Source organism: the organism of the source record quoted next, unplaced genomic scaffold (genome assembly GCF_019419815.1).
Source record: "Pyrus x bretschneideri cultivar Hongxiangsu unplaced genomic scaffold, Pyrus_bretschneideri_v1 Contig42, whole genome shotgun sequence".
Lineage (NCBI taxonomy): Eukaryota > Viridiplantae > Streptophyta > Magnoliopsida > Rosales > Rosaceae > Pyrus > Pyrus x bretschneideri.
In genome coordinates, this window is record NW_025999746.1 from 651,448 (window position 1) to 723,536 (window position 72,089).

The 72,089-nt window shown below is 35.5% G+C and overlaps 3 protein-coding genes and 1 pseudogene across 5 annotated transcripts; all 4 read right to left on the reverse strand.

The window, feature by feature from the left end:
• Positions 1-8,880: 8,880 nt before the first annotated feature.
• On the reverse strand, positions 8,881-9,438 carry LOC125469345 (dirigent protein 5-like). The gene has a single exon (XM_048566578.1). The coding sequence runs from the start codon at positions 9,436-9,438 to the stop codon at positions 8,881-8,883; it is 558 nt and encodes a 185-aa protein (XP_048422535.1).
• Positions 9,439-11,698: 2,260 nt separating this feature from the next.
• Positions 11,699-13,519, reverse strand: LOC125469355 (annotated as a pseudogene).
• Positions 13,520-25,676: 12,157 nt separating this feature from the next.
• On the reverse strand, positions 25,677-29,648 carry LOC125469388 (cation/H(+) antiporter 18-like). The gene is made up of 4 exons (XM_048566666.1): positions 29,484-29,648; positions 28,698-28,939; positions 27,185-28,186; positions 25,677-27,104 (listed from the first exon to the last, which is right to left on the reverse strand). Exons 2-4 carry the CDS (start codon positions 28,896-28,898, stop codon positions 25,905-25,907), a joined length of 2,403 nt encoding a protein of 800 aa, XP_048422623.1. The 5' UTR covers positions 28,899-28,939; positions 29,484-29,648; the 3' UTR covers positions 25,677-25,904.
• Positions 29,649-39,814: 10,166 nt separating this feature from the next.
• Positions 39,815-45,833, reverse strand: LOC103927292 (cation/H(+) antiporter 18). Of its 3 annotated transcripts, none has more exons than XM_048566649.1 (4): positions 45,458-45,833; positions 43,026-43,272; positions 41,449-42,450; positions 39,815-41,346 (listed from the first exon to the last, which is right to left on the reverse strand). In XM_048566649.1, exons 2-4 carry the CDS (start codon positions 43,224-43,226, stop codon positions 40,129-40,131), a joined length of 2,421 nt encoding a protein of 806 aa, XP_048422606.1. In that variant the 5' UTR covers positions 43,227-43,272; positions 45,458-45,833; the 3' UTR covers positions 39,815-40,128. The 3 variants fall into 3 exon arrangements, with proteins under 3 accessions (XP_048422606.1, XP_048422608.1, XP_048422607.1); XM_048566651.1 differs by lacking the exon at positions 45,458-45,833 and adding an exon at positions 43,453-43,733; XM_048566650.1 differs by lacking the exon at positions 45,458-45,833 and adding an exon at positions 43,432-43,733.
• Between the last annotated feature and the right edge of the window lie 26,256 nt (positions 45,834-72,089).

Sequence of the window (72,089 nt, forward strand, 5' to 3'; positions counted from 1 at the left end):
ATTCCTTCGTGTACTTTTGTAATTGCTTGGGTAGCCTTTTACGGGCCGAGGCATAATAACAATAAACCATCCTCACCTTTCCGGTATAACTCGTTCTGATACAACACGTACTTGCGGTCATGTTTGTCACCAGGGTTATCGAGATATCACATGATTGACCTTCTCCAGTCGTCTGGTAATTTCTCGACAGCACACACGCCTACAGGATCTCCTCGTTTTAACAATGAAGGTGAGGATATCACTTATATATGGATCACGTGGTCGTGTTGGAGAACTTGTTGATTAACTAAGGCCGGGTGCGATTGTCGTACTACAGGTATCCCCTGGCCTAACGTGCCCCTTAGGAGTTGTGTTCCAGAGGCTATTTGAGCCAGTTCATCTACGTCAGTGTTTCAACCGCGGGAGATGTGTTTGAACATGATACCATCGAACGACTCGGCCAAATAGCTAGCAACCATATGATAGGGTGCCAGAGTACAACTCATGCAACGGAAAGTTCCATTGAGTTGGTTAATTACAAGTTCCGAATCATCGAGGACAAGCATGCGGACTGCCTTCAAGTTGTGAAGGACGTTAAGGCTGATAATAAGTGCTTCGTATTTGGCCTGATTATTTGTACAATCAAAATCGAGCTTGAGAAAGAAATACTAGCGGTGTTGATATGAGGATTGATTGATGATCCTAATAGTAGCCAAGGCTGGAACACTGGACCCATCAAAATACATCGTCCAATAATTATCTTGTGTTTCCACCATGCCGATTTCGACATCAGTGCCCCCGAAACCATATGGAGAAGGATGTTGAGCCAAGAAATCGGCTAATGCTTGCCCATTAACGGCTTTTTGTGGCACGTATTGCAAACTAAATTCAGACAATGCCATTGTCCATTTTCCAATTCGGCCTTTGACCATTGGTCGAGTAAGCATATACCGAATAACATCGTTTTGGGCGATGACCTAAGTGACGGAAGAGAGCATGTAATGCCGGAGTTTAGACTTGGCAAAAAACAGAGCCATGTAGAGTTTTTCTACGGCTGAATAATTGATTTAAGGTGAGTTAAGATTCCGACTGAGATAAAAAATGGCATGTTCACGCTCGACGTCGTTGCCTTATGCAAGGAGGCAACCGATGGACTCCTTGGCCGCCAAAATGTATAGATTAAGAGGTTTACTACATCGAGGCGGTATAAGGAAATGTGGGGTTGTAAGAGAAAACTTGATTTGTGTAAAAGCCACTTGATGGTCTTCACGCCACTCGAACTTGTCTGAATCCTTGAGTTCCACTAGGCGTGCCAAAATGTTGACCCTAAAAACTACTAAGCCTACATGACACGTATGCCAAGTAATCAATAGGCTAACTACGTCCTTCGTTTGTGTGTGGGACATGCCAACTCGAGTAAAATGTGTTCATGTTGCGTTGAGCGTGTTGCTAACTTTTTGATCTTACGACCGCGGTCGAGGAAGGAACATGTCTCGACCTTCGGGTTCGAGAGCCCGAAGACAAGGCTGCTAGTCTTGCGAAGTTCATGGATCATCGACATCGGGTTTGGTCACGGTGATTATATTCATAAGAGTATAAGCACACGGAACTGGCACCAAACTATACAGACACAAGTACTTAAAAGAGATGTATGTCTTAATGGTAAATGTGGTTCGGCCGTTAGAATGTCGAACTCTAATACTTACTTGTGAATATCTAATCATAAAACAACTCAGCGTTCAATGCACCGAGCCCAGTAATCTGTAACATCTCACTTTGCGAAGAAGGCTAATGAGATGATCTTTGCCAATAAGGATTTGAAAATCCTTTTCGATCGAGACTTGGATAGATAACCTGTCGGCCTCGACGTAGTGCTGTTTATCCAAACTGAAGGTGCTCCACAGTCAGCTGATTCTATGGCAATACTGTTGTTTATCCAAACTGAAGATGTCACTGGTTGCCTTCACAGTGTTATTTATCCAATTTGAAGATGTGTTGGCGAAAAAAGAAAATAAAAATGTCAAGGTTGTTGAGAGGTTTCACGTAGAGCGAGAGTTTGCGCATGGCAGTTTGTGTGTTGAATGAGAGGGAGCTCAAATGTTGCACGGTGTCTTTTATTTATAGCAACGAGCCTACTTCTGGCCGAACTAGAAATATACTCGGATTAGGATTCCTCAACCCAATCTGATTAAACTTAGACCAATCCTAATCTCTATAGGATTTTAAATCAAACCTTCAAACAAACCAGGTTCATCTCTTAATCCCAAATACTTTAGCTTTGAGACTCTTTATTATACCAGGATTTGACTACTTCACCTTTATCTTAAATAATCCTCCTTGTAGCAAGATTCGGCTAACCTCAACAAGGTTGGTCCATGACAAGACTTTAAATAAACACCGTTAGGTTGAGAATATTTCTGGACTCGGCCCAAAATAACATTTTGGGCTCAAACAATACTGTAAAATCTTTACCATTAATGAGAACTCCTCTATTCTCGCGGTATGTAGCCCAACTTAGTGTGAAGCATGTTCATCTTGCGTTTGCTTTCCTATCTCTATCTCTTTACATATTATCCTCACTAGATGACTATAGCATCTGTGCTCACAAATTTGACATTTTACGTTATTCCAAAATCTCATTGATTTTGTGCATTAACAACTTCCATTAAAAAAATTTGCCCCCTTTTAAACCTTTTATTTTGGCTTTAAATTCTAACAAAGGTAGCCAAAATGACCATTATTCCAAATTATAACAAACTCAGTGACTAATACTCACAAATTTTTTATTCAATGACTGCTCAAATTGGATCGAAGTTAAAAAAACTATTGCTCCAATTCTCGCTCTAGATTAAAATTAAAAAAAAAATTCTTTAATCGATTTTCGCTTTTTAAAGGTGCCACAAGTGATGTGGGTTGAAATGGGGTGAGGGTGACGATATCTCGACTCTCATTACGACTCTTATATCGACCATGTGCAATGTTTTTCCTGGCCAATAATTGCATTAGCACCAAAACGCCAAAAAGAAAAACCCATACTAACTACAAATCGTAGATGGCCTAAAATAGCTACTGTATAATTTCCAATAATAAAAACATAGCTTCTACTCTTTCATTCTGGTGTCGGTTATACACATACACTATGGGCATATCCCGAACCTAATCAACATAAAATCTTGTCGATTAATAATATAGTCAATCAATTGAATTGGCAATTAAAAGTTGGCAGAGAATATATAAATTCATTGGCCTGAATTTTCTATTTGATAGCCATTCAAATTTTTATTTTTAATTTTATGCTAGAAATAGAAAAAGAATATATAAGGGGAAATAGGAGATGAAAAAGAGTGGTTCGATTGAAAGATGGAGGGAACCGTATGAAACAAAAACTTGAGTAAAAAAAAAATATTTCAAATTTTTTCAACTTTTAAGTTTTAATTTTATTTTGTATATAATTTCAATTTCGTAAACATTTTCCCTTTTTCATAAACATTTTCTCAATATAAGGTATCTACGCGCATGATTTTTTATTTTTTATTTTTATATTTAAAAAAAAAGTACGTAATTTTATTCATGAAAAAAATATATTACAAATACTAGGGAAAAAACATAAAAGGGTTTCAACCCAGAAGGTGACTAGTAGAGAAAACCCTAGAAGTCTAAAAGGAAAAAAACATAAAAGGATTTCAACCCAAAAGGTGACTAGTAGAGAAAACCCTAGAAGCCTAAATGAAAAATGACCCGCTCCAGCTGCCCAAAAATCAGAAGCGGCCGACAATCAACACTGCCAATTCCGCACCACGAAATAATAGTTCTCCACTATATTATTTAATGGGAAAAAGGAAAGAAATTGAAAACCAGAAACCACCGATTATGGCTTTAAAAAAAAAGGTTGTAGGAGAAAAATAGGATGGTAATCAGTTTAATGGGCTTAGTTGCAATAATAATCCATTTTATGGGGTTAGATTGGGCTTATAAATCTTAAAAAACTTGGGCTAATTATAAGAATGGTAGATTTATTTTCTGCTACTATATATTATAATTTAATCTGGTTAGGTGTAATTCATTGAGTGTTGGATTAGCAAGTAATAAACAGATAAATGATAGTCTTCTCTAAGAAATAATAAACACGGAATGGGCATTGCTGGTTTCCTTCTTCAATTCTGTATGCATCAATGAATTAAGCTTTGGTTGTTCTCGATTGAATATGGGTGGACGAAACATGAAACTAGGCTTGGTAATTCCTGACATGACCTGATAATCTGACACGACACAACACGAAATTAACAGGTGTTCGGGTCAACACAATAACGAATCGGATCGTTATCAGGTAACCCGATAAGCACCTATTAAGATAACGGGTTGATTCGGGTATACACTTAGGTAACACGATACATGATAAGCATAATATTATTTTTATAATTTTATAACCCTAAAAAAATACTGTAATAATTATATATATTAATTTAACAATTTTATACCCCTAAAAACTATAATAAATATATATATATATATATATTAACTATAATAATTAGTATAATAATTATATATATATATATTAAATTTTGAATTAAATTTTTTAAAAACTATAATAATTATTAATTAATATGCATCCATTGATTTGATTCCATAATTGATAATTCCATTCCATTTCCTGCAGTACAGCCCTTTTTGAAGAAAAAGGGAGGGAAAATGAAAATGATAAGAAAAGTTGAAAAGGAAACAAAAAAGAGAGGGAATTAGGGAAAGATGGGTATGCACAGTAGGCTACCGGGGGAAAAAGTGAAAATTATAAGAAAAGTTGAAAAGGAAACAAAAAAGAGAGGGAAAAATGAAAATTAATAGAAGTGGTGAGAAATTTTTATTTTTATTTTTTTAAGTTATTAACTTTTTATCACACATATGACTATCTCACTATTTTTATAATGACTCACATTATGTACTACTCCGTATACCAATCAATTATACGTACAAAATAAATAAATTTAAATCTACTTAATAAATATATATATATATATGTATACATATATATACACACACCATTGAATTTGATGGGATATGAATTCTCCGAAACTAATTTCAACGATCCCAATTGTCAAACTTGTTTGTATATGCTTTGAGATCACATCAGCACAAAATCGAAAAAACAAACATTCACAGATCAAGTAACGGAACAAAGCTTTTCGACGGTTATGAACGAAAAATCACGATTTAACGGTTATTTTAACTTTGATTTTGATGATTTTTTTTACAGCTACACTCATTGACCCTATATGAATACAATGAATGAATTTGATCTTCAATTTAAAATATTTACACAAGTGGATACCACAAAATCTTATGTTATACTTGATAAAAGTATAAATAAACTCTAAGTGTTAGTAAATCTATTGTTTTTATGGGATACGAATTCTCCGAAACTAATTTCAATGATCCCAACGTCAAACTTGTTTGTATATACTTTGAGATCACATCAGCAAAAAATCACAAAAAACAAACATTTAGAGATCGAGTAACGGGACAAAGCTTTTCGACGGTTATAAACAAAAAATCACGATTTAACAGTTATTTTAACTCCGATTTTGATGATTTTTTACAACTATACTCCTTGACCCTATATGAATACAATGAATGAATTCGATCTATAATTTCAAATATTTACATAAGTGAATACCACAAAATCTTATGTTATACTTAATGAAAATATAAATAAACTCTAAGTGTTAGTCAATCTATCGTTTTGATGGGATACGAATTATCCGAAACTAATTTCAACGATCGCAACAGTCAAACTTGTTTGTATATGCTTCGAGATCACATCAGCAAAAAATCACAAAAAACAAACATTCAGAGATCAAGGAACGGGACAAAGCTTTTCGACGGTTATAAACGAACAATCATAATTTAACGGTTATTTTAACTCCAATTTTGATGATTTTTTACAACTATACTCCTTGACCCTATATGAATACATTGAATGAATTCGATCTTCAATTTAAAATATTTACACAAGTGGATACCACAAAATCTTATATTATACTTAATGAAAGTATAAATAAAGTCTAAGTGTTAGTCAATATATCGTTTTGATGGGATACAAATTCTCCGAAACTAATTTCAACCATCCTAATCGTTAAACTTGTTTGTATATGCTTCGAGATCACATCAGCAAAAAATCCCAAAAAACAAACATTCAGAGATCAAGGAACGGGACAAAGCTTTTCGACGGTTATAAACGAAAAATCATGATTTAACGGTTATTTTAACTTCAATTTTGATGATTTTTTACAACTATACTCCTTGACCCTATATGAATACATTGAATGAATTCGATCTTCAATTTAAAATATTTACACAAGTGGATACCACAAAATCTTATATTATACTTAATGAAAGTATAAATAAAGTCTAAGTGTTAGTCAATATATTGTTTTGATGGGATACAAATTATCCGAAACTAATTTCAACAATCCTAATCGTTAAACTTGTTTGTATATGCTTCGAGATCACATCAGCAAAAAATCGCAAAAAACAAACATACAAAGATCAAGTAACAGGATAAAATTTTCCATGGTTATAAACGAAAAATCACGATTTAACAGTTATTTTAACTCTGATTTTGATCATTTTTTACAGCTACAGTCCTTGACCCTATATGAATATCATGAATGAACTCGATCTTCAATTTAAAATATTTACACTAGTGGATACCACAAAATCTTATGTTAATGAAAGTATATAAATAAACTCTGAGTGTTAATGAATATATTGTTTTGATAGGATATGCATTCTATGAAACTAGTTTCAACGATCCAACTGTCAAACATGTTTGTATATACTTCGAGATCGCATACGTCAAAAATTTCAAAAAACAAATATTCAGAGATCAAGTAACGAGACAAAAAATTTCGACGGTTATCAACGAAAAATCACGATTTAACGGTTATTTTAACTCTGATTTTGATGATTTTTTACAATTACACTCCTTGACCCTATATGAATACAATGAAAGAATTCGATCTTCAATTTAAAATATTTACATAAGTGGATACCACAAAATCTTATGTTATATTTAATGAAAGTATAAATAAACTCTAAGTGTTAATGAATCTATTGTTTTGATAGGATATGCATTCTACGAAATTAGTTTCAACGATCCAACCGTCAAACATGTTTGTATATACTTCGAGATCACATACGCTAAAAATTTCAAAAAACAAACATTCAGAGATCAAGTAAAGGGACAAAATTTTTCGAAGGTTATCAACGAAAAATCACGATTTAACAGTTATTTTAACTCCGATTTTGATTCTTTTTTACAGCTACAGTCCTTGACCCTATATGAATACAATGAATGAATTCGATCTTCAATTTAAAATATTTACCCTAGTAAATACCACAAAATCTTATGTTATACTTGATGAAAGCATAAATAAACTCCCAAGTGTTAGTGAATCTATCGTTTTGATGGGATACGCATTCTATGAAAATAAGTTCAATGATGAAACCATCAAACTTGTTTGTATATGCTTCAAGATCGCATACGCCAAAAATCGTAAAAAAACAAACATTCAGAGATGAATTCGATCTTCAATTTAAAATATTTATACTAGTGGATACCACAAAATCTTATGTCATGATAATCGATGAAAATTGAGGATTTTGTAAAAAGAATAACATGCAAGCTTTGAATTCCATTGGCAAAGTTTAAACTTTTGAGAAAGACTTCACAACCTTGAAAACAAAAACTCTTTCATTTTGCATATCCTTGCACATTTAATATTTTGTAATAGATTAGTAGTGTATGGATGTTTGTTTATTAGGCTCTTATTTTCAAGTGTAGATCTAGCACTTAAACAACAAATGTGTTTTAATGTTTTGAAGTAATATTTATGTGACAATGTGTGGTATGTGCAAATTATTTTTTTAACGGATCATAGCGGGTCATAACGGGTCAGGTCACTTTACCCGATGGGTAAAGTGACCCGACCTGTTAAGGACCCGTTAAGATAACGGGTTTGACACAACACGACCCGTTAAGATAACAGGTATTACATGAAAACGATACGAACACGACAGACATGACCCGTTTGCCAGGCCTACATGAAACTGAGGAGTGATGCGGTGACAAATATACAGCGGCAAAAGAATAATTGAAGAGGGAAAAATGGCTATGAATAGTTGGGGATGAAAGGTTGGAGGAAAGAAGTTGATCACAAATAAAAAATTCACACTAAGAAGTTGATCTTCTTCTGATTTAAAATCTCAATAGGGTTCTGATAGTAAGCCTATTCCCCATCTCCCTATAAAATCCATCAAAATCATAAATCAAGCTCATAGAAATCCTTAAAAATCCATATATAAATCTTATTTTATCCTCTCAATTATCGACTGTCAGATCAAGTGAATTGAAGAGGGTTAAAAGATAAAATTTAACCGATGTATGTGAAAGGTAAAAATGGCTATGTAGATAGCAACACTCTTTAGTAAAACTAACTAACAAACTGCCATATGATTTGATGAAATTGACAAAGGAACTTGGATATGTGTTATTAGTCTTTGTGTGAATGCAAATGATGTTTGTTATATCACCAAGAAAAATATGGGAACAGGCAAGTTGCCTTGTCTATTAACCTTGAGATATTCTTTCCGTGCAATTACACCTCTGCAAACAAGATGATCCGAAACTTTAGATTATTGTCATGACTAGTCATAGCACACTAGATGAACCTCCTTAATCCTCTCTCTATATATTTAGTAGTAATTAAGATTGCAACAGAAGTGCCTCTCCACATAATGCAAGAAAATAGCTAGAAAATTATCATGGAATTACTATGACACTCGGGAACATGTGACTAGCAACATAACGTTACAGAAAATTTCTTATCTCAAATCTTAACATAATTAGTAACATTCATACAACTTGATATCCATCTTGAGGCGAAAATAATATGCACCCTGCAAAGTATCAGTTTGAAGAGTGGCAATCCCTCTAGCCATGAAGAAGTCTCCAGTCCCTCCAACAACCGAAAGATCCCTAGTTTTCTCTGGCATCAAATCCGCACCCATGATATTCAATGTACCCCTGTGCTCACTTGAGTTGAATACCAATGTGTACGCAAACCAAGCTGAGTAGGTGTCCTTTCTGTCGTAGAAATAGAAGCCTTGCGCATTTGCAATGGGCGGAGATTGATACTTATCGTCCTTTGTAATAGGGTCATTAAAGACAACAAGCATACCGAATTGAGAGTTTGGCGCAAGCTTGGTTGAATTTGCTGCTGCAGCAGATGTTGCATTAGTCTTATCCTTCTCCGTGCCGTCAAACAGTTTGTCGTGGTAATACAGCTGCATTCTCATGCATGGTTTCTCTGCTTTGAACTTTCGAGTTCTGGTTGATAAAACAGATGGAAAAATAATGAAGACCAAAATAAGGAAACAAAATTTTGCTGAAAAAGTTGTCATGGTATTACTTTCCTACGTTTGATCGGATTGTTGTGTTTGATTAGATAAAACTACCTAATTGTTTCAATTTATATTGAAGTTTGGAGGTTGATTCATTCTGTCGTTTTACTGGTAGGAGTTTATTGAAGAATATGCCGAACAGTGTTTTGTACAAAATTTTGAGCACATACTCTTGTACTTTGCTTTATTTTTCACAATAGAATACATAGAAAGTGCCATGTTCAAGATTTTGGGCCGTCTAGGAATCAGAATCGTTTGAACAAAAAATGTAAGTGATTTTTAGGGTTTTGTACTTATATATCCTCATCTCATACATATCTTGATTCCTATGTGTATTAGGTCGAGATACTGCAGTAGCCAATGCCTATCGACAAGGCCTGAAACTGAAGTTGCCCGTATCAACTTTGGCTGTTTTGCAAAGTGATGAGGTCCCCAGCAGAAGGAACTGATACAAAAGCCAACGGTAGGACTTTAGTCACTAGCACAGAGCTATAGACTATACAGCGCCTTTGTAAATAACTCCCACAAACTCTGCTTTGTTGTTTGGCCGCTGACCAAAGTGAAAGAAGTGGGCGATACGTAGAGGTTAGAGCTTTTGGGAAGACAGGTTAGAATCTCTCCTTGTTTTACTTGGTATTGAACAAAAAGATAGACCTATTGACCAAAAAAAAAATACTTCTAGAAAAAGACTTATATGACATCGTATACTATCATTGTGATATATCATATGCTAACAAAATAAATACATTAAATTTCGATCCAAATATTTTTAATTTAATGTCATAATGGCAAACATATTATATTGTTATTATTATGCATTTTGAGTAGGCCTGGCAATTACTGACACGATCCGATAACCCGACATAATACTATACGAAATTAATAGGTGTTCGGATCGACACGATAACGAATCAGGTCGTTATCGAGTAACCTGATAAGCACCTATTAAGATAACGGATTGATTCGGGTATACACTTGAGTAACACGATACACGATAAGTAAAATATTAATTTTATAATTTTATAACCCTAGAAAAATACTATAATAATTATATATATTAATTTAACAATTTTATACCCCTAAAAACTATAATAATTATATATATATATTAAATTAAATTTTAAAAATTGGTGACCATTGGATTGGTTGAAATTTAATCTAAATCTCAGCAGTCCATTATGCATTAGGTTGGAGGCTATCCTTCTCTTGAAGGCAATAGATCAAGCCAAAGTTTCAATACAATTTTCTCATGATAATCGATGAAAATTGAGGATTTTGTAAAAGGAATAACATGCAAGCTTTGAGTTTCATTGGCAAGGTTTAAACTTTTGAGAAAGGCTTTACAATCTTGAAAACAAAAACTCTTTCATTTTGCATATCCTTGCACATTTAATATTTTGTAATAGACTAGTAGTGTATGGATTTTTTTTTTATTAGGCTCTTATTTTTTAGGGTAGATGTAGTACTTAAACAACAAATGTATTTTAATGTTTTGAAGTAATATTTATATGGCAATGTGTGGTATGTGCAAAATTTAAGGACCCGTTAAGATAACGGTTGTGACATCACACGACCCGTTAAGATAACAGGTGTTACACAAAAACGACACAAACATGACAAACACGATCCGTTTACCAAGCCTAATTTTGAGGGACTAAATTAAATCCACCAACGATGTTTTTACTTCAAACAAGTGATTCGTGGACCAATCACTTGAATGGAGTTTTTATCAATAATAGCCAAAATTTAACACTCAATTTCATAAATGTCATTTTTTATAAAGTCTTTCAAAAATAGCATAAAAACCACTCAAATAGACCTAAATACCCTCAAAATTAAAACCAAATAACAAAACTTATTAGATAAGAATTTAGGGAAAATGAGAGACCACTATGCCATGGCGTTCCCAACCAAGACTAATGAAATCAAAGATCTTCTTAGTATAACTGAAATCTTGAAGGCTACTGCCAATTTCAATCAAGTAAACATCCTAAACAGCAAGAACCTGAAGCATCTCTTCTTTAAAGCCCTTCCATTCCACACCTACAATACACATCAACCTTCCCAGTAAACAGGCGGGAACACCCGCATGGCTCTGTTCTTTTCTCAACCATTTTCAGCCCCTCGAAAAGAGAAATAATTCGAAATATTAAAAAATAATTAACAAAATTTTGCGTCCATGCTAATTTTTGGGTACTTGTACTTTTCCTTCTTCCCACAATATATAGAGGTCCATTGTGCTCCTTCCCATTCCCAATCCCTACACCCTCTCCTCTTCCCTCTCCTTTTTCTCTATCTGCTGATCTAACAGAAAGAACCTAAAGCATACATCATAGACAACAAGAACCTAAAGCATCTTTGCTTGATTGAAATTGTCAGTCGCCTTCAAGATTTCCTTTATACTAAGATCCTTGATTTCATTGATATTGGCTGGGAACATTATGACATAGTGGTCTCTCATTTTTCCTAAATTCTGATTTAATAGGGTTTTGTTATTTGGTTTTAATTTTGAGGCTATTTAGATTGATTGAAGTGGTTTTTCTGCTACATTTGAAAGATTTTATAAAAAAATGACATTTATGAAATTAGGTGTTAAATTTTGATTATTATTGATAAATACCCACTTGAATGTGCTTGCACCAAATAGATGCTTTTCCAAAATAAAAAAATATATATATAAAAAATGATTTATACCATCGCTTCCAAATTTTTATATTAAACGTATAGCGTGCTTTTAATATTAAATTCAAAACCATAAGAATGAATTCTATTCACTGTTTGCAATATAAGCATGAAGTGAAAACTCCGAATATGATGGTGATACAATGGAATGCACTGCTAACTCCTATAACAAGAGATTTCGGCTGAAGAAAGAATACTCTCGGTCTTGGATTCTAAAATCTGAAAACAATGTTATGTTTTTGCAGTGAGTTCAAAATAGTTCGGCTGCCCAGGCACAAAATGTAACCCGGTAACACCTTATTTCGTCAAGAAAGCTATTAAAGTGACATCGTTCGGCGAAATAATGATAATCTCTTTCACATGCCTTTTTAATGCTCATGGGGGCATTTATAATCCCTTCTATCTAACATTTTATGATATATTTCTTAGTAATTTGGCCTGAATTCTTTATGGATTGGAAATCTCTCACCCAAACGTAGTCGTCCAGGAATTAGAATAGCTTAAATCCAAACTACATATATATGTACTTTTTGAGGTATTGTGCTATCCTAGCTAGCTGCCTACATATATATAAAGTTTTGTCCTCTCTGTTCCGCCCTTCATACTTATTTTGATTCCAATGATCATAGCACACTCGCAAATAACCATCCTTGGTCCTCTTTTATTAGTGAAATTAGAACAGAAGTGCAGGCCACACTTATAAAGAAAAGCAAATTAAGAATAATTACAATCGAATCTTATCTCTCTTTTTTATTCTTTGCATGCGTACAGCAACTCTCTCAATTGTCTTACACGTTATATAGTGAGAGGGCATTATGTACAAGAATTTCTCAAATTTTAGCGTAATTAATTACATTCACACAATTTGTTGTCCGTCTTGAGACGAAAATAATATTAACCCTGCTGACTATCAGTCTGAATGTGGCAATCCTTCTAGCCATGAAGAAGTCTCCAGTCCTTCCAACGACGGAAGGATCCCTAGTTTTTTCCTTCATCAAATCTGCGCCCATAATATTCAATGTACCTTTGTATTCATACGAGTTGAACACCTCCTTAAAGTCGTAAAAATAGAAGCCTTGAGCCTTTGCAACGGGTGGTGACAGAAGCATGTCGCCGTTTGTCCGGGGATCGTTAAATACAACTAGCATACCAAACCAAAGTTTATGATGCCAAGGTTGGTTGCATTTGCAACGGCAGCAGCTGTTGCATTCGTGCCACCAAATATAATGTCGTGGTAAAACAGCACTAGCCTCTTGCATGGTTTTTGAGCTTGGAATTTTGGGGGTTTGGTGGCCAAAATAGATGGGAATATAACGAAGACAAGCAAAAGGACAGCTTTTTTTCTGCAAAAGTTGTCATTGTTATTAATTGCAAATTGAATGAAGAAATCGTTGGCCATAACTAACTCTTGTGTTGTACTTATATATATATTGCCCATCAATATATACATATATAGATATAGGGTGAACTACTAATTTAGTATTTGAATTATCACCTCAATGAAAATTAGATCCCTAAACTTTTTTTTTTTTTTTAGAAAAATCAGTCATTGAATTATAAAAATCTGCCAATTACATCCCTAATATTATTTTTGAAGCTATTATTTTCGTCAATTTAAGTCTCGTTACTTGCATATGATACACATTGGAGGGTAGATTAGTAGTTTTTCATAAATAAAAAAAAATAGTGTATAGAGTTAACTTTGGAGGGTAAATTAGTAGTTTTATTATAAGATAATGATATTTGAACTTTATTTATTGATCATCTTGTTGACAACCTTTTTAATAGATGTAGACGGCACTCATGTACCATTTATGACACACCCCGACCCAGTATGTCCACTAGGACTCCAAATCAAGCCGTGCTGGCCAACACCTAGAAGGTGACGAAGCCATAAAGTGTAGTGATGTGGAAAATATGAACAAATTTAAACCTAAAAGTGCCTAAATATAAGAGTGCGCTGGTCAGCGGGAATGAACCCATTTCACACGTGACGACAGAGCATAAGTACAGTACAGTAAAATAGGGTGAGAATTATACCATCGATGGTAATCTTCTATACCAAGATTTGCCAATAATCCTCGTCGGTACAAAAACTCTACTACTAGAACCAAAGGCCTCGTGCTATATGAAGGTGGGCATGTACATATAAGGCACATCACCCCATCTCCGTTGGTCGATGTGTGATGTTACAATCCACCCCCCTTAGGGCCCAACGTCCTTGTCTTGAAACCTATTGACCAAAAGTCAACTGTCAATCAAAGGTCGACGGTAGGGTCCACAACCTTACGTAACTCAATCTGGAAGATCCGCACCTCAGATTTCTGATCATTAACTTCCAAAGATCCACATTATGTTTCTAGAACGTCCTTGGGGAAGTGTTTTGTGTAAGTTACACGTTCTATAGATAAGAATTATGAGACGTGATTTGATAATGGTTTCTACGCGTCGATCGTTCTAGACGCCTTGATAGTCATGCTAGGGAATTGTAACGCGGACGCCTGGTGAATAGGTCCTTTCTTTTTTCCGTGTGTGTGTGTGTATGTGTGTGTGTGTGTATATGATTGATAGTTTCTACAAATGCTTTTGAATTGATTCATGCACTTCATGCCATGATTAAATTATGTTATGAGAAATGTTGCATTGTTGTGAAATACCAAGATGATCCTACGGGATGCGCAAGTAAGTTCATGTAAGTTTATTATGTTGATAGGAATTATTGCATCATTATGGCATGCTTATACTCATATAGTTTGCTCATCATTGCTACACCCCGGTGTTAGTGCTCCCGCCCCGGGCTAGGGCCAGCCTTCACGTGATTGTTCACCTCCCGCACCGTACGTTCGCCTTGGATCCAAGTTAGGTGTTAGCCTATCATACAGGTCACATTAGGCAACTCTGACACGTAGGTGACCCATGCATAGCGCCAACCTTCGTGTGATCGTAACACTAGAGCGTATATTATTACACACATAGCCTGTCATACAGGTCACATTAGGTGACCTCGACTCGTGTGCTAGCATAGATTGATGAGTCATATGTGCAGTCGTACAGGTCACATTAGGTAACTCCAACTTGCATGCTAGTATAAATTATTGAGCACATGATTATATTCATATTGTCGTTGAGATATTCTGTTGTGGCATATTTCTATATCTATTGTTGGCATGCATTTGATTTTCTACTTATACGTAGTACGATTTTCTGGAAACTATACTTGTTTCACAATAAGGGGTTACAATGTTTTCAGAAAGTTTTTTATAAAACTTTATTTTCAAGCCCACTCACCCTTGTTTTTCGCCCTTCCAGGTTCTAGTAGCAGAGTTTACATACCGACAAGGATTATTGGCAAACCTTGGTGTAGAAGATTACCATCAATGGTATAATTCTCACCCTATTTTACTGTACTGTACTTATGCTCAGTCATCACGTGTGAAATTAGTTCATTCCCGCTCACTAGCGCACTCTTATTGTTACACCACACCCCTGATTTTAAAAATAGTTTTGGTTTTTTTTTGTGTGTGCCCGTGGGGCCCTCTTTCCTTTTCGGTCTCCCCTACTCGACCCTCTTTCTTCTCTTTTCCTTTGGACCCATGAGCTCTCTCTCTCCCTCTCTCACAACTCTTTCATTTCTCTCTCACTCTCTCTCACTCTCACCCGTGTTCTCCCTCCCTGCACACCCTCATCTCCCTCATTATCAATCACCACAACAACAAAACACCATCACCAATACCCCTACGAACTAAGATTCAAGGAAAGAACACCATATACCCTTCTCTTCCTTTCGGTCGATACTGTTCATCATCTTCTCCGTTGTGTTTCATATTTTTCTGACGTTGGTAAGGGTTAGATGAAGCTTGCTTTAAGTTGTGTATACATTTGAATCGCAAAAAATAGTTCGGAGTAGCTTTTCCAAATTTTCAGGCAAGCACCGCCCCTTTCAAGGCAATTTCCGGCCAAACCACAGTGAGTTAGCCAGTGTGCAAGGCATTAATCTCGACACGAATTCTTGTATTTCAACCAAATGGTGACAATTCAAACAAAGAAAGGTTTGTACAACTGCTTCGAATGACACAAAATCCGAAAGTCATGACATCCAAATGATGTCATGACAAACACACTACTACAGTGACAGAAGATCCTAAGTATGCTCTGAACAAACCATGCTTTATACCATTTTGTCACATCCCAATCTCGGCTCCACCGTAGCACGATATTGTCCGTTTTGGGCCCCCGCCACACCCCCACAATTTTTGTTTCTAGGAACTCACACGAGAACTTCCCAGTGGGTCACCCATCCTAAAAATGCTCTCGCCCGAACTCGCTTAACTTTAGAGTTCTGATGAAACCTGAAGCCAGTGAGTTCCCAATAGGTCTCGTGCTAGGGAATATTACATACAAGGCTTACATGATCCACTCCCCTAGACGATGTGGGATGTTACAACATAAACAATGATTTCTGTTTTTGCATATTTACCTTCCTTCACTGGTTTGTTTCTCAATGTGAACTGGCTCATACCGGAACATTTTACTGAGGAAAAAAAAACAATTGTTCTGGGCATGGTTTCTCACTTAACCAGATATCTTATACTCTAGATTTAATGGACTTGTTTTGATCCTCAAATTCTTGAGTGTTCTTTTAGCCTTCTCTACATGGTTTCTCGCTCAATCAGGAAAGAATTCACAATCAATCGATTCAGCGGAAGGGTGCGCCCAATTCTTATCGTTTCGGACATAAATGTTAGGAGTATAAACTTTTCACAAGCTTACCAGAATTACCAGAAAGAGCTCCATGTAGGTGTGAGATTAAGCCGTCTTCGTCTTTTTGTAAGAAATTGGTAAAGATTGTAGTGTAAGTGATCAACTGATTGCATCACTATCTTCACGCTGAATTGAATGGTCACCACTCATTATCTTGCTACAATTCATAACCAACATATTGTACTCTGGTAGACCTTTTCAATGATGTGATGTGTTCACCTCAACCCAGCTTTCCACTACCTCGCACTAGGATCATTCGGTTCGAAAGCACGTGGGCGTGAAGTTTGAGCGGTCTTTTAGTAAGAGTTGGATGAAGGTTTTAGTACAAAAGGTCAGCGGATTGTATCACTATCTTACTATAATTCATAGGCATCACATCAGTTCTTTTCCAATGTTATGTGTTTGTCTTAATGCATCTTTCCATTGCTTCACTTCTGAACCTTGTTGTGAGTATGTGGATGTCGAAATGCTTCTAGTAGATCTATTTGGTGCACTCTGGAATGGCACCATAGCATGGTCGAGGTAAGAATTGGATAATCTTTACACTTCTCTGAAAATGTGTGTACTCTCTTTTGTTTTTAGGTTGATCACTTGCGATTCCTCCTTCTTTCCATCAACTTTGACCTTGTTTGACTAGAAACCTACTACCAAACAAAAATGGAGAGGTGAATTAAGCACCAGAACAGCTCCCAAAAGAAATTGTTTGTTGAGGAAGATGACTTCTCGTTTTTTTACTTGAGTTTGCTATTAACATGGTAGCCACTTCTCTTGAATCCCAAGGTACATTTTTCAAATGGGTTCTATATAGGCAAACAGTGGAGTAGTTGGTCACATTGGGAAGAACTGAGGAAGATGGGGTACTTGGTACTAGATGGAGTTGTTACGCCAACGGTTTTTATTTGATTCGGCTTGAAGATGGCACTTTTTGTGACACGGTACGAGAGTTTTCTATAGGCAACATTGATTGGTAGAGGAGTATTGTGAATTGGTATTCGGAGGATCGCATTTATGACGTGTGAAATTGTGCACCCTTAGGAAATTACTACCTACTTATCGAGACAACAAATGTGTGATCGATATCGCGGATGGCCAACTGTGGTATCGATAACTTATTCGTTGGGTTCGTTAAGCAAGTGGTAGGAAGATTCGTCTTCAGCAGTTATTACGGATTCGTTATTGTTGGGAATTGACCCAAAAACACATATGTTCTCGGAGTACGTGACGTTCGTATGCTTGGTATGCTTGGGTGAGACCCACTCTCATTTTTCAGTTTTGGTTTTCAGTATAAGTATTTTAACTTCCTTTATTTTAGTTATTTGTTTTTGACATTACAAATGTTTTGGGGGAAATTATTTCCATTTTCAATGTTAAGTTCTGTACGAGCTTTCGACTTATATGTTAGTACGTATCTATTTTGACGTTATCGTATTTTGCGTACTTATTTTTGACCTTACGTCAATATATGTTTTCAGCTTTATATCTTTATAAAGTATGTTTCTACTTTTACACTAATGGGGAAAGAAAGTATGAGCCTAGAGGCACGAAAGATGGAATCATTGCAACCTGATCATGACAGGATGGCATTTTCCCTTTTGTGCAACCGCTCTGACTTGATTTATTCATTATGTACATATTTATATATTATTATTCTTCCTATTTTCGAGTATTCCAGTTTAATAAGTGATTTTAAATTTCGAGGACGAAATTCTTTTAACGGGAGTAGATTGTTGCACCCCACCCCTGATTTTAAAAATAGTTTTGGGTTTTTATTTAAAAAAATTATTTTTTGAGTCTTAATGTGTGTGTCCGTGGGGCCCTCTTTCCTTTTTGGCCTCCCCTACTCAACCCCCTTTCTTCTCTTTTCCTTTGGACTTGTGAGCTCTCTCTCTCCCTCTCTCACAACTCTCTCATTTCCCCTTCACTTTCTCTCCCTCTCACCCATGTTCTCCCTCCCTACACACCCTCATCTCCCTCATCATCAATCACCACAACAACAACAAAACAACATCAGCATCACCCCTGCGAACTAAGACTCAAAGAAAGAACACCACATACCCTTCTCTTCCTTTCGACATGTACTGTTCATCATCTTCTCCGTCGTGTTTCGTATTTTCCAACGTTGGTAAGCTTCTAAAAACCCTTGGGATGTGTTTTAGTGTTAGATCGAAGCTTGTTTTAAGTTGTGTATACATTTGAATCGCAGAAAATAGCTCGGAGTAGCTTTTCCAAATTTTCCTACAAGCACCGCCCATTTTGAGGCAATTTTCGGCCAAACCACGGCTAGTTGGCTAGCGTACAATGTATCAATCTCTTCGTCTCACTGAGTACTACAACTTTACTCTTCGTTTCACCCAATTTCGTTGAGTATCAAAGAAGTTATGGGCGTTTGAAGTTTGCCCAGAAACCGGCCAAAACCTTGTCTTGGAAATGGGTTAACGCGACCCATTAACCCAAGGTCTCGGGCTTTAGGACCATTACCCATTAAACCTGAAACCCTTTTTAATTATTTAAATTAAAGGCCTTTGGGCTGTTTCAATTAGAGCCTTAGGCCAGCTAACTCTAAACCCATTTATTTAAAACCCCAAAACCCTTTTACAGTAGGCTAGGCTTAAAGCCCAAACCTTTTAAACTCTTGGACCCAAACCCTTTAGGCCCAACCCGGTCCAACCCAAAACCCTTGATCCGGATCCATTGACTTTGACCCGGTCAATGGTCATCGTTGACTTTGACTTTGATTGGTCAACAGTCAACGTTGACTTTAACCATTGATTTTGCGGGTTTTCGTCCAAAACCCTTCCTAGGCTAATTTCGACGTCCTGAACCTGTTTCCAATGTTCGTTTCTATTTTCGCTAACAACACAACTTTTCGACGGCGAAAAACTGTGAGTGGACCCCTTCTAAAAATTCATGTTTTGATAGTAGAAATGCATACATGAAAAGCATGATTTGATAACTATGTTTTATGAAACGTTTTATGAGATAACATGCTTACTGAGGCTAGTTTGAATTATTACTATTTTTCCTATAACCCGTGTTCTTATAGAATTTCTGATGAATGACGATATGATATTTAGAACATGTTTAGAACACCTCTTTATAGTATAGATGATGGATGACTTTATACTATGAAGTTGCTTTTCAATATATGTATGTTCAATGGTTTTGTACTTACCTAGTGGTCCTTATTCCGCTATGGGACGTAGGGATAGTTTCTGGTCCGTCCCGGGCGACGGTTTGGTGTTGGCATAGGGCCTTGAGTGTGTTTCCTCTGGCTATTAGCACAGGGACAAGGAGCTGGCATGGGGCCTGGAGTGTATTTTCCTCTGATTGTCTACTTAGAGATGAGGAGCCGACATAGAGCCTGGGGGTTATCAAACATTCACTAATGATTATGATATATATATATATATAAATTATGATTTGAGACATTGCACGGCATGCTAGATTTCGGAAAACCTATGTTTATCATGATATATGTGTTGTCATAAAACCTAGGGGTTAGTACGTTGATAACTGTTTTATTTTATATATATATATATATATATATATATATATCAACTTGGTCTACTCATGTTTGTTTTGCGCCCCCTTCAGGACTTAGATTCGAGGCATACAATCTTGACGTCAAGGCACTTCCGCATTGGCATCTTCAAGTTATCTCGGTGTAGGATCCATCCTTTGTTTCATTCAATTTTATATTATATCTTTTAGTATTCTAGTTAGTTTTATGCTCTGAACACGTTTCTTAAATGTATATTCATTATTCTTTTATATTTATAAGCCTTATCTACCCCTTGTTTTTAGCATTTGCACTCAATAAATGGTTTTCGTCACCCTCGGGCGTTGGCCAACACGTGCTTATCCTAGTAGTCGGGGAATATCGTGATCAAGTCATGTCAGATTGGTATCAGAGCCAATCCCTGGCCGGAAGTGTGCCGACGAGGGCGTCGAGCCCCTAAGGGGGATGGATTGTAACATCCCACATTGCCTAGGGGAATGGATCCTGTAAGCCTTATATGTATATTCCCATCTCTACCTAGCATGAGGCATTTTGGGAACTCATTGGCTTCGGGTTCCATCGGAACTCCGAAGTTAAGCAAGTTCGGACGAGAGCATTCCTAGGATAAGTGACCCATTGGGGAGTTCTTGTATGAGTTCCTAGAAACAAAAACCATGAAGGCGTGACTGGGGCCCAAAGTGGACAATATCATGCTATGGCGGAGCCGAGATTGGGATGTGACACTTATATTTAGACACTTTTAGGTTTAAATTTATTCACATTTTCCACATCACTAAACTTTATGACTTCATTACCTTTCAGGTGTCTGCCAGTACGACTCAATTCAAAGTCCTAGTGGACATACCGGGTCGAGGCGTGTCAATTTCCTAATGAAGAAATTAGGTTTTCATCCCTATTTTTGCTACTCCATTGATTAAGACCAATTCCTTTTCAATTTATGATCGAGGTCCTTAGTTATTAATAAACGTCATTAATTATTTCAATAATAAAATATTTTTTATTTCTAAATATATTTGTTTAATTTGTACCACTTTTTTTTTAAGCTTTAATTTGTACCCATATATTAATTTTATTTTGTGCCCATATTTTTTAAAGTTTTATTTGTATTTGTACCCATTTTTAATTTGCTAAATGTACCCATGCTAATTATATGTATTTATTTTATGTTCTAAAATATATCAATAGTTATTTTTTAAAATATGGTAATAATTATGTGGGAACATTATTTTCTTGCTATAATTTTGTGAAAAACAATATTACTCTAATATTTATTTTAAGTATTTATTATATTTTAAAAATATTATTTGAATTTGTTTAAATTTCATAATTTGTGAGACATTAAATGTCACATCCCGGGCACGCCTCCGCCGTAGCATGATATTGTCCACTTTTGGCCCCAACCACGCCCTCACGATTTTATTTCTAGGAACTCACACGAGAACTTCCCAGTGGATCACCCATCCTGGGGACTCACACATCCGAACTTGCTTAACTTTGGAGTTCCGATGAACTCCAAAGCCAGTGAACTCGCAAAAAGCCTCATGCTAAAGGAGGTGGGCATGTACATATAAGGCATAGAGGATCCACTCCCCTGGGCGATGTGGGATCTAACAATCTCACCCTTTTGGGGGCCCAACGTCCTCGTCGTCACACTTCTGGCCAAGGATTGACTCTGATACCAAATTGTCACATCCCAACCCAGGCTCCACCACATCCCGGACACGCTCCGCCGTAGCATAATATTGTCTGCTTTGGGTCCCGAACATACCCTCACGGTTTTGTTTCTAGGAACTTACACAAGAACTTTCCAGTGGGTCACCCATCCTGGGAATCTCGCCCGAACTTGCTTAAGCTAGTGAGCTCCCAAAAGGCCTCGTGCTAAAGGAGGTGGGCATGTACATATAAGGCATAGAGGATCCACTCCCTTAGGCGATGTAGGATCTAACAATCTCACCCCCTTGGGGGCCCGACGTCTTCGTTGTCACACTTCCGGCCAGGGATTGGCTCTGATACCAAATTGTCACATCCCAACCCGGGCTCCACCACATCCCGGACATGCTCCACTGTAGCATAATATTGTTTGCTTTGGGCCCTGAACATACCCTCACAGTTTTGTTTCTAGGAACTTACACGAGAACTTTCCAGTGGGTCACCCATCTTAAGAATCTCGCCCGAACTTGCTTAAGCTAGTGAGCTCCCAAAAGGCCTCATGCTAAAGGAGGTGGGTATGTACATATAAGGCATAGAGGATCCACTCCCCTGGGCGATGTGGGATCTAACATTAAATGCATAAGTTAAATCTCTTAAATAATGTTTAAGGACCTCAATCAAAATATTTAAGCAAACAAGGTTTCAATCTAACAATTAGGTTGATTAGGGACCAGAACCAAAATGATTCTTAGGACACTTTGGATGCGGTCCTTAGCTATGAATATTCTTTGACTGAAACCTTGGTGGTTTTCAATTTTTGATCGAAGTCCCTCAAATTAATGTGATAATTTATTTCTATGTATGTTACTATATTTTTTAAATTAAAAATTGAAATTTATAGTTGTTTATATTAATGAGATTTTAAATAAAAAACTATAATTTGTGGGATTAAAAATATTAAAATATAAATATACTAATGTGTGTGTGTGTGTGTAAACATGGGTACATTCATCAAAATTAACCAAACAATTATTGTACCAAAACATGCGTACATTCTTCAAAATCACAAAAAAAAAAAAAAAAAAAAAAAAAAAAAAAAAAAAAGATATTAGGCTGGATAACGTGAGTAAATTTCATCGATTAAACTTGACATGGATACATTCTTAAATCAAAGAAAAAAGAATGTGCCCATATAAGTTTAAAAATGGATTAGAAAAAAATTGAATAGATTTTATATAAAAAAAGGGTACATTTTACATATAACAAATTGGTATATTTAAGAATGAGTACATTTTAAAATTAAAAATTTGAAAAAATTACATGAATGGGTACATATAAGATTAAAAAAATTGAAAACATTTTTTTAAAAAGCCAATGGGTACAAACTTGTTCTAATTTTATTTATTTATTTTAGAAATGTTTTGAATTGAAAATTAGTTAGGAGTTTAATAAAGGTGTGTGTCACATCCCGGCTTGGAGTCCACCACATCCCAGGCCTACTCCAGCACTGTAGCACAATAATGTCCGCTTTGGGCCCCGACTACGTCCTCACGGTTTTGTTTCTGGGAACTCACACGAGTGGGTCATCCATCCTAGGATTCCTCTCGTGCGAACTCGCTTAACTTCAGAGTTCCTACAGAACCCGAAGCCAGTGAGCCCCCAAAAGGTCTTGTGCTAGGTAGAGATGAGAATATACATATAAGGCTTACAGGATCCACTCCCCTAGACTATGTGGGATATTACAATCCACCCCCTTTAGGGGCCCAACATCCTCGTCGGCACACTTCCGGCCAGGGATTGGCTCTAATACCAATTTGTCACATCCCGGGCCTGCTTTACCACCGTAGCACGATATTGTTCGCTTTGAGCCCCGACTACGCCCTCACGGTTTTGTTTCTGAGAACTCACACGAGAACTTATTAGTGGGTTACCCATTCTAGGATTACTCTCGCGCGAACTTGCTTAACTTCGGAGTTCCTACGGAACACGAAGCCAATGAGCTCCCAAAATGTCTCATGCTAGGTAGAGATGGGAATATAAATATAATGCTTACAAAATCCATTCCCCTGGACGATGTGGGAGTTACAGTGTGAGTATTAAAATTCTAAATCAATTATTAATTTTTATTTTAAAAAATTATGTAACTGACATGTAAATTCATTATTACATTAATACTAGGGACTTGGATCAAAATCTGAAAACTAATAAAGTTTTAGTCAATGAACATTAGTAACTATGAACCAGATACTAATTTTTCTGTTTTTAAATTATATTGTTTTGATGGGCAAGAATGAAAGAGCCTCAGTAAGGGGGTAATTTGAGGGGTTAAATTAATACACAGTTTGAAGTTGTGTTTTTGTTTTTAATTTTTTTGTTGTGTTGTGTAAATAATCAACCGAGAAATAAAACTTTTTTTTTGTGAAAAAAAATAATAAATAAAGCAATTAAGTATATGACAAAATGCTTTTAAATGATGCTCTCTTATAATCCACCATATAAAAAAATCTTAATATACTATTTTAGAACAACGAAGATGATTCTCTTCTATAATAACTGTGTAGTTAGTAGACAAAGGATTAGAAATACAGGAGCACTCAACTTCTCAGCTGGCTTATAATAAATTCCTTCAACCTTGACTGCAAGAATACAAGACTTGCCAAGAATGAATTCCGATTGCAGTTCCTTCTCATGTGAAGAATAGTTCTGCTGAGATTTATAGGAACCCTTTGTCACGGTATGGTGAGGTCCTGGGTTGAAGCTCTTTGTCCTCAATTTTATCATTTGTCGCTTTCACTAGCAGGGTTCGAAGAAGGGTGTAAGCTAGCTTGATATACATTATCAATGTTGGATCACACTACCTGTAGGACCGACCCTGAAATTCTCTTGGTTCTCAAGTCCTCTAATATGTTGCAAATTCATATATTTTATTTTGTTCGGTAATTAATTGTAAAAATCTATTATTATGTCATGGTTTAGAAATCAAAGACTCTGACAAGAATATAATCAAAGATAAACTTGATAAATATAGTTGTCCTATGTTTCTAGCCGTAAAAGTACTAATTAAATTCATATAATCAAGTTTTTCTGCCAATCTTTATTATTTCATTGATAAACCGTATGATCCAAAAAAAATTTAGTCATAGAATTAATCTAAAAAGTTACAGAAATTCATAATTTCGATTGGATTACCTCATTTGCTATCCTCAAAACCTTGTGAGCTGATATGGAGAATTTGAAAAAGAGAAAATAATAATAATAATTGTAGGAAAATGTTCAAGGATGGGAGTCTGGGACGTAGGATATTCATATGTCAACTTTTGAAAGGAAGCCAAGCAAAGAAATATGGTTTTGAAAAAAGAGGAGAAACCTTGTGGCATAAGACATCAACAATATTTTTGGGGCCCTTCTAAATCGGAGGCCCTAGGTGGTTGCCTCTTCTTGCTCCTCTTAGGGGTGGCTCTAACTGCCGGTGAGTTGAAGAGGGAATGGGTGCGTTCGAGGATAAACTCGGAATTTTGAAAGGGGTTATATTGAACAGTGGGGGTTATCAATAGAGTTCCCCTAAATTCAAATGACTAGTATTTGATGATCTACTATATTACATCGAGCTTTTTACCAACAAACAGATAAAATGGAGACAATTTATTCTTGAAAAGGACTTGAATATTAATATGTGAATTACCATGAAGATAATGAAACTGTAACAAAGACTTGGCGACAACAAAATTCCCTGACATTGTAGGACACTACTATGATTATTAGATGAGAGCCTAAACTCTGAATGCTTGGAACATTAACTTGCACAGAAATCTGAAGGTCACTCAAGACATTCGAAATCCACCTAGGCCGATTCTCAGTCTCTTTCAGGTGACTCTTCCTCCATCTCCGAGGGCAAATCCAACGATACCTGACCATTGTACTGTTGTACCACCAAGACGGACGCTGATGTAGAGAAATCTGGTGAAATTAACAAGCTCCCAACAGGACCAAGTTCCGGGCACTCACTCCTCCTATTTAAAGCTAAGGCTACTTCACCATCAGGTGTTCGCCCCACCACAAACAGATGGCACCGGCCTATCTCGCGAATCACAGATATTGTCTGTGCCTCATTTCTGACTGCCTTCTCTTCGTATGTGACGGAGTCATCCTTAGCGATTTTCTGCTTGAACTCTGTGAGGAATTCCTCATCCATTGATCCCACTTTGGTTCTAGCATTGCCATCAATATTAATTCTAGATATCTCCCCCGCAAGCTCGGGTTCCACTAGGAAGCGAATGACCATTAAACTGATGCCGGGGTGCTCAGCCATACGAGCACCATAGGCAAGGGCTTCACGGTCATCACGACCCCCAAAGAAGAGAACTGTGATGAAATAAGAAACGTTACTTGCAGCGATGTGGGTAGCTCCACCAAGACCACGATCGACCAGAATTCCAACTGAGCAAGGTGCACACTGAAGAACCCTCTGGTTAACAAAGCGAAAGTCATTTCGGGTAGTCTCTAGTGTACCATCTAGCCTCTGGTGCTTATGGAATGGAAGAATTACGATTGCAGCTCTTTTGCTCTCAGCGGTGGCACAAATGTCCTCGTGCATATCAGATGTTGAAGATATTTCAGTCATTGGCCTGATGGACACTCGGCTCAGCTGTTGGTATGCCTCAAATGCCACAACCACGTTGTCAGAATTTGATTGTTGGCCCTTATTCCAGAAGGGTAACCCGTTTCTTCTTGCCCTGTGTACCATTAATATAGCTGATGACCTCTCAGAGAGCTCCTTGAGGTGCATTGCATAGACACAAAGGCCTTCGCGCTTGTTTGTGCCTCGTGAGGCCTCAAGCAGATTTATTATGGATGGAATGTTTCTTGCACTATGAAAACAGGCCAAGATCCTTAGTTGAGTGTTCATATTTTTCCTTTCAATTGTCTTATGCTTGTAATCAGCCATTCTTCCCCTTTTCGCTGGCTTATAAACAGCAACAACAAGAGGCGTGGTGATAAATGTGGTAAACAGAGCCATTAGAACCATAATGGCAAAAGTTTGGTCATTCAAGACCTGCGAAACATAAACAAATGACACAATTTAAACGGTTATTTGATATAAAACAGACAATGATAGAAGAATTAATTTTTTACCTTTCTGTCTTTACCAATGTTGAGGACAATGAGTTCCACCAAGCCTTTACTGTTCATCAGGAACCCCAGAGCTAAAGCCTCGCGGACAGGCAATTTGCAGGAAAGAGACACCATAATCGTCCCAAAAATCTTCCCGAAACAGGCAGTAAATATCACCAAAACCAAAAGACCCCACGACTGAAGCCCCTGAATTGTGGCAACATTAGTCTTCAGTCCACTGGACACAAAGTACAACGGTAGAAAAAGACCAGACACGAGATCTTCTACTTTTTCCACAAGAGCACCTGCAAATGGCCCCTCCTTCGGTACAAGAACTCCGACCACAAAAGCACCAAACATGGCATGAATTCCAATTGTATCAGTAATAAAACCAGCAGCCAGAACAACAGTTAGTGTAGCGCATACGTAGATCTCGTCAACAGGTTCACCTTCTTGACATCGTTGAGACATCCATTTAAAGATTGGAGGAACAATGAGAATTGCACTAATAACGAACGCACACCCGGACAAGAAGACCCATAGTGGAACAAGGGGAGATTGGTTATTGCCAGATAGGGCAACAGCAAGAGCCAGTAGAATCCAGGCGGCCACATCATTAACTGCTGCAGCCGACATAGCCATTCTTCCAATGTCAGTAGTCAAGAGTTTCAACTCAGCCAGAATACGAGCCAAAACAGGGAAAGCAGTTATTGAAAGGGCCACACCCATGAACACAAGAAATGCAGTAGCATCCACCCCTTTGGCTATGGTTTCTCGGAGGACAAATGATGAACCTATTCCTAATGCAAATGGGAGGGTTATTCCTGCTACGGCAATGGCAAGGGCTTGCTTTCCAGTCTGACGAATGGATTTAGGATCTATCTCTAGCCCTGCAAGGAACAGAAAGAATAGGAGACCCAGGTTTGCTAAGGTGTCCAACACAGTGATACTCTTTGGTGGAAATATTGCCTGGAGATAACTTTTGTTCCGCCCCAGAGCTGATGGCCCGAGTAGGATTCCTCCCTGTCAAACCAGAAAAGTCATTCAACCTCAGATGTATCACAATCAGCATGGTGTTCTGTTTTAGGTTCAGTTAAATGCAAATACATCTAGTAACCCTTAAACAACATACTCCTGTCTGGAAAAAAATCTTCGTTCCAATATGCCTAAACATCATGTCCACATTTTCAACAGCACAAAGAAGAAACAAATAAGAATATCTGTATTGATCCTACACATATCTCCATATCCACGAAATCATTTAAATTGAAAACGAAACAAAATAAATATTTTTCAGAAACATTGTGCTACTTTTTGCTAGACTACAGTTCGACGCCCCCTAAATTTCAAAGTAAAGAATCTTGACGGCCAACAAACATCAAACACACACAAATTTAACATCGAAGGTTCAAAAGCTCTTCTCTTTGGAATTGGTCCCAGGAAGTAAGACCTAGTGTATATACAGCAATGTGATCATAGACAAAACTAACTACCCTTCGATTAAATTTCTGGACAAAAAAAGAAATGAACTTACAACAATCTCCGCAATGACTCGTGGCTGTCTCAATGGCTTCAGAAGATAGGCAAGACCCCGAGTGACTATAACTACAATACATATCTGCAAAATAACGAGAGGAAGTGCAAAATGTAAAGGACTGTCCCCCTGGAACGCACCGTTTGATGTGGCCTTCATTGGAGGCGGACATGTATGCCCCACTGAAGTATTGGAAGCCATGAAAGTCAACGAACAAAAAACCGAAAATTCAAGTTCCTTATCTGCCAAAAGAAACCCAAATCAGAATTCAAATTCCGGAACTACTAGCAAATATATGAATTAGAAGCGAAGGACATCTCCACTACACTAATCCTTCAAATATACATACATCCAACACAAATATGTCCAACAAAAGAGCATTTACTTAATTGGACAACATATCATGCCCCAAAAGCCAAATTAAAACTGTTTATTTTTCCTTTGGGTCACTATTCCAAATCAAATAGTACGGTTCAAGAGTGAAAGAAGAAAAGAAATAGTCCAATCCAATTGGAAATTTTGATCAAAATCCGCGGTTTGCACAGAGGGTTGGGATAAAAGAGTCCCAATCCTGATCAAAGTCAATAAATTTAAATGGAATTTGGAAACCACAGTCAATAAATTAGCAAACAAACAGCTTTCTAATCAATGACAGTAACCCATGTGAGATTTCAGGAAAAAGAATTCAACCTCACAACTTAATCACATATTTCACAAAAACCAATAAAAAATTTTGCAAAACAAAACATGTTTCGATTCCAGAACATAAGAGAGATGATAAATTACCTGTTTATTGGGTCAGCAGGTTCAAATATGAATCCCCACCTCGGTTCGGTGGAAACAGAGCTTTTCAGGAATGGCTCTGAATTGTGAGTGTAGTCAGCGCCTGAACTTGGAGAGAGAGAGAGAGAGAGGTAAAGACAGGTGGGATTAACAAGATTTGATTTTCTCAACCCTTTTTTTTTTTTTTTTTTTTTAATATAATGTATACTAAGAAGATGAAAAGAGCGAGTTAAGATAATGTGTTCAAATTTACTTTTAACGAAAATCGAACCTAAGACCTTTCATATATAAGTAAAGATAAGTATTATTATATCGTAGTATTACGTGGCGACTTTCTTATAATAAAACATAATAAATTCAAAATTTTGTATATCATTTATTTATGACAGTGTGTCAATTTTCTTTTTTTTTTGGGTGTTTAAGTTCGAATTCACCACTAGAGCCACGGCTTGATGTATTTTTGATAGGGTGTGTTATCCACATATCCTTTTTTACTTCTCACACACTCTTTGTTAATTTATGTCCACTGATCTTCTTCAATTCATTCGATCCGACGGTCGAAAATTAAAAAGGTTTGTGAGAAGTAAAAAGAGGTGTGTGGATATCTCATCCCTTTTGGTTTTTTTTTTTTTTTTTGAACAAACGATATTATTTACATTAAGAGAAAGGGGATAAGCTTAGCCTCATAATGGGTTAACAATAATGTGGTTCAAATTCGTCTTTGATAAGAATAGAACTTAAGACCTCTCACTGATAAGTAAAAATGAATGTCACTAGACCGTAGTACTAAATGGCTTGGCAAGTTTATTACAAAATTATTATGAGTAACTCATTGTAAGACCTAAACGAACTTTTAAGACCCTTAAAGTGAAATAGTGTAACCAATTATCAATTCTGTAATTAGTGATTTTTTTTTAAAATAATGATATATTCATGCTGAAAAACTAGTTGTTAAATATTAATAAAAATAGAGGATTTTACCATTGAAAATGGTCTTTTTCTTCAAACAACAGAGTTCTAAATTCAACCCTTCATATCTCTTGTAGAATTTTATTTGTAAAATAAAAATTGGGACGGATTTGTGGCACCAGTTTCTTTTGGTAGTGTCATCGACCTACTCATTTTTATTTCTTACATAATTCTCTCTATTTTCTACTGTCGGATCGAATGAATTAAATATGATCAGACCAAAAATTAATAAGGGTGTATGGGTTATAAAAATGGATGTGTGAATAGCACTATGCTTTTTTTATACCACTTTTGGCACACATTTTTGTAGAGCCCACTTCGTATTGTATTTCAACGATCTAAACCGTCTATCTTTTAGGTCTTCTTTCAAAGATTATGTCTACCATGTCTACCAAAAATCACCCAAATCTGAAAACCATATTACCATTAGATTAAGGGTTTAGGGTGTTTTTGTAGAACCATACTTGTTAATTTTCTTCACTACAAATGAATGCCTTAATAGTTTTGAACTTGTCTAATTTTTTGTAAGGCTTTTTAGCCAAAATGGTCCCTGAGATTTTTATAATACATAATTTTGGTCTTTGAGACTTAAAATCAATAGAAGTGGGCCCTGAGATTGTCCACCATCCATTATTTTGGTTCTTCCATTAAAAAACTTCGTTAAGTGGTTCTTGAGCTTTTTAATGGAATGACCAAAATGATAGATGGTGAACAATCTCAGGAACCAAAATGATGTGTTATGCAAATTTCAGGAACCAAAATTATGTGTTATGCAAATTTCAAGACCAAAGTTATGTGTTATAAGCTCAATTTAACGGATGATGGACATTCTCAGGGGCCACTTCTATTGATTTTAAATCTCAGGGACCAAAGTTATGTGTTATGCAAATCTCATGGACCATTTTGACTAAAAAAACTTTTTTTGTAATGACGATCTATAAATAATGTTCTAAAAGATAGACAGATCAGATGTCAAAATACATTATGGAGTAAGCCCCACAAAAACGTAAGAAAAAAAAAAAAAAAAGATGTCACTAATCGCTCACAATAAAAAGAGTGCTACTACTCATATGTCTCTTTTCCACTAACTTTATGGTGAAAACATAATAGCAAATCAACCTAAAATGGTTGAAAAAACAGGACAAATGTGGGTATAATAACTCAATAGAAAAATAGAAGTTGGATGGTTCATAGCAATTGTCTATGTTTGCGACAACGAGAGCCATCAAGCAGGGAGATGAGTTGTCAAGTGGAGAATAGAAAATGCAAGACAATGACATTTTGTCACTTTTCTTCAATATTCAGAAAGAGAAACCTTGTATGACTTTATAGCCCTACATTACATCTCTACCCACTTGGAATTTTGTGATCGAGATCATGACATGGGGTCGGTACTTTGGTGCCTTCTACTGTTTTGGTTGAGATCATGACACGGCGTTGGTACTTTGGACAGCAACGTAGATTGTCCAGGAGTTTGATGATGTTCTGGTCTAAAATAATATCAAATGTTAGTTTCGTTTTACATGAGATGTTATTATAGAGATCAACTCAATTCAATATTTAAGTTCTTAACCTTCTTAAAACTCATGCGCAAGTAAGGTTAATTCTGCTTTTTTATACATATGTGACGTCCCATGTTTTTTTAGAGGCTTGAAATGACCTAAAATTATTCACATATCAATGGTCAAAATTTTGTATAAAAGCACAACTTCTAAAACAAAAATTTTATGGTGCTAGGGAATGTAATATGTTTCAAACATTTTGACGGTTAAATTTTTTATTTTTTTTATTTTTAAACTAAGATCTAATGATTAAAATGTATTCGAAATATTCTATATATATACTCTAGGCCACCATAGAAAATTCGCTTCTACGATGCGACTTTTTTGCTAGTAGTCCAACTAGGCCTTGTTTACATTCTAGATTTGTAGAGAAGCACTAGGAGTTCCTTTCTCAATACATAGGAGCTTCTAGATGAATCTCTATCTTAGGAGATTGATAAAGATCATGATTGGTGTTGATTTTTTTGAAATCTTTCTTAAATTTTAATTAAAAATTCATTTAAGAAGCCGATTGAAGATGCTCGCACTAACATGCGTCAAAAGAAAAGAAACTACCAAACCCTTTTTGTCATTTCCTTAGTTTATTGCGTTTTGATCCATTTTATCTATGCCATCGAGTGCTTGTTTTTATGCTTTGTTCCAAATGTGTTCGTGTCCATGTATAAAAAGCAATATGTATCATCTGTCATTGATTAACCTATAGAAAATTATTACGAAACCAAATGATTAAATTGTAAATGTAAAAAAATCAAAAGCAAGTATGGAAAGGAGAAAATGTAGGAAGGATTGATGGTATAAATTTGTGGTATATGTTATGTAGGTAGGGTCGTCTCTGAGATTTCGGAGGACCTGTGTGAAATTTATAAAAAGGGCCCTTATAAGACAATGTTAAAAAAAAATTGAACAATGTACTGATGCTAAAAAGCACTACTGAAACAAACTTTGTACTTCTTTTTCTTTAACAAAGAACTTATCAATATGCATGTGAAATATCTAAATCTTCAAATTCCAACTCAAGATATTTAAATTAGTAAATATCTTATTTTAATCAAAGTATGCATCACTCTGATCACTTGAATTGTATCCGTGATATGAAAATGTCTCTTCAATTGCATGAAATTATGAATAAAAAGTACAAAAGAAAAAAAAAATCATTATGGATTAGAAATACCTAAATCTTCAAATTTCAACTCAATATATTTAAATTAGTAAATATCTTACTTTAATCGAAGTTTGCACCACTTTGATCACTTGAAGTCTCTATGATAAAAATTTCTCTTCAATTGCATGAAATTTATGAATTAGGGTTTAATGGTTTTATGGGATAAAGAGCAATGGAGAGGGGAGATACTGGAGAAGTAGCGGTTGGGGGTGGCGTGAGAGAGAAAAGTGGATTCTAACACTTATTTGATGACCTTTTCGACTCCGACTCATTTGCTGTATTAAATTTATTACCTTTTCTATTGCTCTATAATATACATATTTGTCACGGATTTGGTGGATTTTTGTAGGCATGTAGACTTGTGGTTTGTGGTTTGTGGTTTGTGGGGTCTGCTAACATTTTTATTTAATTTTTTTGCTCTGATTAGCATTTTATATATTATTTATATATTTAACATTATTTTATATATTATACGAGATGGTAAACTTTTTTGGGGGCCCTTGCGCCATGGAACCTGTCACACCTCCCCGAAGTCAGCTCTCTATGTAGGATAATATTTTTGTCCACCTCATAACGTGTATGCATGCATGTTGTATAAAAATCTATGATTCTTGGTCTAGTAATTCATCAAAATGTGTAGTTATGATCTTTTTCGTATTCTGTTAAAACTTTCGTCATAATGAGTTATGAGCCACACATGTGAGGCTTAATCAAAGAGCAAATAAGGAAAATTAAATGAGAAAAATTGTGGTAAGGGTCCCTCAATTTTAATTTAATTAGATCAATGGTCCCTCAACTTTAACCCATTAGAACAATGATCTCTCAATTTTAACCCAATTATAGCAATGGTGCTTACACCATGACTCATTTTTGACGGAATTCTGACGAAGTTAACGAAAATGATCATGACTGCACATTTTGATGAGTTAAGGAACCAATGGTCATGAATTTTTAGTTAAATGACCATTGCTCCAATTGTGTTAAAGTTGAGAGAGAATTGCCACAATTTACTCTACTAGAATTAGTTCAATCAATCATCGACCAGTGTTTGGCTATTTTTGCAGAATTTGTTCAATCAGTCATCGACCATTTTTTCAGAATTAGTTCAACCCGTCATTGACCATTTTTGTAAAATTAGTTCAACTCATCCTCGACCATTTTTGCTAAATCAGTTTAACCCGCCTTCAATCATATTTGCAGAATCAGTTCAACCCATCTTCGGCCATTTTTGCAGAATCAATTCAACCCATCCTCGACTATTTTTGCAGAATCGGTTTAATCCGTCTTCAACCATTTTTGTAGAATCAGTTCATTCTGTCCTCAATCATTTTTGCAGAATCATATCATTTTTATAGAATCAGTTCAACCCATCATTGACCATTTTTGCAAAATCAGTTCAACCCATCTTCGACCATTTTTGCAGAATCAGTTCAATCAATCCTCGAACATTTTTGCAGAATCAGTTTAACCTATCTTCGATCATTTTACAGAATCAGATCAATCAATTTTCTATTAAAAATGAAGATGTGAATAACCCATACATAAAATTTTAAAATTCAATCAATTCAACCTCCAAAAAAAAAAAAAAAACTATTGAGGTTCTTAGAGTTGTTATTTCCTAATGTCCGAGGTGTTTCATCATGATCCTATGTTTGAATTTGATTAATTTTTTTTTAAAGAGAAATAAAAACGAAAAGGCCATATAAGAAGAAAGCAAGGGCAAGGAGAGAATCCACTTAATGAAATTGTTCAACAACAACAACAGTAAGGCAATGGAATGGAAGTTCCTTTCTTCCTTGCAGTTTCTCAACATTAATAACCCAGTTATCAACTTGCTTCAATAATACTTCTTGGGCTTTCTTCGTATTAATGCTAACGAAGCTCTTTCTTCTTTTTCTTGGTATTCTAATATAAATTTGTCTAAAATATTTTCTGGTGGTAAAACGTAGAAGTAAGCTATCATATGAGTAGAGAGAGAAGGAGAGAGAAGGAAAAATCGGGCCAATATTTATGGAAGAGAATGGGGATAAAAGATGAATGAGATAGAAGTGTGAAAAGACATTACCACTACAAAGGGTATTTTCGTAACTTAAACTCCAGAGAAAAAAAGAGAACAATGTCATCTTTGACATGTATTAACTTTTGTTTCTCTTTGAAACGTTTAAAAAATGATGTCTCAATATAAAAATTAAGTATTAAAAGTGTATTGTGTGTTAATACCCAAATAAATTAATAATATTTGGAATAATATTTTTGGCTAGTCCCGAATTAGAGATAACGTATTAAAATAATAAGTCACTAAATTTATAAGATAGTATATTTTAAAAATGAGAGTTTTACCTAGAGAGGCAAAAACACAAAATACCTATCATATATCATAGAACTCTACCAATTTTTAATCATTTAAAGCAGATACAAAAATACAAACACCAACAAACCTAGCCCAAAAACAAGCAAACCAAAATTTTAAAATTCTAGTCATGCCCCTAATATACTTGTCCAAAACTATATCATCTATAAAAACTTCAAACTAATTTTAGATCCGTAAAAACTAATCCATACAAGATCAGTTTCACAATTCATGCACTTCTGCAAGATCAATTTCATAATTTTCTAAATTTTCTTCACTTTTGCAAGATCAATTTCACAATTTACGCACTTTTGCATGATCAGTTTCAAAATTCTTATATCTCTACAAGAGCTATTCAAAATTCCAACAATTCTGCAAGATCAATTTAAAATTCATGCACTTCTACAATTACAATTTCAAAATTTTAGCACTTTTGCAAGATAAGTTTAAAAAATTCATGAATTCAAAGCATCAAAACCTCAAAATCAAATACCTTTGGAAAAATAATATAACTAAAAACCAAAAATAAAAAAAAAATGCTCCTCATAAGAAGAAATGCTCGATAATTTAGGGAACAAGGCGAAGAAGAAGAGGAGAGAGAAAATTATGATGAAGAAGTAGGAGAGATAAGGACGAAGAAGATGGAGCAGGAGAGAGAAAGAAAGAGGTAGGAAGAAGGTTGAGAGGAAAGGAGAGAGAGGTATAGAAGAAAAAAGAGGAGAGAAAGAGAAAAATAAGAAGATAGAAACTCACCTTCAAACATAAAGCGTAAAATTGTAAATCCAAAGGCAATTAAAAGAACAACCATGAAATAAATAAAAACTTTGTCTCTCTCTCTCTCAATATAATCTTATAATTTGGCTTTATGTGTAATTTTTTCTTAAAAAAAAAAGTTATATAGGTCCCACATAATATACAATTAATAATTTCCTGATACGTAGTGCTTATAATTCGACTATGAAGCCTTCTAAGATGAGTGCATTTTTGTCTTTGAGCATTTCATCTTAAAATTGATGTCACATTGGATCTCATCTCTAACTTTTCTTAACATGATGAGAAGTTCTAGTGTGGTTTTCTCATATTCCAACATCAAATTCTTCATTGTCATCACTGGTTTGAGAGTTTTTTTTTTCTATTTTTTTTTTTTGTTTTGCGAAATGGGCTCCATACCATGGCTTTTGTTTATTTAAATAGAGTTTTTGCTTGTTTAATGCTCATGAAATGAAATAATAGTACATTGAACAATGTATAATCTATTTTTGAGATAAACAAGTAGATTTACTTGGTTAAACAAATACATAGAATTGTTAATTTATAAAACTAGAAACTAAATAAAAAAGTACAGTATTTAAGAAAATAAGGAATCCCTTGATAAACTAATAAGTTATTAATTAACCAATAAATTAATAAATTATTAATTGATTGATTATTTAATATTCTGCTAAAATAATAGATTATCTTGGTCTCAAGGCTATTAATTTATAGAAATTTAACGATATAAAGAATTTAACCACCACAAGGTGATCTAGTGGTTGGAGATGAATTTCAGTCCCATATTCCACATGGCACATCATGGGTTCGATTCATGATGCTAAAATGCCTCTATAAGTCTTTCATTCCCTCGGAAGAGTGCGAAGCCACCAGCGGGTTCCATTTTTGAAAAAGAAATAAAAAACTATATAGAGAATGTGAACAACCACCACAATTTTTTTTTTCTAAATCTGAATTTTCAAATCATTTGACAATGAAATATTTTGTCATACACAATGTCTTATTATAGGCATTGAAAAAAAAATTCCTGCTAACATAAGAAGAAATTGAAAATTTAACCAAGTCTCAAAGAAACCTCTTAAGGAATTCCAATCTGGTTTAGTTAATGGAATGACCACTGCATTAGCAATTTGAGGTATCAATATCAAAGCAACATGACCGAAGATGATGTAATTTTGAAGAATTTTTATAGTATAACTATCATAGCATTGTCACGTACTGTTAATAATTCATAATATTTATTATCTCACATTTTCAGTTGACTTTTTTTTCGTGACGATCCACAATTGATTATTAATTGAAGACCAAAATCCCAACCATCCAATATTGTATTATGGATTGTGGCTGTAGATACGATTATTAAGATTAAATAACAGGGACGTGCAAAACACTTTTGCTTTATACAATTGCATGTTCTCACGATCTAAGTTGATTCCTTAACGAAGGGTTCTCATCCAAAGTGGTCATTGTTATGAATATGGTAATCAATCACTGGATATCATTTGGTTTACAGAATTCCTAAAAAAACAAACAGAAGCTTTTCTTTTCCTAAAGAAGAGAGAATAAACAAAGCTGATTGCACCAAAAAGAAAGACAACTCAAAGTAATGTGGCAGAATTAATATATATTGAGATTGCTTGTGGGTCAAGTATAGGCCAATCATTTAGTACTCTCAGCATTATTCTAAACAGTTGACTCAGACTTACTTCAACATTTGAAGTAAAACTCTAATTTTATGTTTTAAACCTACTCCAATTTGTTGTAACTTTTGGGCCAAATACGAGTATTAACCCAAAACTCATTTTTGGGATAAATTTAGCCTAAAATTCTCCATGGGTTAGTGGGCTAGCCCCATTATATATGTGTATTTTTTTAGTTTTATATTTATAAATTCATTGAATCAAATAGCTAAGATATAATATAATCAAATCCAACGGCGAACAAAAAAAAAAAAAAGATCCAACGGTCCAAATTTAAATTCAACTGCTAAAATAATTAAAGGAAAAAAAATTCTTTCATAGAGTTCCACGAGTTTCATGGTGTAGGTTTATTGATTTTTCAATATTTATCAGAATCTAAATATGTTTAGGTTAAAATGTTGATAAAATTTAATTATGATTGTCTACATAATTTTTTTTAAATTACCTTAAGAAAAAAAAATTTTAAAAATAATCCTAAATTTATTTTTTAATAATCTAGGGCTAAAAATTTAACTCAAAAGGGTTGGAGTTTTCTGGGTTAAAAATTTTAGGCTTTAACTCGAGAGTTGGAGATGGTCTCAGAGCATAGAGAATTTGGTGGGGTCATTCGCAACACTCAGACGAGATATTTTTTCATGTATTTGGAACAAAAATCGATACATTAATGTGAGTCCGTACACCACGTGTCGTATACTAATAGAAAGAAACTAAAAAAAATCTTCAACAATAAAAAAAACAGACGAAAAAAAACCCCTAAATAGAAGCAGCAAAAGGCAGCCTCCACTGCCAGCGCATCCTCTGCAAGGGAAAACATTGCCTCAATCTAAAAAGAGCACCCAAACCAAAAACTAAATCTGAGGGTGTTGACCAGAATCAATCCACCAAGAAACACAACATCCACAACCACACCTGCAAGGAAGGTCACAAAACGTAATAGAAGGAGGGAGAGGGCAAATAGGGTGTTAAAGGCTGATAATTAGTTCGGAATTAAGTTGCAATCTCAGGTTATGCACATGATTTATACTGTGGGTCTAAGTATGAGTGGGCATCCCTTGTTGTCTTGGGTTGTTGCTTTCTTTTTACTTGGGTCTGTCTACCCTTTTATGGTTTGCTTTGCTTGTGTAAGGTTTTGTTTTTTGTTTAGATTTAGGCCCATCTATCACAATTTGTATTTTCTCCCTTTCATTAAAGAAGTCTCTTTTTTGAACAAAGAAAGGCTAATGTTATTTACATGAAAGAAAGATGGAATAGTATCCCTTATTCATTCATAGTTTAGAAGATTAATGCAAATGACAAATCTCATTCTGAATCAAATAATAGCATTTAACACTTGGCAATTCAGGTTTATTTCTATGTGCAATCTAGCTCCACAACTTTCTTTCTTCCATTATAAAGAGGATTATGTGTTTAGCCATTAGGTAGGTGCATCTATTAGGTATGGTCGATGCAGGTAACAGATCTATCCATATGCAACTATACGCTATGACAATTGATAAATTAAACTTACGACCTTTCATAAACAAGCAGCTTAAATGGAGGTAAAGATAAACATTTATCTAACTATACTTTTCGTCATCATCTGTACCAAGGTTCTAAAAGACGTTAGCCGCTGGTTGGGCGATGGGTTAGGCCTAGTGCCTAGGCAGCTAGGCGGGCGCCTAGGTAGCTAGACGGGGTCTAGGCGGATTTAATTAAATCTATTATATTTCATATAAATAAGTGTCTATTTATACTTAAAATATATATAATTTCATCGTAAACTACAAAATATAATAACATATATATTATGAGCTATTGGAACATAATGAAAACATGGGAAATAAGCATATAATGTGTGTTCATTTAAGTATTCAACAAGTCTCTTACAATTTATTTAAAAAATAAAATGCAAAATGAAAGTTATCTATTTTCTGTCTAAGTGAATCGCAACCTAGGCGGGACTTGGCGGGCTAGACGGGTACTAAAGCGGTCTAGGTGGGCGCCTCAATAGGTCAAGGCGACCTTTTTTAATTTTCAAACACCTAGGCATTAATCGGGGCAGTAACCAACAACCTAGTGCCTAGATGAGGCTTAGGCGGGAATTTTTAGAACAGTGATCTGTATAATGATTCCAATACAGGCTCGGGAGAGCTGATCAGCCGGTTTCTGAATCTTCGTCCTCAGGCAACACGACGACCTTCGACAGACCAACTGAACCTGGAACTGCTGCCATCCCAAGATACTGCTGCACAACCAAGACCGATGCTGTAGTTGTGAAATCTGGAGAGGTCAACAAGCTACCTACAGGCCCCAGCTCCGGACAGTCTCCCTTGATATTCAAGGCAGCAGCTACTTGACCTTCGGGCCTTCTACCAACCAGAAACAGATTGCATCGATTAAACTCACGAATCAAATCAGTAGTTTCTGCAGCATTTCTCACCGCCCTCTCCTCATATATGATTGAGCTGTCATTTGGAACCTTCTTCAATTCAGCAATGAACTTCTCGTTCACTGACCCTGCTAAAGTGTTGGAGCCCTCGTTTATTTCCACTTGGACTATCTCCCGCTGAAGTTCAGGACTTGCTAAGAAGTGGACAACGGTTAAACTGTTACCCGGGTGCTCAGCCATTCGCATCCCATAAGCAAGGGCCTCATGATCATCACTACCCCCGAAGAATAGGACAACTATGCTAGAAGAAACGTTGCTGGCAGATACGTGGGTACTTCCACCAAGGCCACGGTCTACCATGATCCCCACTGAACATGGCGCATGCTCAAGAACCCTTCGGTTGACCCCTCTGTATTCAGTTCGAGTTGTCTCAAATACCCCATCCAACCTCTGGTGCTTGTGGAATGGGACAATAATAATTGCTACCCTTTTCCTTTCAGCTATTGCACAGATGTCCTCATGCATGCTAGAAACGGAAGAGATTGCTGTCATTGGACGGATAGCCACTCGACTCAGCTGCTCAAACGGTTCAAAAGCCACAACTACTTGATTATTATCTGAATCTGTCACCTTGTTCCAAAAGGGTAGTCCATTTCTTCTCGCCTTGTGAACCATCAGAATTGCAGAAGATCTCTCATTAAGCTCCATAAGATGCATTGCATAGACACAGAGTCGTTCCTTCTTTTCAGTCCCACGAGAAGCCTCGATGAGATTGATCATTGTGGGGAGGTTCCTTGTACCGTGGAAACAGGTCAAAATCCGGAGCTCAGTGCTTGGATCTTTCCCTTCAATTGTTCTGTACTTGTAATCAGATGTACTCTTTCTTTTAGCTGGCTTGTATACTGCCATTACTATAGGTGTCGTAATGAAGGTTGTGAAGATAGCCATGAGAACCATGATAGCAAACGTTTGATCATTCAAAACCTGCAATAACAGAACGCTAGCACCTTAAGTTACACGTGTATACAAAAATTTACAGAGGAAGCCTTGAGAATCCCATTAAAATTGGAAAATGCTTAATTTTACCTTTCTCTCTCTACCGATGTTAAGGACAATGAGCTCCACCAACCCTTTAGTATTCATGAGGAACCCGAGTGCCAGAGCCTCTTGAAAGGGCAGTCGGCAGAGGAGGGAAACAGCTACTGTGCCAAAGACCTTTCCGAAACAGGCTGTTGAAATGACCAAAACGAGGAGGCCCCATGACTGAGCTCCATGAATTGTAGCTATATCGGTCTTCAATCCACTAGAGACAAAGTACAATGGGAGGAATAGACTAGATACGAGATCCTCAACTTTTTCAACAAGAGCGCCTGCAAATGGCCCTTCCTTTGGGACAATGATTCCGAGCACAAAAGCTCCAAATAGGGCATGAATTCCAATAGTATCAGTGACAAACCCAGCTGCCAAAACTGCAACTAAAGTAGCACATACATACAATTCTTCTACTGGTTCACCTTCGGGACAGCGCTGTGCCATCCATTTAAAGATTGGTCGAACGAAAAATACACAACTGAGGACAAAAGCACACCCACACAACAATACCCATAGTGAAACCAGGGGAGAACGGCCAGTGCCAGAGAGGGAAATGGCAAGAGCAAGAAGAATCCACGCAGCCACATCATTGATCGCTGCTGCTGACATCGCCATTCGGCCAATATCAGTGGTTAAAAGCTTGAGCTCAGCCAAAATACGAGCCAGAACAGGGAAGGCAGTTATAGAAAGAGCCACTCCCATGAAAACAAGAAATGGTGGTCCATCTACACCTTTAGAAATAGTTTCTTTGAGGGCAAACGATGTACCAATTCCTAAAACAAACGGTAAGGTAATTCCTGCAAGTGCAATGCAGAGAGCCTTCTTTCCAGTGCGGCGGATGGACTTAGGATCCAACTCCATACCCACTATGAACAGAAAGAAGAGAAGACCAAGATTGGCTAAAGTATCCAACACTGTGAGACTTCTTTTTGGAAATATTGCTTCGATATAGTCTTTGTTGTGACCAAGAGCTGAAGGGCCAAGTAATATTCCACCCTGAAAAAAAAAAAGCAATACTAAGTTAAACTCTCCTATGCACAAGGATGTGCAGATATTTGTTTACTTCCAATAAACGTTAATAGAACAAAATATTATGTTTTTTTTCATTCTCCTTTTTTGGAAACGAGGAATTATTATTGTTTGAATGGCACATATGGTTTTACTTCAAAGGCCACTGAAAACATCTGTCTTTCAGACGAGAAGTTGCCAATGAAAGCACCAAAATCTATTAACTCCCACAACATATTGTTTGGAAATGCATAGCTCCTCTTAGACACTTGTAGCGGTGCACGAAAGTTCTTCTCTCTCTCTCTCTCTCTCTCTCTCTCTCTCTCTATGTGTGTGTGCGTGTGTGTGTGTGTGTGTCTCTCTCTCTCTCAGTGATAACTGATAACATCATTTGCATATTCAAAAAAAGGATTTGCAAAAAAATATTCAACCAAAGGCAAAGAGAGAAAGGGTAAGATTTCCACACATATAAATTTGATAATACATCATGATACGATAAATTGACTATCATTTTGAAGGCCATCATATAGCATATAAAGAAAACAAAAAGCATATATACTTACCACAATCTCTGCAATCACACGAGGCTGTCTTAGTGGTCGAAGAAGATAAGCAAGAATCCGTGTAAGTGTAACCACAAGGCATATCTGTAAGATGGCAAGAGGGAGAGCATAATCCAGAGGATTATCACCCTGAAAGACCCCATTAGATGTTGCTTTCATCGGTGCTGGACATGCGGTTGCAACTGTGGTATTTGTAGCCATTTTGCACCAGCAAAAGACAAGGAACTAAAGAGTCTGAGTTGAATTCCTGCATAATGTGATATACATATATAAGCATAGTTATCCTCGAATAAAATAGTTATCAGCAAAGTTTTTAAGCCCTTTTCATTAGCTTTCCTAAAAAATATAGCTTCCAGACTCAATACCACCCAAAACAAAGAAAAAAAGGAAAAAGGGAAGAGATTACAGTTCAGAATAAAGTGAGCGCCTTTGTGTTGTGTTAGTTTCTGCCGAGTGACTACTCTAAATCGTTTCTGTCCGTGTGTAAATGATTCATGGAAGGGCGATGTCTTTGTTCACATTTTCTTTTATTATAACAAACGCCAGAAAAGCCAAATAGCAACAATTATTCAAAATTCAAATCCATAACCGTTGACGATAATTAATTTTTAGGATTCAAAGAAGTACGCTAGCCAAAGAAATTTGCAATTATTTTAGCAACACAGTAACTAAGACTAACCATGAATCACGTTCAAATCATCACATTTTTTACCAAAAAAAAAAAAAAAAGAGCAGTCACAATATAATCAATATGCCACCAAAAAGTTGTACAAGGCTCATACTCTCCCATGTTACATAATTGTAAGCCACTCCATAATAAAGGAAAATTGCCTTTCGATTCGGGTCAGAGTTTCCAGAAAGGCTCACAAGAATCCTAGGCTATATTCGTGTTCAACGTACGACTTTATGTAATCAACCACAAACTATATTAAATAAATCCGAAACCATAACCTAAGACGAACTAATTCGGATTAAGGGCACGATTAACTAACTCCTGTTAAAACATACGTATAATACTTGTGTTGGGCTGTTGAATATTCAAGAAAAACATGGTGTGAAAAGTCTCTGGCCCTGTGGAAACTAGCTACATCGTGACAGTCAATTAATTGGATTAACGTGCATAAAAGGTTAGCTTGAATCAACTTGGAGGCAGATTGTCTGCGCTCCTTTTTGAATGTCCTTTCTAATTTTTTTTATTTGTAAGATCACGGTTAAGCTACGTCAATATTTTATATTCTTATTATTTTTTATCTTATTATTTTTATTAAAAAATTAATATAAAATGTTAACGTGACTTAACCGTGATCGCATAAAACAGAAAGAAATAAGAAGGAAGGGCACCCACAGACAATCTGCCTCCAATCAACTTCCCTCTTTTTGCTTCTGTACTGACATGGAAATTTCGACCTAAGAAAACGTGTACGACCGACCTATATGGTCCTCAAAACAATAGATATTTGTGAGATATTTATATTAACACGGAATAATATGTTATATTGTTAGTCTGGCAATTTTTTCCATTAATTAAGCAAAATTGATTTGTTGTGCAACTAAATTAAGTAGTTCGATAATATAACATATTAAACTGTTTAACGAGATCATAAAAAAGGAAAAAACTGGCACATAAGTAAATTTTTTTTTGATAGTGAAATAAAATGCATTAAAGAGAGAATCCCCTTATACGCCCAGTGAGCCATACAGTCAAATATGGAGTCCATGTTAGCCTCCATTGGGAGACAGGCATCCCAAATACAAAGCTCATTTTTCTTGAACCCAATGGCATAAAAAATGGAGATCTGACTAGAGGTGGGTATAAAAATGAGAAAAAATTTCAAAGTGGGACCAAAATTGACTATCTAAGTACAATTATCGTCACAGCTCCCCTTATTTGTTAGGCTTTTTTTTCCTTATTTCTTAGCTAACATAAGAAAACAAAGAGAAAATAAAAAGTAACACAAAAAAATTAAAATTAAATAATGAACCCCAGGAAACCACCATAAGCTGTGGTGAACCTGCATGTTAAAGGTTGGGTTCCAAAAGACAATAATGCCCAACACCGCCCATCAAATTTACCCTCTCTAAAATTTCAATAATATTCCAAAAAGTTACCTTTTTGTAGAGTTTAGCTCAAAGGCTAAAACTGTCTACTAATTTCCAGAATTTTTTTTTTCTCCAAGATACAGATAATGTTGGTTTCTCTTCGAATCAGCCAACAATTATTAATATTTCAAGCATTTGTGGACACAAAAGAGAGAAAAATACATATATTTTCAGAATACCCACAAGAATTATGAAATAAATAAAAAATTAAAAAAATATGAGCTTGGGAATTAATGTAATATTAGGTCCTATGTTTAACAATTACTACATGGGATAAAAGAACTGACAATAAATAAAAATTTAGCATTTAGGCATTGGAAATGTGTACTTACACGTTGTGTAAACTTGCACTTTCGTTCTCTTCCTTTCCCCTGAGATTTTCCGGGAAACCACGCAGAATTTTGCATAAAAACAGAGTAGAAAGAGAGGGAAAATCAGAGCCGCCACAGAATTTATAGAATTTATCTATAAATTCTGAAAAAAGACTGTTTCCTTAGAGAGTCTATGACACATTCTATCTTCATTTCTACCAAAAAAGGGAGAGCCTTTTCTGGGTAATTAGCTATGGACTTTCAAGAAAAGGGTAGAGAAAGAAATGGGGTGTTTGATTGCTGAGATAATTTGCAGAGATTGGGACAGGGGAGGGGAAACGGAGTCGAAAGTGTGATGCCAACGGGTTTGGGACGGGACCTCCCAAGTCTATTATAAACATATATATATATATAAGAAGAAAAGGTGAAGAGAGTTTTGATGTCATCGAGCTTTAACAAAAGTAACTGGATAAAAATGCCCCAAAATAAAAAACTTATAGGCATTCTAAAATAATGCATAAAATAAGATAGGAGTATTTTTATCATTTTAATTGTATTTTTTTTAATAATTAATTATTTTGTGGTTTTTTTCTTTAATTAGTACCTCACAATAGGCTATCAATAATGTGATTCAATTTATTTATTTTTAAATATGTTCAAAACATCTTAAGAAATGTGTAATGCTGGTTATAAAAAAAAAAAAAATCATTCGCACGCGATTAATAATGTGATTAAATTAGTTGTCAAATGATTATTATTTTTTTTTAACAAACGATATTATCTATACTAAGGGGGAAGGAGATGGGCTTAGCTTCACAATAGGCTAGCAACAATGTGATTTAATTAGTTGTTTATTAAATATTATTTTCTCTATTTTAAACATGTTCAAAACATCTTAATAAGTGCGTAACGCCGGTTATAAAAAAAGTATTTCGCACGCGGACAATAATGTGATTAAATTAGTTGTCAAATGATTTTTTCTTTTAACAAACGATATTATCTATACTAATAGGGAAAAGGTGGACTTAGCCTCATAATGGGTTAGCAATAATGTGATTCAATCAATTGTTTATTGGTGAATAGTGTTTTGGTGTCACCAAGCTTCAACCAAAAGAATTGCACAAAAATGCCCCCAAAACAAAAATCTTCAAAGGCATCCCAAAATAATGCATCAAATAAGGCAGGGGTATTTTCATCATTTTAATAATATTTTTTTAATAATTAATTATTTTGTGTTTTTATTTATTTTTTTAATTAGTATCTCATAATAGGCTAGCAATAATGTGATTCAATTTATCTATTTTTAAACACATTCAAAACATTTTAAGAAACGTGCAATACCAGTTATAAAAAAGATCTTTTGCACGCGGATAATAATGTGATTAAATTAGTTGCCAAATGATTGTTTTTTTTATCTATACTAAGGGGGAAGGAGGTGGGCTTAGCCTCATAATAGGCTAATAACAATGTGATTCAATCAGTTGTTTATTAAATATTATTTTCTCTATTTTAAATACGTACAAAACATCTTAAGATGCATGTAATGCCGGTTATAAAAAAAAATCTTTCGCACGTGGATAATAATATGATTAAATTAGTTGTCAAATGATTATTATTTTTTTAACAAATGATATTATCTATACTAAGGGGGAAGGGGTGGGTTTAGCCTCACAATGGACTAGCAATAATATGATTCAATCAATTGTTTATTAAATGTTATTTTCTCTATTCTTAATGTACATTCTATAGAGATCGATTTTATTATGTGAATTTAGATGCTTTAATTGGTTTATGAGGGGTTTCTTCTAGCGTGATCTAAGATTATTCATTTACTTCAAATATTTGACTTTCCTTTTGTCAATTTACACATATATATACATTTAAAACGTGAAATCATGCGTAGCACGTCGTGATTCAAAAAATGTGCGACATGACTTTTGAAAATTCAATTCTGCCCCATTGGGGTGTCCATAATCTTTAAGGACATTATTGTAAAACAACCATGACAAAAACGGATTATTAGAGCAAGTCCACCCCTAAAAAATGAACTAGCCTAAAATCCATTTAATCCACCCAAATTAATAGTAATTGACTTGATTAAACAGTAATTTGTTACATCCCGGCCCGGGACGGATCACTTCCCGGCCCCGCTCAACCACCGTAGCACAATATTGTCCGTTTTGGGCTTACCATTCCCTCACGGTTTTGTTTTTGGGAACTCACGAGTAACTTCCCAGTGGGTCACCCATCATGGGATTGCTCTAGCCTCCTTCTCGCTTAACTTCGAAGTTCCTACGGAACCCGAAGCCAGTGAGCTCCCAAAAGGCCTCGTGCTAGGTAGGGATGAGAATATACATATATGGATCACTCCCCTGGGCGATGTGGGATGTCACAATTCATCCCCTTAGGGGTCCGACGTCCTCGTTGGCACACCACGACTAGGGTTAGGCTCTGATACCAAATTGTCACATCCCGGTCCGGGGCAGATCACTTCCCGGGCCCGCTCCACCACCGTAGCACGATATTATCCGCTTTGGGCTTACCATTCCCTCACGGTTTTGTTTTTGGGAACTCACGAGCAACTTCTCAGTGGGTCACCCATCATGGTATTGCTCTAGCCTCCTTCTCGCTTAACTTCGAAGTTCCTACGGAACCCGAAGCTAGTGAGCTCCCAAAAGGCCTCGTGCTAGGTAGGGATGAGAATATACATATATGGATCACTCCCCTGGGCGATGTGGGATGTCACAAATTGGCCAAGTGCATCTCCATCCCTAAAAAATGAGCTGGCCGAAAGTCTAGTCAATTCGTATTAAAATATTATTAATTTTTTTATAAAATAATAAAAAAATAATTTTATTTTTAATTGTGGATAGAATTTTTAACTAATCTTGTCACGCTACGCGTCATTTTTCGAAAATATTCAATTTTTGTAGAAGATGATTAGGTATTTATATATAAAAAATCATTTAATTTTTTCTGTATTTTTAAACATTTTTTTTATAATTTTTTTATTAAGTCAATTAATCTGAACCATTGGATTTCAAAAAGGTTGACATCCAACAGCCAAAAAGCGGACACGTGGTCGGCGGTGAGACTATGACATTTTTTTTTAAGTCTGGAATGCACGCCCATGCAAGCGTGTATCCTATGTGCCAATCGCAAAAAGAGAATCAGCCATGGCTGACATCAGCATGACGTCAGATTGGCCAGTTCCTAACTCAACCCATTATAGGTCGGCCTAGAGATTAAGGTGGACTTTGGGCTGGTCTATTTTGTGGGGTTGACTAGATTTTTGGGGTGCCAGCCTATTTTTTTAGACTTTGGACCAGCCTCAAAAGGAAGGGTGGACTTGCTATTAGCGTGTGTCTGTATTAATTTTTCTGAAAGGTAGACAACAACACAATTACCATGCGTCATCGTCAAAGTTTAATGAGAATCAAAATTTAGGTGTATTTTGCTCACTAACCTCGACGAGATTTGCATTGTCATTTTATCATATGTAATTAGATATTTATGCTTTAGAGCTGAGATGAATAAATCGGTATCGAATTTTTTATTCACGATATTTAAAGTTAAGATTTCTCGCTTATAAGTTGAGATGAATATTACTGTTGTAGTACTAAGTGGTAGCATCATCACCTTAATGATTACAGTCAGATGAGTGTGGTTTTTTATTCTAATAGCATCTCCAATTAGCTTCTTAAATGAGTGGCTCATAAAATAGGGATTCCTCAAGGAGCTCCTAAATCTAGAAAGGAAAAAGAACTTCTAGTGGCTCTATACAGTTAATGCTAATTATTTCAATACTATCGTAAAGTATTTAAGGCAATGAATTGTTATTGTCACTCTAAAAATCTCATTTTGCACTACAAACTTTAAATAATTAGAAAGAAAATACACTTGCGAGGAGTGCATAATGAGATTTTTGGAGTACTACTAACAGTTCTCTAAGGTAAAACCAAAAATTTGAAACTTAAACCCTTTGACCATCTTTCCGCATAATCAACTTATTGTTGGTTTCAAAACTCAGTATAGTCTGACTAGGTTAGATATGTATTTGTTCCGAGTGTTGCTTTCATTCTTAGTGCCATGAGATGGCTCGAGGAAAGAGAAAATATGTATACCATTGTTGGAGGTTGCCAACAGAAAATAGTGTGTGTAGAGTTGTGTTGTGTTTGGGCTTAGATCTGACTTCTTAACTAAAAGATTGTGTACTAAATGGGACACTGGTTTGATTAAGTTCTTTTTTATGCCTCGAACAAACGAGGGCTTGAAATTTGCCTAAGTTATAACTAAAAGTAAAAGTAGAAATAGAAATAGAAGTAGGAAATTGAATGAAGTCATTTCATGATGGAATCGAGATTACAATCACTTACGAAAGATATTCCGAGTTGATGAACAAATCTACATGACTTGAAAAGTATACAAATTTGAAAGTATAAAGAAAGTAGAGTATATAAATTTGAAAGTATAAAGAAAGTAGTGAACTCTAGCAACATTCAGGCCATGTATGACAAGTTAATGCTAGAGGAATCCACTAAGATCACTAGTATCAGACTGGACTGAGTGGGAAACATTTTCCTCAAAGAGCTGATCAAGGTAGTTGGAATGACACATCATCCAAATCATACCACAGGGTGGTAGAGCAGTAACAGTTTTAGATCTTGGAGATTGGAAGTAGTGCTTGCTTCGAAGGATTGCTTCGATTTGTATATGAAGAGCTAAGGGGTTTTGCTGAAAAGGAATTGGTTTGTGCTGAAGAGCAGTTTAGTTGATTGAATAATCATTTGAGATTCATATAATCGTAGAGATTGAATTTGATGAAGGTACTGAGATTGAAGGCCTCTAATTCTTTTTATAGGCAACCTCAATCATATTGCTAAGCTGTCGCAATGGTAGATCGATTATTTGACGTTGACAATGGTTGCAATTTGTGGTTATGGCCTTATGCTGAAATTTATGGTGCATTGCAAGATTGTCAGGGTGAAATAAGCTTGTCTAGTGACGTGTTCTTCGTTATTTAAAGAAGTGAGAGATTCCTGAATCTGATGTATGACTTTGAATAAATAAAAATAGCTTAGCCCCATACATGCCTTATTTTTATTTGTTACCTCAATACTTAGCTTATAAGTATATACTTACTCCTTAATTTTTGTTTTGATTTAATGTTCTTCATGAAAAGAATTCTTTTACTTTTAAAATGTGATGAATCTTTTCGGTACAAGTGAATCATAACACTTCCATTTCTGGCAAGCCATCTGGATTTCCATTCTTCAATCCACACGTTATCTAACAAATAGGTATAAAACCATATAGGTTCATATACAAGTTATCTAACATCACTCTTGGAAATTAGCTTCATCTACAATATAGGTATAATCTGATAGTTATTAATTTTGAACAAATAACAATTAGTCTCTGACAAAATATAATAAAGAATTAATCATCTTTGTTTTTTTTAATGGAAAAGTAAATTTAATTAAAGAAGGAAACCTTTTGTACAACGTTTAGTACAATCAAACAAATAAGCATTTCAAGCAATAGTGAGTAAGGACCCATCGACAAGAAAATAGGTATCGTATGGGTTTTAAAAAAAATATTATATTTACTATCAAAGGCAAGTAGTTATACCAATAAGAAATAAACGCAAGATTATGGTTTAAATTGAAATCGCATAAATGCTGAGTTAAACAAAAAATTAGCCCCATTACACATTATTGCTAGCCCTTGTGAGGTTAAACCCACTCCCTTCTTCTTAGTGTAGATAATATCGTTTATGCGCAAGTGACCCTTTACCAGAGTGGTGGAAATTTATTGAGCCCTTACATAACGGCATGGATTCAAACTCTGTCGGTGACTAATCTAACATCTATCTAACAAAACCTATTGTTTGACAAAAAAAAAAAAATCGTTTGTGCCAAAAACAAAAAAGTAGACCCGTTACACAAGCTAAAAAAAACCATAATTTTACAATTACAAACTCATCATGAAAACAAATCAAACCCAGCGTGTGGGTATTTTTTAACGAGGCTTATTTATTTTTACGTTTTTTAATGGGTAAATTACACTTTACCACATCAGGTTTGAGGTCTATTGCAACCTTATACAACATTGTCAAAAAATTTCACTTTCATACGTCACGTACTATTTTATTTCAATATAATACCTCTGTTATATTTTTCATCCATTAGTTCGTTAAGAACTAGCTAAGGGATGCCATTACACATCAGCCCACTCCCTCCAAAACTTAGACACATCATAAAAAAATTAAATTAAATTAAAACAAAATGAAAAGGGGCCCACCCCCTTTTCTTCCATCGACCACAGGGACCTTCATCTCCTCCAATCTCCATAACCACCAGCGCACCACCCCTCCTGACGGTCCAGAAGCTCCGTTCTTTAACGAAGGTTGAACGGCCCAGAAGCTCCAAATGTTGCTCCGATCTACTACCTCCTGACGTAGAATTCTCCGATAAATCACCTTTAATGCCATTTTCGACGACAACACTTACTTCTCATTGAGCGCCAAAATCTGCTTGGCGTCTGGTTTTGGATACCCCATTTCGGTGTTGTGAGTGTGGATAGACTGAAGGCTCGGAAAACCCCTTTGATTGAAACCAAATAAAAACCCTCATTTGATTGAAACCAACTCAAAAAACCATTTGATTGAAACCAAATAAAAAAACCCCTTTTGCACTTAGTTGTATACAAATCAAACAACCCCATTTGATTGAAACCTAACAAAAAAAAATGAAAAATACAACCCAGATCAAGAACAATGACGAAAATGATCAGTGGGTTTTATGGCTATGAAAATATGAAATAGTACCATGACCATCCGTACGACCCTGAGTTCTTCCATGGAGCTTAGACTGGTAGGTTTGGTAGAAACAGCCAACTTTAATCTGCTCGAAACAAGCACATCTTGAGTTATATAAATGAATATTGAAGTACTGATTTATAGTACTTTCATGGCAGCTGCAAATGGGAAAACTAATTATACTAAAATGGAAATTATCAAAAGAAGAAGGAAGACGAAGAGATGAAGAGAAGGTGTTCGATGAAAGGGAGGAAGGGATGAAGGTGGCTGAAAAAAAATAAAAAAAAAAAAAAAACCGAAGATTCCCAATCTTCATCCTCCACACCCAAGCCCACCCTCTTCTTCCATCTCCCATCACCCATCACCCATCACCCACTCCTTCCCCCATTAATTTTGCACCTCCTTCTCTAACCCAAAATTCCAAATTCCTCGTTAGGGTTCTCGTGGACGCCCTTGTCGACAACAATGTTCCAGAACTTTCATGGATTTCAAAACCCAGGTCTGGGCGAGGACGATCATGACATCGATGGAGAACCAGCTGATTAGGCCACAGACGGAAAACCTAGGTCGCCGAAAGACGCGATCTTTGAGAGGCCATCGCCGTGGAGGGAGTCAAGCTTGCGGTGGGGATAGGGACGGAGCTACAAATTTCTTTTAGTGGGGGCATTCCAAAAATCAATTAAGAAAACTTTATTATAGTGTGGCTTATACTCAATATGATAATAGGGATGCTTTAAAATGATGATGTATCACAATTTCATGTTACAAAAATTTCAGTATAGTAGTGGAAAATGGAAAAGTGGTGAGAAAAATATTAATACATGATAGGCGGGAGAGGAGATTTTCAGTTTGAATGACAGAGTAAGAGCACTTTTACTCATAATATTTGATATAGAGTGTAAATGGTATGAATGTAATACATATATTTTCTTCGAAGATAACGTGTGTATATTAAATAACTCTAGTCTACAACTTAACAAACGAATTACTTAAGTGGGGGCATCTACCTCAGTGGGCCTTCATTGGCTGTGTCCATGGGTGGGGGTGAAGAGGAGAATGGGGGTGGGGGTGAAGAGGAGAAAGGGCTCGGGGAAGGGAGATGGTTTTTTTTTTTTTTTTTTTTTTTTTTAATGGGATAAATTATTATAATACTTTAAATGCATAAAAAAATTATTTTTTTGCCACGTGGCACAAATTTGGCAGATACATTAGCACAAATTTGAATTTCATATTTGTCACATCATCAGTTAACGATTTACTTAACAGATTTTCTAACGGATATATGAAATTGAAATGCTTTAAAGATGTTGTAAGAAATTGAGATCGATCATAAACCTGAAGGGGTAAAATGTAATTTACCCTTTTTTAATTGTCTACGATACTTTTCAAACACCATATTGTTTTTACTAAGATGCCATTGTTTTTTATGATATTCATATTGGCTTTTGGATAGTTTTTTTACATTTTTTTTTAAAACAAAGGGACTAATAGCCGGACAAAAGAGAAATTAATGTAGCGCGGTCGAGAGACCCCAGAAATATCAAAAAATAATAATTCCTTACAAGAAGATGGAGCTTACTCAAAGTAGATCGGACTCAAAGGATGAGAGAGGCGCAGGTTGGCCAACTTATCGGCTACTTCATTTAACGATAGATATGTTGAATATTACGTTCTTAGTCATGTAGTAACATCGCACGACAGGCTTAAATCAATTCAGCAATAGAATGATTGTCAGTGGCACCATGTGTTATCAGTTGGATAACAATTGCAGGATCATACTCCATCAAAAGGCATTGAATACCTTTATTCCTAGAAAGTTGTAAACCCAAAAAGATGCCCCAAATTTCAGTGTTGAGAATAACCACGCCTAAGATTAACACAAAAACCAACATCCTAAGCTCCAAAAGAGTTCTTAAGAACACTACCTGCTCTAAAAAAATTAAGAGGGCCTTTTTCTGCAACCATCCACATTTAGTTTAAACCACCCATTTGGAGGCAGTTCCCAATGAAGGAAAGTAAGGTTTCTAGGTACCTTATGAGAAGTCATAATATTTGCTTGTAGCCATTCACGACAAAAGAGTGAATAATAATTTTAAGATCACTTGGGAAGACAAAATCACTTTAAAAAAAAAAAAAAAACTTTAACGAAAAGTTCATGATACTGTTCACTTTAACGAAAAACCACAATTTTACATTAAAAAGTCAATCCTGGTACTATTCACTTTACCATTTATTTTATCCTTATCGTTAAAATTCAAAGTTTTCAAGCCTTTTTCATTAGTTTTCCTTTTAAAAAATGCTCTTATTTTGCTTTTGCCAAATGAACCAATAGGTGACACAAAACACAAGACGCTGATAATAATGGTCACAGAAGAGACCCTTCGAACAAAAAAATATTATGCAGACAATTAAAACATCCCCAGGGCCTTAAAAAAAAAATTTGGAACATTATTCAATTGAGAATTTGAGACTTTAAGGGGGCGTTTGTTGCGCCGGACTATCTCGGACTGGATTAGCTTCAAGGACTAAGCTGGACTGGCTTAGACTAGACTAAACTGGACTAACTTAGTGAAGCGTTTGACGCAGTGTTGGACTAAGAAGCTGGATAATAACAAATTCTAATATTATATTATTTAATATATAAATTATTAATATTTTATTATGATCTTATCTTTTTCTTCATCTTTTCCTACCATTTCCGTCCCACTCTTTTCCTCTTCTCTCATCGTCCCACCCTCTCCCTCTTTTTTTCCTCTTAGACCTCTCAATTCATGTCTCTTTCCCATTCCTGGTCAAACTCCTTATTGATTCCAGTGTCTATTTCTCTGTCCTCCCTCCCTCTCTAGCTATGTGTTGTTCGAATGGAACCTCACGGCTCCAATTTTCCTGACGAGTTGCAGGTTCCCGATATGTTTTCCGACCAACCCTCGTTAAATTGGATGAAGTTAGCACCGCTAAAAAATTCATCACCATCCCTAGACCGAGATCTTAGCTTTGAATGCTCAAATCTGTCATGGATTTGAAGAAGCCCAAACAAGCCGAGACTTCCAGACCATTTTCCGGCCACATTCGACCACATTTTGGCCTCTATTCAGGTAAAATCGTAATCTTGTCACTCCCAGCTTCAATTTGTTATATTTTATATGAAAGTTGGTTGTGAAATGGATCTGAAAGGGAGTCGGAAAGTTAATGATTGATCTAGGTGTCCGGAGATGACGAGGAGTCTTTCGGGAGTGATCGTTGAGCATGACGAGGATGAGAAAGAAAGGATAGTCTTACCTAGTCCCATGGTTATTGAGGGGTCTCGCTAAGACCTCTTAGTGAAGGGTTTTGTCTATGCTAGTCCCCTTTAGTCTCATTAATGTTAGTCCCAGCATGGAACAAACACAGTATTGGACTAATAGCTAGTCCAGTCCAGTCCAGTCTAACTTAGTGAGGGCAAACAAACGCCCCCTAATGGATTTATAAATCCATGGATTTTTATGAAGTTTAATTGATTTGTAGAGATTCTATATAAAATTTTGATTAAATTCCCTCGAAATCTTATAGGAAGATGTGACGACCGTCCCAAATTAAAATATATTTTATCCTTGAACGTGTGGAAATGACAATTTTGCCCTTGTGGGTCTTGTGACGTGGTGTATGTAGATAATTTGTGAATCATTTTTCTGTTGACGAAATCAAATTATATTTGACGCCACAAGAATGTTGATATGAATTAAGGGCCTTGTTGGGTTGTAGTGGAAAATTGGGTTTGTTTGGATTAAATTGTTAGCCTTAAATTTTATGGCCTAAATTAGGGCCCTATCTTTTTTATTATCACCCAACCTGGACCACACACACACACATTCACCCTCACGTATTTGCACTCACTCTTTCTCTCGATTCTTCCTTGTCTGTACAGTCCGTACATCCACACACCCAACCAATCTCGTCGTGCACAGATAGAGCTAATGGAGACTACTTCTAAGTTCCTTGCAAGCGGAGGAACACAGTCATACCAGTAGTTTGGGGAAAAGACCTTGGGAACCTGAGATTCCTTAAACTCCGGCGAGGAGTTAAACTACTTCGACGTGATCGTGGGATCTACTTAAGGATTTAAGACTTGTGGTAGTTCTCAAACAACTTCCCTAGTCTTTTAGAACAATTTTGGAGTAGGTTTGGACGTCGGGATACACGGGTTTGGGAAGTTGCAGATTTGGCTGGATTGTCGAAGGATTTTTCGACCATGTTTCGTCGATTTTAGGCTTTTAAATAGGTAAGATCATGTTCTTCTAGTTGAGAGCTTCAATTTGGTACCAATTTCATGAAATTTGGTGTTAAAACGACGAGAATATTAAGATTTAAAGTTTTTCCAGAAACTGGCGAATGCAGTGGCGGCCGGCGGCGGAATCTGGCTAACCATCGGAGAAGAAGAGGAATATTTTGTCAACTTTGGCGGAATATGCTAACTGTGTAAGGTAACACCGTTAGTTTTTAGACAGAATATGATGTTACTTAACGAAATATTCCCTAACGCCGTTAGGGATTCCGTCCATCGTGTCAGGCGCATGGCCGTACGTGTGGCAGTGCCTTGGCCAGCGCTTGGGATGCTGAAATTTTTTTCTAAAAATATGGGGATGCTCGTGGTGTTGAGTAGGCCACGATGGTATATTCAAACACCCTAATTGAGCAACGTATGAGAAGTTATTTCATAGTGATGGTTATGTGCTTAAAAGTAACATTAAAATAGTTGTTTCACATATAGGTGAGATGTTTCCAGAGGAAGAGCGCAACTAGGCGAGACTTGGGGGTTATGACCCGGCTACATACCAGTGAGTGGGCTTTTTGGTTTTATAGATATACATATATATATGCCTTATGTTTCCCAGAAACTGCTTAAATGTGTTTTTACGTTTTAAATGCCATGTCATATATATTAAAATATGCTTTATTATAGCTGTACATATTACTGCTCGATGTTGTGGACGCTCAAGTAAGTTTCAGGTGAGTATATAATGATGATTGTGATGGTAGTGAGCATGATTATGATGACTTGCTTTTAGTGATTTATATCCTGCATCTCGATGTTAGTGCTCCTCCCGAGGACAAGGCCTAGCCTTCATGTGATCGTTCACCTCCTGCACCACACGCTCACCTTGGATCCAAGGCAGGTGTCAACCTTCGTACAGACCACATTAGGTGGTTCCGACTCGTAGGTGACTTACGATACTTCGCACAACCTTCACGTGATCGTAGCACTTAAGCGTACTTAGTTATACCTAGCCTATTGTACAGACCACATAGGTGGTTCCGACTCGTGTGCAGGATTTGATTTGATTGTTGAGTTATAGATTCAGTCGTACAGGTCACATTAGGTGAGTTCGGCTGATATGTCACTTTATATTAGTGCAATTCACCTGGCTTACTTATTCATGGTTGAGATGATTGTCATGGCATACACATGGTTTGGTTATTCTCGAGTATAATTTTCATATATGTTTACAATATTATTTTCTAGGAAACTTATAGGGGTTTTACAGTGAGGGGTTATTATATTTGAAAAGATAAATGGTTTTGAAAGTTTTGTTTTTGCCCACTCACACTTTCTGTTTTGCACTCCTCCAGGTTCTAGATAGAAGTTAGTGTCGGTCGCTCACGAGGACTTCTCAGCGGTTCTGACAGACATCCACCAGTGTAGAGTTTCTTTTATGATCTGTATAATTATTATTTATTCTTCTAGACTGCACTTTGATACCTATACTCTGTTTTTGTGTGTCTTTACTCTAATCACTTTCATTCGTACTTATAGGCTAGTCTAAGGTAAGATAACTAGTGGTTTTTATTGAGGTCGGGGTGTTTCAAAATGGTGAGATTTGTGGATGCTTAAAATACACTACGAAATCTCTCCAATTCCCTCTAATTCCTCAACTTTCTCAAATTCTTTAAAATCAATTTCTAATTGAATACACATGGAATGTTATAAATTTCTTTAACATCCTAATTGAATACATCCGAATTTCTAAGGATTTTAATAAACTATCTTAAAATTCTAATTGAATACACCTTGAATTTCAGATAATCACTTAAAATCTTGATTGAATACCACTAGATTCATTAAAAGAATTAAAATCCCTCAAAATCTCAATTGAATACACCCTCCTAAAACTTTGCAATACTTGAATAGAAATAATATAATCTCCCAGGGCCCAAAAAAAAATAAGAAAAAAAGAAAAGAATTTGGAACATTAAGACTTTGCAATACTTGAATAGAAATAATATAGTCTCTACATATATGTGCAATAGACTCATAGACACCCACACATTTGTAGCACGAATGATCAGTAACTAAGCCCCTCTTGAAGCGTTGACTATTAGTGAGGTGTATATCCAATCATAGAAGCCACAAGAAATATTTCACATTAGGAGGTAAATACCATTGCTAGATAGACTTCCACCTCCAATCTGGGCATTCAGACACTTGAATAACAAGATTATAAACGAATTTAACAGTGAAATTTCCATCACTAATCTCATTCCAAATACATTTGTCTTGGGCACCTTCCGTAATATTAATAGGAGTGTTAACAATATGATCCACAATTTCTTTTGGAAACCACTCCAGAAGTTGATCAATACTCCAACCCCCATTTGAATAAATGTTAGCTACTATAGCATTAATCATCTCTTTGTGACAGTGGCAATAAAGCATGATGTTAGAAAAGACCACATTTGAAACCAAGAACAATTGCACTTAATACAAAATTGTCAGTCGTTGATGACATTGAAAAAATTGAAGCCGTATGAATTTCGACATAAACCTAAGGGTCAAAATATAATTTATCTAAAGGTAAAATGAACGAGAAATAAGAAAACAAGGATTTTGAATTTTCTTCTCTCCCATTTCCCTCGCCTCTAGTCCTCTTTTATTTGAATGTTCACGATTTTACGATGTCAAAGTCTTTTATTGACTTCTTTATAAAGAAACAAAAACAGAAAACGAAAGAGGAGGGAAGGGAAACGAGAGAAGAGGATTTTGATGAGAGAGAATTATACTCCAAAATAAATGGTGGCTTCCAAAATTGGACTAGAGTAGTCACCTCCTGTACTTCAAAAGTTACATACCAGTGCCAAAGTTTTATTTTAGGATACAGTACTTGTATTTTTATTCAGTAGCAGTCATTATTTGCGGACGATTATAAGATTATCATAGTGCGGTCTTTCTTCGTAGTGCCTTATAGTATTTCTACAACATACAAGATTTAGTCTTCCTAAATTATCCATATCAAGATGGATTGATATGGGTCCTCCATGATTGATAAGTTTAAAGGAAAACTAATGAAAATAGTTTGAAAATTTTGAGTTTTAACGATAAGGACAAAATAAAGAATAAAGTAAATAGTACCATGATTAACTTTTTAGTGTAAAATTATGATTTTTTTGTTAAAATGAACAGAACCAGGAGCTATACGTTAAAGTTCCCTAAATTTTATTGTATTCTTGATGAGTTAGAAATTGTGTAGTTGTGGTTCTTCCTTTTGGTGTCTAACTAGTTGCATATGACATGTTACCCGGCGCTTGTTCTTGATCATTCATTATATATTTTTATTTGACCTAAAAAAAGAGATTTTGAAGCCTGATTATAAGTGGTAGGGCTGGAATATTTTTCCATAAATTGACTTACCGACCGATTCAAACCGATCAGTTCATATTGGTACAGTAATCTTGGTACATCTTCAAAATTGGTTGGCATAACCGATCGATTAACGGTATGATTTTGGTTTGTGTTTTGGTATACCGGCGGTATACCGATATATGCTATACATATTTCAAATATTTTAAAGCTATTTTAGGTTTTTTATTGCATGTAAAAGTCAACTAAAAAGGATTAAATGCTAAGATTTTCCATTGCGCGGTAGCTATGTATTCTATATATGATATCAACAAAGCCAGCTAGCAGAACGGAGCCTGGGAAGAATTGTACATAAAACATCTAATATAGCTTTTGCTGATAAATACATAAAATTATCCCCGTTGTTATGAAACCTTCGATTAGAATTCTAAATTACGGAGTTTTTGAACTATTATATGATACCATATGCTACTTGCTGGTTGTGCCATTTCCTAATTGAACCGACCAATGATTTCGGCTGAATTGACTTTCGGCAATCGCAAGGTAATGGTTGGCTGGCGGTAGATGATTTTTGGTAATTGTGTATATATAACTAGATGGTGGCACAATAGATTTGGTGTGGTTTGCCAACTGAACCCAATCCTAAATTAAGCGGAACACTTTTCTTTTGGATCTTGTTAAAATTTATTCATGAGGGACAATGGAGGATCCATGTTTCTAACATTGGGTGGTTATAATCAAGGTACGGTAGGTGGTAGTCGGGCAATGGGTTAGGGCCTAATGCCTATACACCTAGATGAGACCTAGGTAGATTTAAGTAAATTTATTTTATATCATACACATACGTTCCTATTTATACTTAAAAGAACTACCATTGAGAATTTGAGTTTATTATTTTAATTAGGTTTACTATTTAACATACAACATACACAAATATCATAATTTTAGCTTTAGTATTTTAGTGAATTTGATGGTGTAAGATGAAAGTTCAGTGATTACAAGTTCGTAGTACTTTACGAAATATTTTTCAGATGTCGTATAAATTTATAGTGAATTTTAAAAGAAATGACGAGGTTAAACATATGGTATAAAAAGTATTGGTTGAGGTATACACCATTCCTTTATTAATTAAAATGTTAGGTGGAACAACCTGATTGAAATACAGTTACAAAAAGAAAAAGAAAAATGGAGAGTTGGTCATGTGGGAAATGGAGAAAGAAAGTCTCTTCTTCATTGGAACCAAAGGTCCAATAACATCATATCCATGGTGGTCTTTCTTCTTGGTTCAAAACTTAACTTGCACAACATCTGAACAACCATGGCTGTCTTTGCTCTTGCACCACTTGCCCATACCGTTGGGTGGTCCTCAAAGGTCCTCACATGCACATTTTTAGACTTCTGGGTGGTCCTAGGACTATCTAGGTCCATACATGCATCCGCCTAGTAATTTAATATGCTGCTAAACATTCGTGCAAGCTCATTTCACAATGATCAATCTTGCAAAAGTTCACTTAAATTCGAAAGTTTTATTGTCATGTACAATACTATATTCGTCTATTTATTTGGTCACGGTCTAAAGGATTTCTATATAAGTGATATTACTATATTCATCTATTTATTAGGTCACGGTCTAATAAGAACTTAAAATATTGACAATTCGAATCATAAAATTACTTTGTAGAGATGGCACAGTTGAGTGATTAGTTAGCACCGTATCACAGTATCAACTAGTTAACACTCAAGCACTTAAATGTATATTTGAGTTTAGTAAATGTTATTGTGGATTTATGAGATTGGAGTTTTTAAATTTTCCAACAAACTGTTATGCATGAAGTTTGACTAAAATTTAAGGAGTAATATACCTATCATGCATAACCCAGAAAGTTTGGAATAACATAATTTTAACAATTAGGCTATTACCACTAACATAATTTATCATAAAGATCGTTTATGACAATTCAAAGTCATCCGTTAAAATGAAAGGAGCAACCTATTTGGACGGGCGCCGCCGTCTACCGTATGCACACAAAGTCTTGCACCAAAAGAAAAAAACAATAATGTCGCTTGACAACTTGACATGGCTGTCAGTATCACGAGAGCGACTTATGCAAGTACAAGGATGGTCTGCCGTTTCACTTACGGTATTTTTTTGTGCATTTTTGTTTATGTGATCACGGTTAAATCATATCAACATTTTATATTATTATTTATTTTTATCTTATTGTTTTTATAAAAAAATAATATAAAATGTTAATGTGGTTTAACCGTAACCACACAAAACAGGAGGACACGGAAGGACACCAGAAGTGAAAATGTAGACAATCCTTGTCTCTTATACAAATCATGTTAACTGTAATTGTTATGATTCACTTTAGTAATTCATATCACAGTACATTATAATATATATTTTATTAAAAGAAATTAATGAAAAAGATTTGAAAATTTTGAGTTTTAATGATAAGGACAAAATAAATGGTAAAGTGAATAGTACCATGTTTGACTTTTTAGTGTAAAAATGTAGTTTTTCGTTGAAGTGAACAGTATCGCAGACTTTTCGTTAAAACTCTCTTTTATTAAACTGAAACATCACATGATAGAAAACACTCTATACAAATCATCTTTTAACATGATAACTGTTTATCTTATTGTCTTTAAAAATTTAGACACAAAACTAACATTGCAAATATGTGACAGCATTTTAATTTTAATGACAAACATAATTAAGAAAGTGACAATAGTTATGACCACTGTTCTAAAAACTTTGGCCTAGCGCTTAGGCGGGAAACACCACATGATAGAAAACACTATATACAAATCATCTTTTAACATGATAACTGCTTTATCTTATTGTTTTTAAAAATTTAGACACAAAACTAACATTTGCAAATATGTGACAACATTTTAATTTTATTGGCAAACGGAATTAAGAAAGTGACACTAGTTATGATCATTGTTCTAAAAATCTCCGCCTAAAGCCGCCTAGGTATTAGGCGGCTGGCCACCGCCCTGATTAATGCCTAGGTGTTTGAAAATTAAGAAATGGTGCCTAAACCTGTTGAGGCGCCCGTCTAAACCGCCTAGATCGCGACTCAATTAGACAGACAATATATAACTTTAATTTTGCATTTTTTGTTCTTTTAATAAATTGAAAGAGACTTGTTGCATACTTAAATGAACACACATTATATCATTGGTGTCATGTTTTCATTATGTTCCAATACTTCATAATATATATGTGTTTGGGCCGAAAATTACACCATCGATCCGAGCAATCAAGACCGTTGAGTGAGCATAACTTCCGATCATCGGATGGAAAAGTGAAGATAATTTTGTTAAAGAATAATATTATGATTTTTATCATAATAATTATTTTCTTTAAAATGAATTATCTTGGTATGTTCTTAAATGGGATAGATACGATGCAAATTATATTTCTAAGCAGGCGGTGCAGTTCAAGTTGATTTGGGGTTCTTGGAATTTAGACGTGCGGAGGATTAAAGCATCAGAGTATTTTATCAAGAGTCCTAATACGTTACTGCAGTGTTGGTAAATGGATACGGATTGGCATACATATTAGTGCAAGATGAGGATGCCAGATTGGAGTTGGTCATCCATGTGTGCTTGGATTTGGCCAGCCATGCATGGTTACGGCTGAAGGTTTGATTAGAGTTGTTGGACGCATGGTTATCATGCATGCATGTGGTATTTGACAGAAGTTTATTATGCATGGATAAGGGTTATGGTGGTGGAATAAAAAGTATTGCTGGATATTCTTAGAATTATGCCGATAATCCAGTCAAAACAAGATTGCATTGGGTTGCAGATGACGGCAAGTCTTGATTGATAAGACGTAGGGTTAGCAACCAATGAAGACTCAGAGTCACAGTGTGAATGGAATTGGTTTTCGTGACTTGGGCATGCATATCTCTATAAATACCAAGCGGCAGGCAACGTAAGAAAAAAAGATTCAACACACAACTGCCCTGCGCAAAACCTCTCAAACATCTTGAGATTTTTTATTTTCTTTTTCTCGCCGACACATCTTCAGTTTGGATAAACAGCACTATGAAGGCAACCGGCGAACATCTTCAGTTTGGATAAACAGCACTGTTACCGTAGAATCAGCCGTTCCTGAAGCACCTTCAGTTTGGATAAACAGCACTGCGTCGAGGCCAATTGGTTATCTATCCAAGTCTCGGTCAAGAAGGATTTTCGAATCCTTATTGGCAGAGGTCATCTCATTAGCCTTCTGGGCAAAGTGAGGTGTTACCAGGTTACTACATTCGGCATTCTAAAAGCCGAATTCGATATTGAACTTCGCAGAACTAGCAGCCTTGTCTTCAGGCTCGAGAATCCAAAGGCCGAGATTTGTTCTTTCCTCGGCCGCAATCGCAAGATAAAGAAGTCAGCAACGCGCTCAACGCAACATCAACAAATTTTACTCCTCGGCCGAGCTCGGCCAACGAGTTGGCACACCCCGCATTCAACCAAAGGATGTAGTTAGCTTATTAGTTACTCGGCCTGCGCGTCACGTAGGCTTTGTAATTTTTAGGGTCAACAATATGTCATTTTATTTTGTCGTTTATGATAAATTATATATATTTTAAGCATAAGTAAACACTTATTTACACAAAATATAATAGATTTATTTAAATCCACCTAGTCCGCCTAGGCTCTAGGCCCTAACCCGCCGCTCGACTAGCGTCTAACGTCTTTTAAAACCTTGGTTATGACCAAATAAGAACGTACCATATGGATCCTAAAAAAATGACACTAGTTGATGTCAAGATTATATAATAATCCAGGGTCTATGGAAAACAAAGACAAATAGTTTAAGAGAAGTGGGATGAAAACGAAAGAATGAGAGGGGTAGAGAGCGAGAGAGTTCAGTTTTGAATGCCATACGACCCATAGTTTATTATAATTAAATTGGCTCAAATGGAGGAGTTTCTCCTCAATTTATTACATGGTCAATTTACAGAACTTTATGCTTATCTCATAGTTTATTATAATTAACTTGGCTCAAATGGGGGAGTTTCTCCTCAATTTATTACATGGTCAATTTACAGAACTTTATGCTTATTAATCGAAATCGTTCATATTATTAAGCACTTTATAAATACGATTTTTGCCAAAAAGAATAAAGTATGAGATGTTTAGTCATCAAACTATAAAAAAAAACAGATGGACGAATTTTGTAAAAGCAATAAGAGTCATCTATTCTATTTGTTATAATTGATTGACTAAGCAACCTTCGTTTGAAGTATTTTTTTGCAGAGATAATCATTATAAAACTTTATAATTACAATGGTTCTGATTATAAACACGAAGTTTCGTAAATCGACTACTAAGTGAATTGAGGAGCCAAGCATTGGTCTATTTTATATGAGTTTGATAAATATCTAAGTATTGGCCAGTATGCAGTTAAATTATCAAACACCATATGGAATTATTCTAGTTTGTTATTATTATTATTTTTTTTAATTAAAAGACGGCATTTTGTATCTCATTAAAGGCCAAAAGGCTAACTTGTCATAAGCAAGACAAACTCTTGTCCAAAATCTTAACATTGAGAATCTAATTATGTTAAATATTCGGTAGACCCTACCTGATTCACCTAGTTATTTTCTAATTGGGTACTGTGAAGGAATTATAAACTCCAAGGTCAATGATACGTAGCTGGGTTGGCATGGGACAAAATCGTGCTTGGTGCCTAGCATAAGCACATTCACAAAAAAAATTTCTTCCGATTTGGTTATGCAATTAAAACTCGAGAAAGTTTAGGCTCTCAATTATATAGAACCAAGGAATTTTACGTTCTAATTCAATTCAATAATTTGTCTTCGAAGATGTACAATTTCATTTCCAAAAAAGTGGACAAAATAATTTCTCGTCAGAGTCAGAGAAACTTTTTTCATAAAGATGTATATCCACCAAGTCTACATATTCATATGCAAACTTGGTTATGGGCGCAATAAGCTATCAAACTTGATATTGATTATCTTTTTCCCTTATAATCAAAGAGAAATCAAACTCTTAACTCTTACTTACTTAAGCTAATCTCAAGGCCACCGTTAAGTGTGTGTGTGTGTGTGTGTATTCTTGTATGCAATATGTGACTTTCGAACACAATGCGATCGTGTGGCATCATATTTACAGAGTAGACCTCAAGTTTTTATATGAGCATATATTAGTGTTTGACTCTGAATTCATTATTCATATCAACACACAAATTATTTAGGTATTATTATGGAAGCCTACATATTATAAAACACAGAGTGTCCATATCTGGAAAAATAGACTCATCAATTTATTCGGTGATACTCACCAGCACTCTTAAAAAACGTCCTTATATTGCCACACATGGAAATGACGACGGCCCTGTTGAAAATTCATCCATTTTACAATGTGAAATATACTAAATCGGGAATGGTCAATCCCACAAAGCATTGATTTTATTTTTTGAAAAAAATTAATGTGTACCCGAACTACAAACTAGAACATCACGTGAAATATTCATCTACTTATATTATAACACTTTATACAACAATATGTACGTTGTATGACACCATATATTTGATATACTGAAAATCTCTTGTTATGCGAGCACTAATTCCTTATTTTACGACACAACATGTCATGCAAACCATATCTAACTGAGTAACACTACACATTTACCACATAGTTGTATCATTTCTAATAGAGGTACAACTTACTGACACATGTGGTATCATCTTTATTAGAGAAATAATATAAATAATATACACATATGTGATATGGGTAGTATTTTTGCATTTTAATATTACTCCTAGTCTTTGAAAGGTTTAAAATATTTGTTTGACTTCTAAGAAATGACAACTGCGTAGATAATCAGTCAAAACAAAACTCCTAGCTAGGAAGGCAAATCTAGATTCACATTGACATTCACGTAAAATATTATATAATATGATTTATATATTTTTTTAATAAGAAGCATATATCCTATAATTTCTTAGATTATGTAAGTCCTAAATGATCAGAAGCTCTTCAAAGCTTCTTTTCAGATTATTAAGAGCAATTTGAAAAGTACGAAAGCCATAAGTACACGAAGTATTATTAGTTGATCGGTAATGTTGTTTACATACATAATACAAGTTTCGCTTCTATCAAAGAGTTTATCAATAAATGTGTCACGTTGTGTGTTCAAATAGAATTATTGTCGATTTTATAGCTAGCTCATATAATTTGCATCAGTCCCCTCACATGTATAAAGGGTCCTTCAAATAAATGACCTGAGTTATCTATATTTTAAATCACCACTCAAAGATCATTCCTACAAGAATGAAAAAATATTAAAACATTCAATTATAAGGAGGAAAATAGACGAATAATTTGAGTGATTTTTACAAATTAGAGAGGCATTTAAAGATAATTTTCGAAGGAATGCCCAAAAATTAGATAGTTTGGATCGTTAAAATATAATGATAAACACTATAAAGCGTTCTTCAAATAACTTATTTGAGAGATCTCTCAGCTGATGATATATTATATTATCAACTTATAGTATGAGGATGTCCATTTTCAATAAAAAGAACGATCTTATAGTTAGAGTCCATTGCGCAGCCCCTCTAGATAGAAGACCGGGTTCATAAGGAAGATCCTTACAAAGATGCCACCGAACCATGAAGACTCATTACTATTTGCCGAAGGTTAAGGCTTTCTTAGAGAAGACAGGATACAACTTGAGGTAGCTTTCATTTATTTTAATATAATGGTAAGCCGGGTCAATCCACATGTTTTTTCTTTAAGGAAAACTAATAAAAATGACTTGAAAACTTTGAGTTTTAAAAATAAGGACAAAATAAAGGGTAAAGTGAATAGTACCAGGATTAACTTTTTAATGTAAAAATGTGATTTTTCGTTAAAGTAAATAGTACCATGAGCTTTTCGTTAAAACTCTTTTTTCTTTATAGCCGTTGTTGGTAGTTTAGGCGTATAAGTTAAATCATATCCTTAACATTCAACAAAAAGTAAACTTTTGCTGATCAGTTTTGACAATTCATGGTTTCAATTTGGATTAGGAGCTTAAGTTGTTAAAGATGTATACGTATATCCTCATCGATATTTGGAGGATATGACAGAATGAGAATACGCACTAGAATTGTTGGTTTAAATATACATACCACAATATATATACACATATTTGACAAGCATCTTAAAATAAAAGTATATCCTTTTCCGGTCTATTTTGTGTAACCTCAGTCTTACCCTACTCTTAGGGGAAGTTGAATCCCCGCTGCCTCCTTGAAAGAGAGATATTCTAAACCGCTAGACGATGGGGGCAGACTTACATGACTGCCATAGTATCATACATGGACGGTAGTTGGAGTCAGCTGCTCTCCTAGGGTTCCCTCATCTGGGATCCCTGGGGAAGAGGATCAAGTTGGCCCTTGCGAACAACTTGATGCACTGTCTCCCTTCAATCCTTTGAGTTAAATGCAGCAAAAGGAAGAAAAATCCATGGACCGACCCCATCGTCTCCACCCTGTAGGAATAACTACGAGATCACCTCAAATCATTCTATCAACATGAGTGTTTTATATTGAAAAAAAAAATTCCAACTATTTGTTTTGAAACCATTTATATCTTAACTTATTAATTGACATAGTAGTAGAAAGAATACCATGTTGCATCTGAACTTCAAACGGTTTAGCTTAACCCCGTTAATGGTTTACATTATTGGTTGATAGAGAATTAAGTGGGGTATGCAAAATTGTGCTCAATTTCATATGTGGCAATTTCGCCAAGATCTCTTCTTTAATTGGGGAAGAATTCGCACGAATTGGATTTTTTGAGGAACATATCGAGAGAGAATTGGTTAGACAATGTGTGGTTGTTAAACAAGCATCAGTTTTTTAGCAAGGTACAGATTCAAATGGCTCTTGATTGTTTACATGAAGTTTTCGTATATATACCTGTATGCCGTCCTATTTTTATATTCGTCAAGTCTTTTATTCAATTAGATGTTAAGTACCTAATAAGTTATTGGGCGTTCTTTTAATGGTTTCAATACCTATGGGATTTTAACAGTACCTTTGTTGGAGAATGTTAATAAATTTCAAAATTCATTTCGTTGTCCCGTAGCGACAACCATCTTTTTGATTGGTACTGTAGTAGCCCTTTGGTTGGGTATTAGAGCAATACTACCTATTGATATGTCCTTAACTTTAGGTTTTTTTTTTTATTTTTTTTATTTTTTAATTGATTCAACTGTGAAATAAAAAAAAAAGTATATTATGATGTGTGTATCTAGAAGATTTAGCTTGTATGAATCGTTATTGGTTTAATACCAATAATGGCGGTTGTTTCAGTATGGTAATGATACATATGTATCCGCGATTGAAAATTCATTAATGGTACATTTTCGTATATTTTCCATACGATATCTGGTCTGTGACAACAAAGAGATGCACGCATACATTCTCTTACATTCCATTTTGATATATGATACTAATTCAATGACATATCAATTACATTTAGAATGAACAAAATTTTCTTATTTTAGGTCTAAATTTTTATCTTTTGTGAGTGAAGAAACCAACCCTACTTTTGTATCCCCTTTCAAATGAAACCAAGAAATATAGGCATGCCTACCATCCACACCACAATAAATGAAGTTTTTCGAGAAAACCTGCTAGTGGAGAAAGAACACCTAAGGATAAGAGACATAGGGCTAAAGAGAGCCAAACAAGGATCCTTTATGTAAAAAGCCTTTTTCTTTGGAATATCTATCTCGTGTCTAGTATTGCATGGTTCCACTCTACAAGAACTCTGAATCATTTTCTTGAAGCTCATCCTCTTCTTCTACTTGGCACCATCGGATCACTAAGGCTAAGTTTCGTCCCTGCTCGACAAGTGAGTCTTGCAATCAAGCTCCTTTCTGCCATTGCACTCGAAGGCTAATCTCCATCTGGTCGGAGGAAATCTTTGCACACCTCTATTACCTTTTGGGAGGCCTACGCCTCATAGAAACTGTCTCAAGGTCATGACACGAGATTAGAATTCTAGCTTTTCTAGAGTGGTATCTTACTGATGGCTTGAATGCCCTGATGCGTTACAAAATTTCACTTTAGCCAATGATCCAATCAAAGGAATAATTGAAACTATTGCATCAAGCTTCTTTATAACATTATCCATTATAAATGAATTTTCTAGCATTTGACTTCGTACCACCGAAAGGCTTGGTCGCATACTAGTGAAACACAACGTTTGAATCTTTCTAGTAGAAAAGAAAGTAGTATTCCTGATTATTCAAAATTTAATCGAATCATATATATGGGTCATTGTAATCTCGTACTTCTTACTCTCCAAGCACGTTAAAAATTCGTCATAGAGTCGCTCCGCCGACTGGAACACTTAGAGGAGCTTTAGTGTCAATCATTTCCATTCCTTTCTTTAGATCATCGCAAACGAATAATCATTGAGTCCTCCTCTTTTAGACAACACATACAAGGAGACCCGCCAATAAAAAGCTAAGTAATTAGTGAACTTATGAGAGATGCTGAGAAGGAAATAAAGATATAAAATTCCTACCAAAATAACTGGACGTTCCAATCAATAAAAATGGGCGTTTTGATATAGGCGCCTCATTTTTTAATTTTTTAGACTAATCATACACTCCTTTTGAAAATTTGATCAAACATTTTCCTAAAATTTTGGTTATTAATTTCAGTTTTTCACGACTTTTCCTAGACATTTCTGTTTTTTTTTTTTTTCCTGTTCCTCTTATCCCTATATTTATGCGTTTATTATCCATCTCTATGCATTTTTTTATTGTTTGTTATAATTTTACTTTTTTTTTTTCTGTGAATATGGTAGAATATTTATAAATAAATAAAAATTGTCAGATTTTATTATTTAGAAGACCCAACACATAATAAAGATTTGTTTGATTATATAGTTACGTCTAGTTGCCTATAATATGGACACATTTAGTTTTATAGTGGATTTGATTTTTTGTATTTCTTGGTACATTTGGAATGTAAATGTACCAAAAGTAGACATTTGGTTTTGTGGTACATTTGTGATTTTTTGTTCATTTAATCTAAATGTACCATAAAGGTTACCTAACAATGGACACATTTGGTTTTATGGTACATTCGGTTTCTCTGTACATTTGAAATCTAAACGTACCAAAAGAGTTACATAACAATGGGTACATTTGGTTTTATGGTACATTTAAATTTTTGGTACATTTGGTTTCCCAATACATTTGAAACTTTTGTTCTCAAATGTACCATAAGTTTTAAGTATATTTGTTATATATCTATACATGAAAAAATATGTATTGAAGACTTTTATTGAGACATTTTTAATAGAAAGAGATTTTTGTTTTTAAATATTGAAAATAAGGTAATGAGGAATTAGTTAATTAATTTTTTATTTTATTTTTGACACAACTCGACCCAGAAAGTCCACTTGGACCCTGAATCGAGCTGTGCTGGCTGACACCTGAAAGGTGACGAAACCAAAAAATCTGATAGAGTATAGAAAAATGTGAATAAATTTGCCCAGGGGAGTGGATCCTGTAAGCCTTATATGTATATTCTCATCTCTACCTTGCACGAGGCCTTTTGGGAGCTCATTGGCTTCGGGTTTCGTAGGAACTCCGAAGTTAAGCGCGTAGCGCGCGAGAGCATTCTCGAGATGGGTGACCCATCGAAAAGTTCTCGTGTGAGTTCCCAAAAATAAAACCGTGAGAGCGTGGTCGGGGCCCAAAGCGAACAATATCGTGTTACGGTGGAGTCGAGCCTGGGATGTGATGGGGGCCCGGGCCGAGATGTGACACAATTAGTTGCTAAGCTACCTTATGCCTCTATATAAATGCATTTAAATTACTGACATGGAAATTAAATAAATAGAAAAGTATTGAGGTGGCAATTGATCAAAGCACAAGGGATGAATGTTTAATCTAACGACTGTAGAAAAAATGTAAGGCATTCTAATTTTCCCCAATAAAAACCCTAATGAACCTAAAAAAAGAATAAAGCCCAACAAAAATTACTTGTTTTTCAAGACTAGAGAAGCCCTGGAATTAAAATAAACAAGGTTTTCATAAACCAACAATAAAAAAAGGATAGGTGCAGAGACTCAATGGAAGCTGTTCTAACAAATGGAGCTGGCTGCATGCGGACATTACTAGAAGAGTAGTGCTACACTTACCATCTATGTATACCATTATT

Excerpts from the sequence above, each read along its gene's own strand:
- LOC125469345 (XM_048566578.1), bottom strand. The coding sequence starts at position 9,438 with ATGACAACTTTTTCAGCAAAATTTTGTTTCCTTATTTTGGTCTTCATT.
- LOC125469388 (XM_048566666.1), bottom strand. The coding sequence starts at position 28,898 with ATGGCTTCCAATACTTCAGTGGGGCATACATGTCCGCCTCCAATGAAG. Across the intron at positions 28,187-28,697 it reads GAGTCATTGCGGAGATTGTT|GGAGGAATCCTACTCGGGCC; the intron begins GTAAGTTCATTT and ends CTGGTTTGACAG. Across the intron at positions 27,105-27,184 it reads ACATTGGTAAAGACAGAAAG|GTCTTGAATGACCAAACTTT; the intron begins GTAAAAAATTAA and ends TATGTTTCGCAG.
- LOC103927292 (XM_048566649.1), bottom strand. The coding sequence starts at position 43,226 with ATGGCTACAAATACCACAGTTGCAACCGCATGTCCAGCACCGATGAAA. Across the intron at positions 42,451-43,025 it reads GTGTGATTGCAGAGATTGTG|GGTGGAATATTACTTGGCCC; the intron begins GTAAGTATATAT and ends TTTTTTTTTCAG. Across the intron at positions 41,347-41,448 it reads ACATCGGTAGAGAGAGAAAG|GTTTTGAATGATCAAACGTT; the intron begins GTAAAATTAAGC and ends CTGTTATTGCAG.